This window comes from Lygodium microphyllum, chromosome 28, assembly GCF_053477565.2.
Source record: "Lygodium microphyllum isolate KBCC chromosome 28, Lygodium_microphyllum_v1.1.10, whole genome shotgun sequence".
Taxonomy (NCBI): Eukaryota; Viridiplantae; Streptophyta; class Polypodiopsida; order Schizaeales; family Lygodiaceae; genus Lygodium; species Lygodium microphyllum.
The window spans coordinates 39,274,479-39,346,567 of record NC_141162.1 but is presented as its reverse complement, the minus strand read 5'-3'; the positions used below and the strand labels follow the sequence as shown (position 1 = coordinate 39,346,567).

The window sequence follows — 72,089 nt, the reverse complement described above, 5'->3', positions numbered from 1 at the left end:
GGGAACAAGGGCTACTAGGCCGTAGAGGGAAAAGGGAAGTTAGGGGGGCTTAAGAAGGGCATAGAAAAGGGGCTTAGAAGGGCGGGGGGGGGTAGGGGGGGCAAATTTAGTGGGTGGGGGGCCAATTTGGGGGAGGGCCCAATTTGGGGGAGGGGGGCAAAGTTGGGGGAGTGGGGCCAATTTGGGAGAGGGGGAAAGGAGGTGCCTGCGGGGGAGGGGCGAGGGAGGAGGAGGATAGGGGAAGGGGAGGTGGTAAAGAGGAGGAGGGCAGGGTGGAGGCTGCAGAGGGGCGGGCGGCGGCCACAGAGGATGAGGCGAGAGGACGCGGGTGACATGGGCGAGGCGATGGGCAAGGTGGGTGAGGCCGAAGAGAAGGCGAGCGGGGTGGAAGGCGACAGGCGGGGTGAATGAGGCGACAAGCAGGGTGGACGAGGCCGATGAGGAGGCAGTGGACGAGGCAATGGGCAGGGTGGACGAGGCAACGGGCGGGGGAGGCCGGCAAGGAGGAGGCAAGCGACGGCAAGCAAGGGGCGGGGCAGGAGGCCAGAGGGCGGCGAGGGAGAGAAGGAGGAGAGGGCAGGGTGGCGCAACGACGAGAGGTGGAGGAAGAGGCAAAGGGCGGCGAGGTCGTTGTGACAAGCGAGGGACCGAGGAAGAAAACAAAGATGGTGTAGCAAGGAGAGGTGGAGGAAGAGGCAAAGGGCAGCGAGGTTGTCAACAGGTGAGGGACCGAGGAAGAAGACGAAGATGAAGAAGACCATGGTTTGTGTGTTTTTTTTTTCTTTGTTTTTGTTTTTTTTTTTAATTGTGTTTGTTTTGTATTTATTTTATTTTATTTTTGTGTGTGTATGTTTTTTTTGTTTTTATTTTTTATTTTTTTGTGTTTTGTTTTTTAAAATAATTTTATTTTTCTCAATTAATTTGTTGTATGATTATTTTGTTGGTTTGATTTTTTTTAAAGAGATGTGGAAAGGGGTGTTTTTTTGTTTTTTTTTTTTTGTCTGGTTTTGTTTAAATAAGTATTGTTTGTGTGCTTTGGTTTTGTTGTTTGTTAGGGTTTTTGTTTATTTTTTAATGTTGTGGGTTGTTTTTTTTTTTGGGTTTCTTGTTTTTTTTTGTCATTGATTTTTTTAAAAAGGAAATGAAAATAAAAGAAAAGCCCAAAAGAAAGGAAGTGCGCCCCCATCTCGTGCATATTCACGGGGGAGGGGGAATTTCCAAGGCGAGATGGAACACGGCAAGGACATTGGGACGAAAGGGCGCAAAGAGAATAGGGTGTCTCGAGGTGCGTAAAGTCAAAAACGCATACATTTATGCACGAGGCAAGGCACGCAGGAACACGACAAAACAAAGAAAAATTAATAACACATAAACCATGCATCGAAATGCAATGTCGTAAAAAGAAAAACTGGGGCAAAAGTTGAGGGGGAGACTATAAAAAAGTACAATGGTGTATTAGGGATCAAATTTAGGGCATTTCCATGGGAAAACAGCAAAAAACATGCTTGAAAACCCACACGATAATTAATATCAAAGATTCTGTTCACCGAAATGAAACAAGAAAAAAAGGGAAATGGTGGGAAAAGTTATACCGGACATGCCAATCATGTTAGAACACAGTTCCAATGGAGATAAGACCCGTTCACATGGAAAAAACCCTAAAAATCAATCTCGACACGGGATTCAGAAATAAATATAAAAAGAATAAGACACCGGAATGAAAGGTTGTAAAAAGGAAAAATGTTTGTGGGAAGGGGATGCACAAGGCGAGCACATCAACATGCAATTCCGAGGAAAGTAGGAGGGTTTGCATGAGAAAAAGGTGAAAATCGACCCCAAAAATGCATATGGGAACTAATATCGAAAAATCCATTAGTCGGAACAAAGGGAGGGAAGAAGGAAAAATATGCAAAAAAGTGTACCCGACAAGCCTATCACATCAGAACATAGTATTGAGCAAAAGAAATCCCTTTCGCATGGAAAAAACCCAAAAATCATTTTCGAAACAGAATTCAGAAATTAATACGGAATGATCCGTGCACCGAAAGGGAGGGTGGAAAAAATAAAAAATGTCAAGCGTACAGAATCTTCAGGGTTGTCACATCAAATTTCAGTTCGGATAGGGTTAGGAGGCGTTCATATGGAAAAAAACCTAAAAATTGAGCTTAAAATCACCAATAAAATTTAATAACAAAAAATTGAAAGGTTGAAACAAGGCAGAGGAAAAAGGAGAATTGGGCAAGAAGGGTAGCCAGACAAGGCTATCCAAGAAGAATTGAATTTCGAGGAGAATAGGGTAGGTTCACATGGAAAAATGTCAAAAATATATGCGAAAAGGGCACGAAACCACACAAAAATTAATTACAGACAAACTGTACGCCAGAATGACAGGTGATTAAAAGAAAAAATATCCCAGGGAAAGCATATGATAGGGTTGGCATGTTAGATCACTGTTCCGAAGTGATAATAACGCATTCGCATGGAAATACATCCAATTGTACAGGAAAAGCTTCAAAAATAAATAACGCAAAAACGGTAAACTGGAACAGGAGGAGGTAAAAAGGAAAAGTGTGTCATTCGAAGGGACAAATTGGGCTATAAGGTTGGATCGAGAGTTTTTGGTGAACGTAGGGGATGGTCACATAGAAAATAAAAAATTTGCGCAATAAAAGCAACCATAAGAAAAACGGTCTTGACGACAGGGGGTACAAGGGTGGGTGGGTGAGGAAGGGACCCCATCAGGGTAAAACTAGTACGGGGTAGACTTGCATGATTGGGTAATAACATATGGAGGGGGAATGCACATCATACGCGTAGGGATGTGTCCCCACACTCAAGACCTTACCGATTAGAGTAGATTGATCGACACGGCCACGGACTTGTCAACCGACTGGACGTTGGAGTCCCCACACTTAAGACATTACATACACTTCCAAACGGGAAAGTAGTGTAAGAAGCTAGGAATAAGGATTTAGTGTAAATAATATTGATATTATGCCATGTCACACTGACATTAGTATAAAAGGAGAGGATATGTAATTTTTCATATCTTTTTGACACATTAATACAATTACAGTCCTTCTCTCCCATCTTGCTCACAGCTTCTATGGCTTCTCCCTCTTTCCTGTCTTTCTCTCTCCTCGTCACTCTTCTTCTCTCTCTTCCTACAGTCTTTCTCTCTCTTTTGTAGTCTTCTCTCTCCTCTTTTTCTCTCTCTAGTTCACTCTCTGACAAGTGGTATCAGAGCATTGGTCTTTGATCCATTCTTTTTCTTCTATTTTCAGTCCTATTTTCCTCTATCAAAATCAATTTCAAACAAAAATTATACAAGACAGTGACTAGTGGAGTGCTGCAGATCATCTACAGTTAGTAAGAGACTACATCTGGAGATATCCAAGGTCAGATATGGCGGAGGATGGCTTAAGTGACAGGTCGTCATCAAATTTCATGCAAAATTGGAGGTAACTAGGGTAAAGGAGAGTTAACTGGGCTTAGTTTGGGGTTAAACTATGCTCACTTTTCAAAAGAGGTCTTCCTTTCCTCTTTCTCCAAGCTTTCATAGAGTTTGCAGTAGAGATCTTCTCCTAGCTTTCAGCCATGAGGTTTTTACAGGCATTTCATGCTGGAAACTTTCTTTACTCTTCATCCTTAACAAGTGGAGCACCATTATTGAAGGCTTTGAAGAGGCTTTAGGGAGCAAACTTTTCTTCTTCTTCTTCTTTAAGACTTCTTTCTAGCATCTATAGTGTTTTCAGCTCTTGACAATTCCTTAAATTGATCAAAACTTCAAATGAATCTTTGATTCATTCAGATCTGTAGTCATTGGAAGAGAGTGTGTCAGTTTTGGACACTTATTGTGAAGAGGCTCACCAAGGCTTCAGGGGGTCGCATGACAAGAGCACATTGCTGCTCTTGAGGAGATACAAGCAGAGTTCAACAACCACTACACACAAGCTACCCTTGTGATCCTAAAGGGGGCACCAGAGGCAAATGCATCAGCCCAAGGCACTATAAAACCCTAAGATAAATTGCACGGGAGCTGATCTGAGTGGAGAATCATCATGCTCCCTTAGCTCATCCTTAACCATTGCAACCTCTTCTTCCAAAGCTACATTGGCAGAGGGCTACGAATTTTTTTTGGAGATTTAGCTTCACTTGACGAAATTTTCAGAGATTCAGGCATATATACTTTCGAACATATCTTCATCTGACCTGTCATCTCCAACACACAATATGAACCCTCGAGGCTTCCCATTTCTTACCATTGAACGCAGCAAATCTTTAGCGACAATACCCTTGCTAACTCCTTGGGGCTTGACTTCAACAATTTGATGCTCGCTTTTGACGGCAACATGCTTATTAGCAAGAATGCTTTTCAAACTGTCTAGTAGTTCCTTTGATTGCCAGGAGATTCATTGAGCAATATTCAGAGATCATCAAGTTCGAGGAGCGCAATCGAGCCTGTGGGAGCAAAGCCAGAGAGTAGGTTCATCGAGCAGTACTCCAACATCAACAGCACTCTCACATCATCAAGTTCAATTGGTGTGGGGGTGTGCAGAAGAACAACTGACTACTCTTTCAAGCACATGCGAAAGAACCAGCAAGAGAGGAGGTTCATCGAGCAGTACTCCGACATCAACAGCACTCCGACATCATCAAGTTCAATAGGTGGAGGGGTGTGTAGAAGAACAGCTAACTACTCTTTCAAGCACATGCAAAAGAACCAGTAAGAGAGGAGGTTCATCGAGCAGTACTCCGACATCATCAAGTTCAATAGGTGGAGGAGTGTGCAAAAGAACGACTGGTAAGTCATCAATCAAAGTTGGCACATTCTGTTCTCAATGATGTTTGGGTCTCTGTGGCATCTAGAAGTGAAGACTACTCTTTTGTTGGCACATTCTATTCTCAATGATGTTTGGGTCTCTGTTTTGGGTCTCTGTGACATCTGGAAGTGAAGACTACTCTTTCAAGCACATGTGAAAGAACCAGTATGAAGAGAGCCTGTTTTGATTCGAAGATGATAGGTTTGAGCTGGATATGCTTAGAGAATCTAGTATTGTCACCATAAAACACCTGGAAGAAATGATGGAAATGATACAACAGAATGGCAAGCAGCAAAAGAAATTATAGTTCAAGTATTTGACAGGTCTACATATGCAGTGCATTGAATGCATCTATGGTGATTGATTTGAAGTGGTCAATAGTTTGAGGAATCATTTTCCACTTGTTTTACCCATCATATTGAGCCGTCTTAAGGGAACATGACTTGGCTCTTCATAAGTAGACTCAATAGGCCTTGGAGGATGACAATGCTTGCCTCATAATCTCTATCCATCAGAACAACACTATGATAGGTCTCTACCTAGCAAAACAACATTGTGACAGGTCCTATGACAAGCTTTGCTCCAATTCAAGCCAACACTACAAATTGTTGGTTACTCATGAGATGATTACAGTGTTCAAGCCATGTTATTGCCACTGTTGCGGGATCTCCTACCCCATAATGCACTAAAGGAAGTAGAGAATAGGGGTTGCAGATTTTGTTGGATATAGAAGCTCCATTAGTTGGATAGCATCTGAGCTTGATGGACTCAGGGATGGATGCCTAAGAATAGCACAGATCATTCAGCTCCATCTGCTTTCCTTCCTAGACAAGCATTTTTGAAGTTCTACGTGGTTACAGAGGGTTTCTTCAACACATCAAAAGTTGTTGCACATCTTATTGGACTTTGGACCTTAGCAGTAGTTAGCTATTAGATTGCTACAGACCAAGCTGTGAGAGTTGTATTTTCTTCTAGCATGCAATTCCTAATTGGTTGGCTCCGAACCTCGTAGCATTGGACCTGATAATCCCCAATTGATAGCCGATCCCTTCTAGGGTTCGCTATGGTTGTGGCTTTACTTCTTAGCAAAAACAGTTACTTGTTCCAGAATCTGGTTCTCGTCTTTGAAGAATGCTGCATTATTGGAGTGACTAATTGGGATTTGCTGCTTTAAAGTTGATGGGGATGGCAAAGCATCATTTATGACACTAACATACTAAGCAATGCCAATTCAGATGGTGTGGTTTTGATGCAACATTTGGATGATAGATCAGTAGTAAGATGGGAAACATGAAGTTGATGTAGTATGCTCTTTCAGTGAGTCCTTGGCATTGATCACTTGTAGATCAAAACCACTCATACTTGATTCAGATTCTGAAATAGAGATTAGTATTGTTGGGACAGGTGTTTGCAAACTAAATAAGTGTGAGAAGGCTTCCTCATTTGTTGTATCATTAGATGTGCTTAAACCAATGGTTTAAGATGTGGCTAAAGTAACTGGTCACAGCAATCGCTCCATGACAAGGCAATCATTCAGCTCTATGACAGGTTCATATCCTTGTATGAAGGTTTAGTTCTTTGATAAGATTACTGGAATGCAATCCACTAAATTGATTGAGGAAGAGCAACTAGAACACTATTAAGTGATAGAGTTATGGACTGACTAAGCAGAGTCTTTGTTGAGTCAAATGCATGTTTTATTGGCGGGGAAGTTGCAAGAGTTGACAACCTAGCTGCAATAACATTTGTGCATAGGGCCATGAAGCTTGCTCTAGTGATAGAGTAGCAACATATTATGCAAGTTTAAGACTGTTATACCACACATGATCACTAGCTTCCAACTGTACCAAGATAGCAGCATTCTATACAGGTCTGGGATTGTTGTGCCACAGGCTAAGGCTGAGAGGCAACAATTCAACTACCAATGATAAGTTGATGTTCACATATTCATTGAAAATGGTCATGTCAACATTATTTGATTCATCTTGAGTGCTCACAGTTATATTTGTGAGTATTCAGGGTTCAACAAGGTCAAATTCGGATCTACAGACCTCTTATGGTTTCATTCAAAACAGGACACGTTGTAGATAGTTTCAGACAGCCAACTTTGGGCTTTCATAAATTTTTCTGACCTCCTTTGAAATTTACTGTTAAGAGCTCTATTCGAAGAGAAAATTGTTAGCTTCAATTTGAATTAGAAAGTTTGTCAATCGGAGCTTTCAGTCAAAAGTTATGGCTGATTTAGTACCTATAGGTACTGTAGGACTGCACTTTCCACAGACAGGGAAACAGAGTATTATGGGTCTAATTAGAGATGCTGCTTCTAAGAGGGTGGATATTCCTTTGGTAGATGTTATGAGTACTTTGGCACATGCTTTTATGACTTATGATGACTCTCAAATGGCATTGGAAGAGATAGATGCGAGTCTGGTTGAGCAAGTACTTATCCATCAATTGCAACCACATACATCTCAGTTGGTTCAGCAAGGTGTAAAGCAGGCTCTTATCAATCTCTATGATAACAGTATCTTACAAGAATATATATGCAATGCTGAAACTAAACACATGTTGTTGGGATTACTAACCATGGAGAATGTGGACCCTCAAGCTGATTTGTGGGCATCAATGAAGTACTTTTGTAGTAGCAGTACTACTCTTTTGCAGTCTTTTCAAGGCAAGGATGTATTACATTGTTTGATATCATTGCTTAATCAATCGTCTCACCAACAGTTAGAATATGCATTGGTATTGCTTTCTACTCTTTTTGCTGAGATTGATGACAATGAGTGGGCTACGGCAGTTCATACACCTCCATTGGTTAGTAAGCGATCATGAAATTCATTAGAAGGACAACTAGCATGGGAAATATTGGATGTTGGTACAAATTCATTGGTCCAACTTTTGGGCAAATGTTCTACCAAGTTAGCAAAATATGCTGCTTTCATCCTGATTCGTATCTCTATTTACCATGAAGGAATTTGTGATTGTGTAAAGATGGCTATTAACCTTTTGCTGAAAAATGCTTCATGGAAAAAGAAAATGCTTACAGCAACTGCTACTTGGTGCATTAACCTCAAGGATCAGGTTCCGCCTACTCTACAACATGTGATTCTTTCTTTTGAATACTTTGATGCTGCTTTTATGTCTAAATCTGCAAAAGTAAATCATGGACAACAAGTACACTTCGTACAAAGCCAAAATGAAGAGAATTATTCCATAGATCTTGGATAGCAAATCAATGGAAATCAACCAATTGCAGTGCTGAACTCTTTGTCTCCTCAAGGTCAACCATATGAAGAAGACCAAGTTGATCAACAAGTTGATGTTGTAGTTGAAGCCAATGTATATGAAGATCACTTGGTAAGTAATCAGCCTTTTGGACCATCTAAAGAGGAATATGAACCTGCTAAAAATGAAGACTTTGCAGTTCTTGATCATGCTTATGATGGATTAGTTGAGGATATACATCAGTTCACACTCAATCAGGAACTACCTCAACTAGAAGAAGAGTTAGATGCATATGACTATGGTTATGACAACTTGGATAATGATTTTGATGATTGGTATGCTGATAATGAGGATGTACATGAGATTCATGATGGTTATAATATGACGGATGATGGAGATGCGTATGGTGATGATTATGGGAATCTTTCTTCCTACCCATTTGACCCGGGTGGTCAAGATTATGGGTTTGATGACAAATCTTCTCCTCTTGATCATTATTATGATGGTATACCTTTTGATCCAGGAGGCTTTGGGCAGGATTTTGCATCTTCATTAGGCCAACGTCCATATTGGGGTTCAAAATCTTCATCTTTGAGAGGTTTATTTGGCTAAAAATTAGTCCATTTATCTCTTATTCTACTACAGACAGTTTCTGGATAGCTTATTGTTTTGGTTCAGCTTCAATTATGCTTTGATTACAAAAGAAGGATATCTATATGGGTTGCAAGTATGTCCAATGAGTTTTCTTTTGACTCATAGCACACTTGATTTGGATATGTCCATCACAAGATATCTCCATTTTACTACAGTAGGTTCTGTAGTAGACAGCAAGCTGTCTATTTCTTGAAGGTGTCCTTTCTCGGAGTTATGATGGTTTACTTTTCAGTTTTATCATTTCAAAATGGATGTTCATATGGCCTATTCACTTTTCCACTTATAATCCTATCCATTACTTAGTACAAATTAGTGCTTTTCCTATTTTTGTAGCCCTTGTATCAGAGTAGTACTCTGTTTCATCTATCCTTTTCTAGTCTTTCAGGTTTGTTTTTTAGGACCAAAACTTTTGGCAAGGGATGGATTGTAAGAAGCTAGGAATAAGGATTTAGTATAAATAATATTGATATTATGCCATGTCACACTGACATTGGTATAAAAGGAGAGGATATGTAATTTTTCATATCTTTTTGACACATTAATACAATTACAGTCCTTCTCTCCCATCTTGCTCATAGCTTCTATGGCTTCTCCCTCTTTCCTATCTCTCTCTCTCCAAATCCAGTCTTTCTCTCTCCTCGTCACTCTTCTTCTCTCTCTTCTTGCAATCTTTCTCTCTCTTCTGCAGTCTTCTCTCTCCTCTTTTTCTCTCTCTAGTTCACTCTCTAACAAGTAGGGTTAGGAACACTTGACCCATTTCGTAGATGGTTGAAGGGAACAGCCATTGTTGATACAGAAAGATTGGAGCCGTCGTCGGCAGCAAGAGGGACTAGGGCAAGCCACAGAACACGTCCAGCATGGCAGGGACCATGCAGCAACACCCAAGGAGGTAGTTTTGTCGATAAAGTCTATCGATGCAAGTGTTGATGACAAAGAATAGAACTCTCAGCTCACGGGCACTCAAGAGGATGATAGAACAGTCGCCCATCCCATGACGCATATCACTCAATGAATAAGCATGAAATCCCATAACTCACAGTTGGTTTAGAATTGAACAAGGGGAAAGTGATTGGGAGGAAGTATACAGGTGTGCACAATTGATAGTGCATCCGTGCGTTCCACCCATCTAACATAGGTGCAAGGAGGAAGACCAGGGAGCCTTGTAGTGCAGTGCACAGAACATGGTGACGTGTCCTATACTGATGGTGGCAGAGATCCATCCCATGTGTGCATAGGGAAAACACTCCAATTTGTGTAATGTCCCTCAATCTCACCTCTCAGAATTGATTGAGGAGAAACACCAGTCACACTCAACCCACCCTCTGTCTCACACTCTTTTGATATATACAGAGGGCAGCCCATTCCTGAAACCCATTGATGTAATCCTCACATTCACTTGTGTAGAGGTTGTATGCCTTGTATGCATTTGATGGTGCAACAATGTATCCCACCTTGTGCCAGCATATAGTGCAAGAAGGAAGGCCAGGGAGCCTTATGGTGCAGTGCACAGGAACAGATCGTCTGTTGTGCATGGAGAGGCCCAACTTGTGCATGCAACACTCCATTCACGCATCTCGTCTCTCATTTAATTTGAAGGGAAAGTCTGGTCACTCACCCCACCCTCTATCTCACACTCTTTTGAAAGATACAGAGGGCAGTCCATACTCAAGGGGGTTGGTGATGAAGACTGCGTCGGCTGTTGATGAAGAGGCATACCCAGGGAGGTAGCCAATAGATCGGAACTGTGTATCGAATATAGAACATGTCATCTGCTAGAAGACCGGACACATCGCACCAAGGGAGGTGGCTTTGGAACTAGATCTTGGAGATGTCAATCAACTGATGGATCAACTTTCTGGACTGCTGGGTGTTACCACCTTTTCCACAGCCAGCTTCCCGCCCAAGGGTGTTTGCCACCTTTTCTTGGAACGAGGCCTACTATAGCAGGAAATTTCTTCCTTTTCTCCCATAATAGTTTGTTTGTTTTATTTATTTTTTCTTCTTCTTTTTTTTGCTCTTTTTTTTCGTTAATAAAGAGAATGATAGAAATACCATGTGTTAGGACCAACCGCGCCACCGTTGCTAAATCAAACGAGAAGAGAACAAGGTAGGGTTGAGAGGTATCTGTGAGGGGCTAGCAGAACGAGACCGCCTCATGAGGAAGATCATAAGGGCTATCAGAAGCACGAGGAGAATGACAATGTGACACCCAAAGGGAAAGGGTGGGTCGACTGTGATTGTCAAGATCCCTAGGGAGGGAAGTACTTCTTCAAGTGATAGCCATTTATTAGAAAGGGATCCTTAGAAGCATCGACAGCTTGCACTTGGACAGAGCCATTTGGGTTGACAGCAAGTACATTGTAGGAACCCACCCATCCAACATTGTTGAAGCTTGCCTGGAAACTTGCCAAATCGGGAATCATAAACCAGCACAATATCATATTCTTTGAACTCCTTATGCTTGATGAAGCTGTCATGATATGCCTTGTGTCGCGCTTGAGTGGTTTCCATGTAGTGTAGGGCCATCCACTGAATCTCATCCAAACATTCCAAGTGCAGGAGGCGGTGTTGCAGTGACTCATCATCTCCCAAGCATTCTTCAACTACCACTCGCAAAGGGGGTAATTTCAATTCAACAGGGAAAACAGCTTCTGTACCACACACTAGTTGGAAAGGGGTCTATTCTGTAGTTGCCTTATGGGAGGTTCTGTACGCCTAGAGAGAGCCTTTGTAAGTCGATCGTCCCAATCACGACAATGTGCAGCAATCGTTCTTGTCAATATCGAGCAGAGGATATGGTTGGTGACTTCAACTTGACCGTTGGCTCTGGAATAGTAAGGAGTGGACTTGTGATGGCGATCTTATACAGTTCTATTAGCTCTTCCATGATTTTGTTAAGGAAATGAGTACCTCTGTCACTTACCAACTCGAGGGACTGCCAAAACGGGTGATAATATTCTCGTACATGAGCAAGGCTACGCTGTTACGATTGTCTCACTTCAGAGCTTTAGCTTCACACCACTTTGTGACATAATCCGTACATACCAGGATGTATCTATTCTGCTTCCGTCTGGTAGGTGGATCAATGGGACCCATGAAATTAACCCCCCACTTCTCGAACTGCTTTAGGGGAAGAATAGGTTGCAGTGGCATGGCACTTGTTTTGGTGGGTTTCCCCATTCGCTGACAAGCATTGCATCTCATGCAATAGTCATATGCATCCTTGTGGAGGATCAGCCACCAGTATCCCACTAACAAAGCCTTCCTAGCTATTGCTTCTCCTACGAAGTGTCCACCACATAGTTCTTCATGGCATGCTTTTAATACTATGTTGATTTTGTCTCTTGTAATACATCTTCACAACACTTTATCTTTGCCTTACTTGTACAGTGCACCACCTAGCAAGGTGTAGGGGGTTGATTCTAACAAAAGCTTCTTCTCACGGCTTGAGATGCCAAGAGGATACTATTGAGTTGCCAAGAGGTTGGCTATGTCTGCATACCATGGAGTAACTGTGTCGACTAGAAACAAGGAAGCATCAAGAAGATCTGGATCATCATGTTCCTCTTCTGGAGTTTCAGGGATCCATGACAGATGATCGGCTAGGACATGGGAATGGCTAGGCTTAGTGACTACTTCAAAATCAAACTTTTGGAACAGGACAACCATCTCATCAGTCGTTCTTTGACATCTGCTTTGTTCATCAGGAAGGACAGGGCTTCATGATCCACGTAGAACTTGAAATGCGTTGACAGTAGATAGTGTCGAAACTTCTCCAGTGCAAACACCATTGCCAAGCACTCAACCTCTATCACTGTGTAGTTTCACTCTCGGTCAGTTACTTTTCGACTTGCATAATAGATTGGTTGATCTAATTTATAGGGGCCCTTTTGACATAGGACAACACCTAGCCCCTCAACTAATGCATCAGTGTGCACATGAAACTTCTTCGTCCAGTCAGGAGGCTGCAAGATAAGTGCTTGGATAAGGCACTGTTTTAGGGTATTAAAGGCTTCTTCGCAATCATCAGTTCAAAGGAAATCCGCATCTTTCCTTAAGAGCTTGTGTAGAGGGGTTGCCTTGGTTTCAAAATGTGCAATAAATCTTCTGTAGTAGCCCACATGGCCAAGAAATCCTCTCAGGTTGCTTGAGGTTTGTTGGTGCTGTCAAGGCTGGAATATTCACAATCTTTGTCGGGTCTGTTGCAATCCCTTGTGTAGAGACAATATGGCCCAAAAGAACTCCTGATGGGACACCAAAGACACATTTGTCGGGGTTGAGAGAAATCACATACTCTCAGAATTTGTTAAAGCATTGCTCTAGGTGTCCCCAATGCTCACAGATTAAGCTATAGACACAGAAGTCATCGAGATACACCTCAATGAAATCATGCAGATGATTCTAGAAGGCAGCCATCATTACTCGTTGGAAGGTGGCAGGAGCATTACAGAGCCCAAACGGCATCACTCTTTAGGCATGTCCCCCATTCTGTGGTGAAGGTTGTTTTGGATTGATCCTCTTCTGCGATTTGGACTTGGTTATATCCACTGAATCCATCCAAGAGGGAATAGAGCTCATGGCCTACCACTGTGTCTAACAATTGGTTTGTGAAAGGGATAGGGAAATGATCCTTCTTCGTCTTCAAGTTCAACTTTCAAAAGTCCATACATATTCAAAGATTCATGTTCTTCTTGGGTACTACCACAATGGGCGAAACCCATTCAATGTTAGCCACGTGATAAATGAACTCGGCTTTAAGAAGCTTCAATAATTCAGTCTTAACCAGAGCAGAATAATTGGAATTCATATGCCGTTGTCTTTGCCTTACAAGTTTGGCATCAGGCTCTAGGTCAATGTGATGTTGACATACTGTAGGGTCAATCCCCTTTAGGTCTTTGTACGACCAAGCAAACACGTCTAAGTTCTCCTTTAGTAAGTCTCGCATAACCACTAGTTCTTCTTCTGGAAACTTGAGACCCACTTTTACGTGACATTCAGTACCGTTAGTATCCAAGAACGTCACTTACCTTTCACCTTCCACTTCGTGGATAAATGTCCCACGGATTGCTTCTGGATAGAGGTTTGACTCCTGTAAGGGAGTAGTGTCATCATCTGATGTTCCACTAGAACTAGTGTCCTCATTCTAAAAAGATGACTCATTTGTTTGTGGAGATTGCTGGAAGGGTATCAGAGCTTTTTTTGTTTATGTGTGAGTGGTGATTTCTTCTAGACTTAGGGATTCATCTTCAGAGGATGCGTCTAGGAATGTCACATAGCACGAACCTTCTATGAGCCATGGCTCTGATGGCTCTGGCTTCTGTGTTGACAAGGGGCATCATCATCATCTTTTCTCCAGAATGAATGGTTAGGGCGCCAAGAGCCAGTGGTAAACTTAATTTTTATACATTTGATCCATTGCTTATGTAGATGTGGTCCATTGGTCAGCCCAAATGGAACCATGGTCATTCCATCCAACACCTCGAGATCTTTGGCCTCTGAGGTCTATGTAGGAACATCAACAAGATCGTCCCCTATCAGAGGAACTTCTTCATCTACACTTTCATAACCTACTTTGTTTTCTTCCTCATCATTTTCATCCTCCCCCTTTGGAGGCTCTGTCTCTGCTTTTGTAGAGGCTCTGTTAGAGAAGAACAGATCCTCCACCTTTGTGTCTGCTTCTGCTTCTACCTCTGTCTTTGGCTCTGCCTCTACTTCTATCTCTGCTTTTGACTCTGCGACTGCCATGTAACAGGGAGAATAGTACATCCATGCTTCTGTCTTGCTATCAGAGGTAATTTCAGTAGTCACTTCAAGTTGAGGCAGGAGGTATTCTCCCATGGACAAAGACTTTACTTCCTTCGATAGTTGGCTTACAATGCCCATTGTTAGGGACTGGGCCTCTGTTTTCTTGGGAAAGATCTTTTAACAGCCTCTTCATCTCCTGATGTACAATCTGTTACTTCATTGGAGGAGTCGGTTATGACTTTGATGGATGTGGATCCATTGCCTTTTTGCGATCCATACAATTTCAACACCGCTTTATGGGGTCCTCTGCCTAGGGTTAGGGTTCCTTTGAACCAATCCGTCCTAGCTCTTGCTTCAAAAAGCCAAGGTGTTCCCAACAATAGAGGATATGAGGTCCCATAAGAATTTGGTTTGACCACTAAATATGTCAGCCAATAGTCTCTTCCTGCAAGGGTTGTTTTTACGTATGGGAGGATGCCCAACGGTTTAATTCTGCTTTGATTTGCCAATCTGATAAGCCACTATGTAGGTTGAATTCCTTGCAAACTAAGTCCTTCATTGTCACATCCTTCATTATGTTTACTGATGAGCCTCCATCAATCAATGCATTTGAAATAAAGTATCATTCTATCCATACACTAATCTCTGGGGTTCCAAGATCTAAGAAGGCGTTAGCCACATCCACTTCCTTCACAAGTTCTAAGGCTCTGTTGGACTTTGTTATTGTTAGGGGAGCAATCCTTAGGCCACTTCTTCTTGTCAAGATGCTTTTGAATCTTTTTTGGCAACTGGGAGATAGCATCAGCAATTGTTGAAAGGTTAGATTTGGTTTAAAGGTGTCTAGGTCTTTGACCAAGTCATAATATTTGATCGGATCTACAGGCTTCTCCAGCTTGCTGAGGAATGGGGCTATACCCATTTTTATCTTTCCTTTTTCTTCTAGTAATGGCAGCATTGGCACTTCCTCTGTTTTTGGAGGCGCTTCTATATCGTCTATCTCTTGGACCACTGGTCCTGTTTCTGGGACTGTCTTTGTGACTCTCTATGGCACTGTAGTGCTCTATACTGCACTATTCTGTCCTATATTGCTCTATCCCTCTGTTGGCAGGTTGAACTTCACAGTCTTGACAGGGGAGTTGTTCTCTTTCTAGACAACCGGTTTCTTCTTCTTGGCGCGCGTGATAGCGGCAACTTCCAACTCTACCAAATTGGAGGCAGGCTCTTGTGCCTTCTGCTGGCTATCAGTGGCATTGGCCTTGACAGGGGCTAGACTTAGACAGTCCTTTGCAATGTGGCCTTCTCCTTTACATAGGCTGCATAAGGGCTTGTAATCCACAGATCTTCTAGGGTTTGGACAATTCGGGGAGATATGACCCTTTTCTCCACATCTGTAACATTCCACCTCTGATCTTTGACCACCGCCAGACTATCGTCCTTTGTAACTTTGAGAGGAAAACCTCCTTGGACCAAAATTAGGACCAAACTCCTTAGGCTTTGGTCCAATGTCCTGTGTTGTCATTTTGGATTCTAGCAAGTTGAATCTTGCATTTTCATCTTTCTGTCTTCGTTCGTGCATCTCTTTAAGAGAGCAAATATCCTCTATATGGTTCTTCTGCAAACAATATGAGTGGAAGGCTCTAGGAATGGTTGGTTTTTGGGTACATTCAGTGGCTAAATGTCCCACTTGATGGTACTTTTCACACCATGTGTTAAAACACATCACATCTCTCCCAGCTCCCACAAGAGTAGATATATTAGCGATATTGAGCTTCAATGTCTGCAGCTGTTCTGTAATCACATCCATAAGCTCTTTCTTCATACTTGCAACTGAGTTGGATAAGTAATCCTTCAGATTTTCACCTCCTGAAGTACTTGTAGTAAGATTTTGGGAGCATCCACGAACAAATTCCAACTCTTTTCTTTCTTGTTTTCGTGAACCTCCACTAACCATGACTCCTAAAGCTTCTTCACGATCTCCCACTTGATGATGTCTAGAAACTCCTCCATGAATGCCAAATCTTCCATGGATGGTCATTCTCTTTGTTTCTGCTCTTCAGTTTGTTTCCAAACAATTTGCCACCAAGATGCACGTCTTTGTTGCTTCAACAGGAAGAGGAAATAGCCCACCTCATAGAGCTTGCATCGTGATGGTAATATCTTTTTGCCATTGTGGGATGAACTTCTTATAGAAAGTGGCTTTAATAATGAGAATCTCCAACTCTTCAGTGGAAGAAGGAACTTTGCAAACATCTAGTGAATCATTTTCTTCTTGGCAATGCTATTTCTTTCATTTTTAGTCTCTTCTAATGCTTGTTGATGACAAGTTTCCCCAGCTGTGCACCAAAAGTATGGAGCCCCAAGAAGAACACCAAGAAAAAGGGGATTCTACTACAAGAAAATTTATCTTGTAACATCAACAAGCTTTTATTTCATTATTTTGATGACCAAAACAAGGAAAACAACAAATCTTCATGCAGCAAAATAGTAGGTATCTCCCACGGATTTGATAGAATCAACTATAATCTTCAACATCTTCATAGAATCCATCATAACAAACAATAACATAAAGGAATACATCACTTTTAAATAGAAATCAATCATATATTATTCATATTCATTTTCTTCATAGTTATTTTTCTCAATCTCTCATAGAAAGATACATTGTTTTGATAGATTTGATACACACACACACACTCTCTCTCTCTCTCTCTAGTATATCATCTCCTCACTACAATACTCAAGAATGGCACTTAATAATCATTCTTAGGTCGTGGATGCACCTCCTAAGAGGTATGGGAGGTATGAAAGGGCACCAGAGCCACTATAGTATCTCTTCATAGCTCACTACTGTCGTTGTCACTCTAGTCTTCTCTTCAGTCTTCAGCAACTACTTCTTCCATTTGTTTTAGCTCTTTTGAACTTAGATTTATCCTTTCCAAAATTTAGAAAACTTTCCCAAAGTCACATATACATTCTATAGAACACTTTACAGAAGATCTACATAACAGAACAAAACAGGAACAGAGCAGAGACAGAAGGTCTACAGAAGGTCATCAGAGAACAACAAATCCTCATAATTCATAACAAAACCATTCCAAACTATCAAAAACTATTCAAGAATTTTTCAAATGACCTCAACCTTCATCAATCATCAATCCATGCTTCATACAGAAGAAAAAAAGAACAAAATAGAAGCTAAATAAAAGATATCATAACCTCAAGTAAGGCCTTTCTAGCTATTGCTTCTCTCATGAAATGTCCACCACATGGCTCGTCATGGCACGCTTTCAATACTATGCCAATCTCTTCTCTTGCAACACATCTTTGCAAGACTTTGTCCTTGCCTTTCTTATATAGAGCACCACCTAATAGGGTGTAGGGGGATGATTCCCATAGAAGCATCTTCTTCCCATGACTTAAGATACCATGGGGATATTGTTGGGTTGCCAAGAGGTTAGCTATATTTACGTACCAGGGGGATATTTTTGGGTTGCCAAGAGGTTGGCTATATTTATGTACCATGGGTACAAAGAGGTTGACTAGAAATAAGGAAGCATCAGGAATGTCTGGATCATCTTGCTCTTTTTCATCATCGCTTTGAGAGATTCATGACAGATGATCAGCTAGGACATGAGAGTGACTAGATTTAGTAACTACAAAGTCAAAATCTTGAAACAAAAGGAGCTATCTCATCATTCTTCCCTTCACATCGGCCTTGTTCATCGGGAAGGACAAGGCTTCATGGTCCACGTAGTATTTAAAGTGCATGGACAGTAGATAGTATCGGAATTTCTCCAAGGCAAGCACCGTTGCTAGACACTCAAGCTCCATCACTATGTAGTTCCGCTCTCTGCCGGTTACTTTTCAGCTTGTATAATAGATAGGTTGATCTAACTTAGAGGGGCCCTTTTGGCATAAAACAGCACCTAGGCGTTCCACTAATGCATCAATGTGTACATGAAACTCCTTCATCCAATTAGGAGGCTACAGGATGGGTGCTATAACGTTCTGTCGCCACACGGAAACCCCCCTATCGTCACCGAGAGGTGGTGGGAGGGGGGGGGAAGAGGAGGGAGTTGGTGCGATGAAGAGATGTGGCGGTGGGAAGAGAGAAGGATGGCAGGAGGGAAAGATGAGAGAGCCGACATGTGTGGTAGGGATGACATCAGTTTTAGCGGAGCTGACAAGGAGGCAACATGGGAGGAGGAAGGCCACGGGCCTATTCCCCCCTCCCCCTTCTTGCCATGATAGGTGGTGGGTGGGAAAAGACCACCCCTCCACCTTCACTCCACGTCCCCCCCAAATGCCTATATAAACCCCCCATTGTCAAGGGGATCAAACGGTGGGAAGGCTACGACTTGCTATTGCTCGGTTAAGAAGAAGAGGAAGAGAAAGAGAGGAGAAGAGGAGGAGGAGGAGAAGAAGCGAAGAAGAAGAAGAAGAAGAGAAGAAGAGAGGGAGGAGGAGGAGAAGAAGAGAAGAAGAGAGGGAGAGAGAGAAAGGAGAAGGGAAGAAGAAGAAGAGAGAGAAATAGGGAGAGGAAGAGAGAGGGAGAAGAAAAGAAGAAGAAGAAGAAGAGAGAGGGATAGGGAGAGGAAGAGAGAGGGAGAAGAAGAGGAGAAGAAGAGGAGAAGAAGAAGAAGAAGGAGCCTTTCCTCTCCATAGAGGGTGTCCACACACATATCTTCTCTCCCGTTGGCCACAGACTGGAACCTCGTTTCCACATGTTTATCCCTCGATCACAAGCTCATCTCACTCCTCAACTAGCCCTCACTAATTGAAATACAAGACGCAGAAGTCCTATGCAAAGTACAGCTAAAAGAGGAGAGACCGGGAATGGCACCCAAGCGGAAGTTGTCGCACCCAGATGGCATTCCCACAACGAAAGCTTTGAGCGAGGACATCTTTGCCAATCCAACTGCAATACTACTAGTTGTAAGTAATACATTTCCGAAATAAAGGACTTCTTGCTTCAATTTTCACAATGAAGTGCATTAAGCCGTATTATACCATGCGAGATTAGGTTAGCTAAAAGGTTAAAGTCCATCATAAACATTCAAGGATGAAGTTTGCGAAGTGCTTGTATCAAGGGAAGTTAATTGTCCTAGTTGCTATGCGACAAATCCATGCATATCATAAGCAGCATATAGTAATTCTAAAGTACTAAGCATCGATAAATCCTTGATTATTCTGTACCTAGGACAATATTGTTAAGGCTCACAAATGGACGTAGGTGGTACATGCATGGGAAACATTATATGACACACGCTTCGATGGTACACAAGTTGATCTTGCATTAAAGTCTTTCTAATATCACGAACTATTAGTCATTGGGATCCTGAAGTTGCATAGCTAGTACAAACAACATTCATTAGGACTATAACTATAATGCCCTGAGATCTGTCCAATAGTGACTATGTTTATCAATCCTATTTGGATTGGACTAGATCCAAACATGGCTCCAGGCCCCCAAAGGCAAGTAGAGGGCTCAAGGGATTGAGAAGATCGAGTCACAGTGAAAGACCACTACTTCTTCGAAAGAAGGCTAGGTTATCGATCAATATAAGTGACTAATGGAACTTATGTCTTGTATAGTGTTAAAACCCCCAACAAATGCCTTAGTTGAAAGAAGGGCATGTTAAATAATTTTTATATGGAATCGCTCTTGATTCCAAGGGGGAGAGAGAATATGCGATGGATAATTACTGTGACTATCCCTGTAATGTTTAGAAAATGACACCATTGCTTTTGTTGATTGATCGAATAATATTCTAAATGCTTTTGTATTAAATTGATTGTTGGAATGTGATCTGGATGATTATTCCAATTGCTTGTGTTTGATGGTAAATGCATGGCAGGGGTTTGTAATGACAAGTGCCATGGGAATAAAGGAATGTTCTTCTTTGAAGATGATATTAGGCTGATTTCCTTGATTGTGCTTGATTCTTAATTAAAATAATTAAGGAATGATATTTTGCGCGGGTGGATTGTCTCTAAGGTCATGCCGCGTTTCAACCCAAGAGGACACTGTTCGATTCATGAGCCAAAGGTCGAGTGGTGAAAAGGCCAACCACGGAAAGTGTGTCTCACTCTTAGGTCGCTTGGGGTCAGTGGAGCTCTGGACAACCCTTCTCGAGTCCAAAACAGAGCTGTAGACTGCCGTGAGTCCAACATCTGGGGCATTGGAAGATCCTATTCTAGATACTAGATAAAAATTATGGTGCCATGTGATTTGGACTGAGACTTATGTTGGATAGAAGGGATACATAATTCTCATGTATGGGCAGGAGACAAAGATTAACTTGAAGATAAGTTAAGAAACTTGTTTGTAAAATGACTGCTTGTTTTGTTTTCATGTTTGTATTATAAATTATGCGAATGAACCATGTTCCCTAAAAGGCTTAATTAATGAAGTTGATTTTAAATGTCTCACATAAATGTGGTAGGAGCTAATTAGAAAACTAAATATATCAAGGAAAGCGGGTGGGCGGAATCCCAAACAGGTCTGTCCTACGGCAGGGTGGTCCCAGAGAACTGGGAGGCTTCTCACAAGGATTTATCACCATTCGACTTTAGGTATTGTTAAGTTAGAACCCGATTCATGCCGTTTTAGGTGACCCGAATGGGACTATGCCCTACGGGCAGAGAGGTGGAGCAGCGCATCCCTTTCATTTTCCATTCTCATTGAACTAAGTGTGGTATGGATCTGCTTTGGATTGGATATCTCTACGTAAAGTAGGATGTCAAAACCAGACATTAGAATGCTATTAGGAGACCTTGGCCCTAGGAACCCAGATTTTAGGCCGATCCTAGTGGGTTCAGCCATGAACGTTCCGTTGCAAGGCGGACTTGAGAAACCCTAGGCGACAAACCCCGGAACATTCCTTAGGAGTGCCAGGTGGCAACACTTACATTCATTTCTCAATGGACCGCTAAAACGTGCTTGGACAGCCGATAGGCAAGCACATTACATGTGCTTCAATCAAACACTGCTTCATGGTGTTGAATGTCTCATCACAATTAGTTGTCCATGTGAACTCTACATCTTTTCTTAGAAGTTATGTAAAGGGGCTTCCTTTGTCGCAAAGTGCACAATGAATCTTCTATAATAGCCCACATGGCCGAGGAATCTCCTCAATTATTTAAGGTTGGTTGGGGCTGTTAAGGCAGCAATCTTCTCAATCTTAGCAAGATCTGTTTGCTATCCCTTGTGCAGAGACAATGTGGCCTAGAAGAACTCCTAACAAGATGCCAAAGACACATTTGTCGAGGTTGAGAAAATTTCCATTCAAAGCACTACTCTAGGTGTCCCTAATGCTCATAGATTAGGCTATAGACAAAGAAGTCATCTAGGTACACCTCAAGGAAATCATGGAGATGGTTTTAGAATGCAGCCATCATCACTCATTGGAAGGTAGTAGGAGCATTACAGAGCCTAAACGACATCACTCTATAAGCATAGATTTCCCATTTTGTTGTGAAGGTTATTTTGGATTGATCTTGTTCTACAATTTGGACTTAATTGTATCCATGGAATCCATCCAAGAGGGAATAGAGCTCATGGCTTGCCACTGTATCCAATAGTTGGTCTATGAAAGGGATAGGAAAATGATCCTTCTTCGTGTTTAAATTCAGCTTTTAGAAGTCCACACATATTCACAGCTTTCCATTCTTCTTGGTACTACCACAATGGGCAAAACCCATTCATTGTTAGCCAATGGATACATAAAATCAGCTTCAAGGAGCTTCAGTAATTCAGCCTTCACTAGGGCAGAATAATTTGGATTCATGCGCCTTTGTCTTTGCCTCACAAGTCTGGCATCATGCTCTAGGTCAATGTGGTGTTGGCATACTGTGGGATCAATCCCCTTTAGATCTTTGTACGACCATGCAAACACGTTTAAGTTCTCGCATGACCAATAGTTCTTCTTTTGGAAGATTTAGACCCATCTTCAGGTGACGTTCAGTATGATCAGCATCCACGAACATCAATTGCTTTTCACCTTCCACTTCGCGGATGAATGTCCCATGGGCTGCTTTTGGGTAGAGATCCAGCTCCTTCAAGGGGGTGGTCTCTTCTTTTGATAATTCACTGGAAATGATGTCCTTTTTTAATAGAGGCTTAGCTTGCTCTTTGGGAGGCTGAAAGGGTATCGTTGCGGTTTCGGGTTTGGGTTGGGGATGAGTTACTTCTTGGCTTGAGGACTCATCTTATGAGGATACAACTAATCTTATGAGGTGGTTACAACTAAGGGTGAAATAAGTGAAATATGTGGAATAAGAATAGAGGGGTTGCAAAAAAAAAAAAAAAAAAACTTGAAAAGCTCGTTTAAAAAACTCAATGAGACAGTTGAATGGCCATACTGCATTAATAAAGCAATGAATGGCCTCAAAATGCAATTTTTTGCACCCTATTTTGAAGATTAGAACACCTTAAGAAGGGTTGCGAGTCTTCAAAACCAAGGCTTGCCCAACCATACCTAGCTAAGTATGTGGTCCTTCCTTGTGGAACCTCATGTTTTTTTAAAAATAATATGTTTATATTTTGCCTTTCAATGAATATTATTGGCAGGATCACTTGTCTTTCAGCCGAAGGTGGGGCACCACAAAGCTGCCTAGTTGTGGGATTCAATTCATAAACCTTCCATATCTCACCTGGCCAACTGGATTGTTGCTTGATTGTTGGTAGGCTCACGATGTTGTAGACTACTAGGACGAACGAGGGAAAAGACCCCCTTTTCCCGCAAGGGAAATTGTCAAAATCTTCTTGTGACATTTGTGGAAAGAGGTTTCACAATCTATGCTGATATGTAAAGACGTATGTAGTTGTATGACATGTAAGCAAGGAAGGCCATTGCCCACGTAAGCCTAAGTTTGGATAAGATGCCAATTAGCTCTTAAAGCCCAGAGTTATAAAATACAGTTCAAAATTGTGCCGTGATGGAAAGGCGACCTCTTTAATTTAAAAGAGCTCTCTCTCGCTCTCTCTCTCTCTCTCTCTCATTTTCATCGAGTGAAACCATGGTTGCAGTCTTGTTCCACCACGTCCAAACCACCAGCCCCTATTCGAGTGTGAGCACCAACAGTACAGAGAATTCCGCCTCCTCCTGCCCTCGGTTCTCTTCTCTGCGAAGCCATGGCCGTTCCCTGCTCGTGGCAAGCCCTGCCGCCTCCAGGCGGAGTACAGGACTGGCCCTTCTGCGTGCCACAGCAGCTGCCGCTTCCTCCACCGCAACCGAAAACACCAAGAAGTCGTTTTACCCGGGCGAGAAGAAAGGCTTCGTCGAGGAGATGCGCTTCGTGGCCATGAAGCTCCACAGGCGGGACCAGTCCGCAGAAGGAGAGAAAGAAGCAGAGAAAGACGACAAGCCCTTGGCCAAATGGGAACCGTCTATCGAAGGCTACATCAAATTCCTTGTCGATAGTAAGGCTGTATATGATACCTTGGAAAGCGTCGTGAATAAAGCTCCGCATCAAATTTGTGAGTTCTTTTTGTTCCATCTCTAAGCCTCCTGTCATCCTTCCGATGCACCAGACATTTTTTCAGATTTTCATTTCGTCAAACGCAGAGAGGGAATTGATCTCAATGCTAGATTACTAATAGTAGTGTGGGGAATCAATACATCACTAGTACGGAATCGATTTTCAAGGCCTGTAGGGAATGAATAGATTACTGATATTAGTGTGGGGAAATCAATAGAAGGGACCCGACGAACTGTTACCAAAAACCCAACCAATTTCCAGTAACGGCAGCACTCATCAACTTTAGACCATCAAGTGGAAGCTTGGAGTTCGGACCCGTGGACATAGTCATAGGGGTTCGCTTGCCAATGAATAATCTTCATGCTAAGTATGTATTGACCCAAATAATTGGTAATCTCAAAAGTATAGTGAAGTTGCCTCATGGCATCCCCCTACTTTGGCCATATGAGATCATGTGATAAGCATATCAATCACATACAAAATGGAAGAGGATCAGCTGCATGTAAATAGAGGTAACTATCTAAATGGCTGGACATGAATTCTCTATGATGTAACAAAAGAAATATTAATCCTTTGTGCCAAGCTCGAGGTGTCTTCTTCAAGCCAAAAATCACCTCCTGCAATTGGAGCACATGATCCCTGTGTCATGGAATCATGAATCTCCTGAAATGCTCTATGTAAGCCTCCTCTTGAATCTCCCCCTTCAAGAAGGCGCTCTTCATGTTTATTTGATAAATGGGCTACCTACAATGAGATGCAAGAGCAATTGCAGATTGAATGTGGTCAGGCAGGCCATCAATGCGAGTGTCTTGATATAGTCAATACCCTCTTGGTGCACATAGCCCTTGGCCACCAAGTGGCCCTTGTACTCATCCCAAATGTGATATTGGAGTGGACCTTCACTATGAATGTTGAAAGACCCACTTCATGTCAACAACCTGTCTATGTGGGGGTCTATTCACCGAGACCTATATATGATTTCGGTTAATTACACTAGAATCAAGCTCCTTTTTCGTTTCTTGTCTCCACTTAGGCATTTAGAGGACCTTCCAAACCAAAGAGGGAGGAAGAGAAAGACAGGCATGATAAGAGGGCCAAGACTTAGATCACTTCTTAACACTTTGACACACAATGGAAGTGATGGGGCTTGGATGATGTATTTGGAAGCTTGATAACTTTAAAATCTTGAAGGGTTTGCTCATACGAAGTTCTATGTTGAAGATTCCAGGACCTACGCACACAACCCATTTCAAGCGAAAGTGTAATAATCATAAGAGAATTGTATAGAAAAATTGCAAGACATGGTGAAGAAGATGGAGTAGGTGGATCCTATTGAGCATGATTGGTAGGTGAGCAGGGGGCACCAAGGGAGCATGTTAATGCGTTGTAGTTGATATGGGAAATGTGGGGTGGGATGTTCATGCATAAACAGGGAGGGTGGCTTGTCTTGCAAAGAGTAGGGCATTGTGTCTTTTGAGGAAGGGTAAGTAGAGAGCTTAACATCAATCTCATTTGAAGTGAATCAAAACACATTGTCTCGATTGATGATGATGGAATACGACTTTGGATCCTAAGTTGGTAGGCACTTGAAAGAAGTGTTGTAGTTGACAAAAATACGCCTTTTAGGTACTGGTTGTAACTTTCACGCTACTTTTAGTCGTCCGATTTTGAAGTTTGACAATGCTTGGCATCCCTTCATGCATTTGGATTTTGTGGAAGTGATGATCTACCAAGCCCATGTGATCATAGAGTCAAGTCTACCTCTAAGGTCACATTGACATGGTGAAGAGAAGCCATTTTTATAGTGTCTCGAACCTTAAATTTGTGGTAACCCCCCCCCCCCCCCCTCCCTTTTTGTGTGTTCCATAGGAACCCCCCTCTCCTTAAAATATAATTTTTCATTAATTTCATTTCAAAATTTTTACTTTCCCCCCCCTATCAACGCCGCTAACTGGCATGAGGAAGGGGAAGCAAACAAGAAGAAGACGACGATAAAGATGAGGGAAGAGGGGCACACGTGTGCCACCTCCCTCCCCCCACTATCCCTCCCCCAACTCCTCCACCTAGGCGGTCCGAAACTGGCCGCCGCCATGCAACCGTTAGGTGGAGGGTGAAGAGAGGGGCACCCACCCCCTCTTGCTTCTCCCTATAAAAGAAAACTTCCCCCCCCCATGGTGGTGGGACAATGGGATACCCTGGCCTTCCCCTATTGAGCTTCATAGGCCAAGAAGAGAGAGAGGAGTGAGAGAAAAGAAGCTTCTAGAAGTTTCTCAGCTTTCCCCCCCTTGAGAGGGGTTTCCATGCATTAATTTTGTGAGGCATATAATCAGCAAGTCATCTACCAAGGATGTATGCCCACGCAAGGAAAGGTATCTTGGGATGGCCCCATAGCACGGGGGAGTTTCGGAAACGGGGGAAACGGAAATGGGAAAAACCGGAGTTTCGGCCAAATTTTGGAAACGGGGAAACGACGTTTTGGATTGTACACTAAAACAAATACAGTATTATGTAGATATATAAACATATCAATGCCTAGAATAACATGTACCCAAATTTTATACAAAACCTTGAGTCTTCATGTCATGTGATTGAAATCATGATTCATTACACATGTTACGACTCATGAGTGAAGATTGAAGAGTCAAGACCCAATTGTTGAAACTTCAAATAGCAATTGGAAATTTATTAATGTTAGAATAAGACAACTTAACACAATTAAAACTCAATTTTCAAAACTTAAGGCAACAAAATGAATTATAATTTATGACTCATGAATCGTCTATGATCTAAAGAGTAGTGAATACTAACATCAAGAACAATGGAACAAGAATCAAGATGCTACATGTAACTACGTTATGTGAATAATCTGTCAAAACTCCAAAGTCCAGTGAGCATTGAGCATTGAGCAATGTGTGCTAGTCTCTAGACTCTAGTAACTATTGAGTAATAAATATCAACATCAATGAACAACTGGCAATTGTAGTCTTTTGGACAACAAGGCCTAATGTCTTTGTTGGGAACGCATGCCAAGTGGTCTTTCACGGCCGTTATGCTTGCCGATTTCTCCAATCCACAATAGTTGCACCACCACTTCTTTGATCCGTCGAAGCCCTTGTATCCCTTGACTAGAGTGATGTGCCTCCAATATGGATCTAGCACCATGATTAGCCTTTAGGTAATGGAAAGGAGGAGGAGGCGGCGGCAGGAGTTGGATTGCCCCGAAATGGACCACAGTATGCCAAAATGCCAGTCTGCCATTTCTGTTTCGGTCCGAAATGACCGGTCCGTTTCGGCAGCCCGGAAACGCTGTTTGGGGGTACTATGGATGGCTCCTAAGCGAAGATTGCCTCGCGCCAATGGGAATCCCATAAACACCAACGAAGCTACTAGTCGAGGCAGTACGACAAATAACTCAGGTCCGAGTGTGTTGGGTGTAAGGCCCTTTACGCACTCTCCTGTATATATATTACTTCACACGTGTGAACCCACCCTAACGGGTGTAAGTGTACCGTACCCTAAGTATAAATATATTCTTTTATTCTTTGTGTGTACCACATTGGTACACACCCATTCGACGACTCACTCTCACTCTATCACTATCAAACACTCTTTAGCTCTGAGTCCTTAAACTTTTCGATTACTGTGCCTGCTCTCAGCTCTCTTTCTTGATCTACTTCCGCTTTGACTTAGCAAACTGGTATCAGAGCCAATGGCTCACGTAAGCAGGCAATCGGTTTGTCAGCTTGTTGAGGAGTAGACGAGCAGGTATCAGGTAGCTGACTGGTTGGGTGACTGGTTGGATGTAACTAAAGTGCCAAGTGTCAACAATCGAGTGCAGGCCGCTGAAAGTGCCAAGCGTCAACAGTCGGGCCAGGCAACTGGTTGTGTGCAGGTGTAACGGACGTCAGTCGTAGACTGATGACTGACGGGACTCCGTGACGAGGCGACCTGCTCGACTAGACGGGATTGCGTGACGAGGCGACTTGCTCGATTGGACGAGACTTTGTGACGAGGTGATTGGACGAGACTGCGTGATGGGGCGACCTGCAAGACGTCACTGGAGGTGTGTGACACGACGGGCGGGCTGCACGGGGCTTTACGAACGGCGGGCAGAAGGTCAACGGCACTTTTTCTTTTAATTTTTCCTCTCCTTCTTTTCCCCCTTCTACCAAGTGTTCACACCTATAAGCACAGAGTTTAAATCTGTGCAAATTTGTGTCTTAAAATTTGGGGCTTTTCCCAAATTTGGTGAGTGACACATATCTCTAGACCATAAATTGCAGACATTGAGTGCATAGGCCTCAGAAATTTTTAGGGATTCTCAAATGCAAGTGAAATTTTTGCTTGGATGAGCCAATTTCTTGGAAATTGTGCACTGTGGGGCCCCAAAATTTGGGGTCTTTTACAAAAATTGTGAAATTTCTGCAACATTAGCTCACATTTGATGCTCAGGATGATGTATTTATGCAATTGGAGTAGATTCACTGCAGAAATTTTGGGGCTTTTCACATTGGTGATGTATTTTTGAGTCGTGTTGAGTCTGGACAATGCAATTTGCAGCAAATTCAGTGCTAAGTGGGAGTCTTTATAGTTTTGGATGCTTCAAATGCTTAAAAAGGGCAGTTTCTCTTAGTAAATGCATTGCTGAATACTCATTATGCAGTGAAACAGTGGTAAATACAGCATTTGGGTCATTGCATTTGGGAATTTTGGTGATGTACTACTAAAGTGGGAGCTATCCTTAATGCAAATGTATCAAATTTGATTCATGCACATGCTGTAATTAGTACTTGAGACTGAAATTTGCAGCTAAACATCTGCTTCTTAGACACTTTGGAAGTACAAGAGTGTGCACTTGGTGTTACAATTTAGAAACCTTGCTATTGGCTGAAAGCATTCAGCCCGTTATTGCAGTTGTGTATTGCTGAAAATGGCTGGTAGTGCATTTACATCTGACACAAAGAATCTCTTTGAGATTCATAAATTTGACGGAAATGGTTTCAATCTTTGGAAAGATCGTATGCAGGGTATACTCTTTCTAAAGGATTGTGATGATGCTTTAGAAGAACATAAGCCTATTGCTTTGTCAGATGAGGATTGGGCTAAAATGAATAAAAAGGCCATTACTTACATTAAAATGGCCATCACAGATGGCATCTTGGTTGATATAAAAGGGCTTGATACTGCATATGCAGTTTGGGAAAAGCTTAAGGCTACTTATGAAAATACAACTCCTGTCAATCAGGTACATCTCATACGGAAGTTGGTTAACTTGAAGCTTGATGAGTCCAAACCTACTTCAGAGCATTTGAATGTTTTCACTGGTATTTTGAGTCAGTTACAGGATGCAGGTGTGCCAGCTTTTGATTCTAAATTGAGGGCTATCTTCTTGCTCATGACCTTGCCCGATTCATGGGAAGCATTGGTTGTGTCATTAAGCAATAACCCCAACTTGACATTTGATGGTGTGCGTTGTTCTATTCTGAATGAAAAGATTAGACGCAAGGCAAGTGGGGAAAACAATGGATTAGCCTACAATGTAAGAGAAAGACCTGAAAAAAGGTATAATGCTGCAAATAAAAACAAAAATCGCAACAAAAGCAAGGAAAAACAGCAAGATGTAACTTGTTATCAATGTGATCGCAAAGGGCATAAAAGGCCTGATTGCAGGTACTTTAAAAAGGAACAAGAACGTAAGAAGCAGGCTAATGCAAAAGGCAAAAAGAATGACAAGGATGACAGCTCTAACCCCAAAGAGATAGAAAAAGTAAATGTGGTATCTAGTGTTGTCATTGAGGAGATAGAAGATGATAAAGATGCTGATTTGTTGGTTGCATTTTCAGATCCGCTTGCTATGATAGTGGAGGACATGTATATCACTTAAATAGATGTGATAGATGCTTTGTTGTCAGCTCATGATGGTTTGTCACAATCGGGGATTGTTGACAGCGGTGCTTCTTTTCATGTAACTCCATCTTTAGAGTGTTTTTCTACGTTTGCAGAAGGTAATCTTGGAAAAGTCTACCTTGGCAATAATCATGCATGTGATATTCAAGGAATGAGCACCATATACCTAGCTCTAGAAAATGATCAGGAATTGATTCTTCATGATGTTAGGTATGTTCCTGGCATCAAGAAGAGCTTGCTTTCTGTTGTGCAGCTTGACAGCAAAGGTTACTTTACTAGTTTTGGTGGTGGCATGTGGAAAATACAGAAAAGATCTATGCTAGTCACTAGAGGTGGTAAAAAGGGGACTGTATTATCTCTATTGCAAGGCACTTCCTGGAAAGTTTATTGCAGTTGAAGTACAGTCACACATGGAGTTATGGCACAAGCGCCTTGGACATATGAGCCAAAAGGGTTTGCATGCACTCTCTTCACTTGGAAGAGTTGATGTGAAAAGTTCAAAGCTTGACTTTTGTGATGATTGTATTTTTGGTAAACATGTAAAGAGTCCCTACTCTCATTGAGCCTCTAGGAAGGCATGTATCTTGGATCTAATCCATTCTGATGTTTGCACCATGCCAATAAAAACTCATAGTGGTTTCCGTTATTTTGTGTCTTTTATTGATGACCACTCTAGGAAGCTATGGGTCTACTTGCTTAAGCAAAAAAGTGAGGCATTGGATGCTTTTAAAAGGTTTTATGCATTGGTTAATACTCAAAAAGGCCTGAAGTTAAAATGCATAAGAACAGATCATGAGGGAGAGTATGTATCTAAAGAATTCAATAAGTTTTGTGGTGACAATGGGATTAAACGAGAGCCTATAACTCCTTACAATCCATCTTCTAATGGTGTGGCTCAGCGAATGAATCGCACGTTATGTGAGAAGATTCGGTGCATGTTGTCCACAACTAATCTCTCGCAATCGTTTTGGGGAGAGGCACTTAAAACCGCGGTGCATATTTGCAACCGATCTCCATATTGTCCACTTGAGTGGCATTCTTGAAGAGGTTTGGTCTGGCAAACCTGCTTCATATGACCACTTAAGAGTCTTTGGTTGTGAATGCCATGTACTTGTTGATAGCAGAACCAAACTTGACATAAAATCTCACAGAGGCATCTTCATGGGTTATGGAGATGAAGGGGAAATGGGCTATTGAGTTTGGGTTCCAAGCATAAAAAAGGTGCTATGCAGCCGGGATGTGATATTCAATGAGTCAAAGCTACTGGAAAATGTCACATCTAATGACTTAGACAAAAAGAAAGTTAAATTTCAGCATGATTAGATACTAGAGCAGCCATCAGCCACTGAAAATTCAGCTCCTTTTGATGCTGATTATGACAATCAGCATATCATCATTGAGCCAGATGAAAATGGGCAGTAAGGGGAGGCTGAACATCAGCTTGAGCACCAAAATCAGCATGCTGAAAATGAATTACAGTAGCTTGAAATTGTATTACAACAACCTGAACATGCAGTTTAGCTGCCAAACAATGAGGTCATTGACATTCCCTTGGATGTGGATCCACTACCTGATAACACAGATCATTGGGTAAAAAGGTTTACACGTGTTAGAAGACCTATAGAAAGATTTAATCCTTCTTTGGACTGCATTTTGCTCATAGATGAAGGTGAGCCTCTTATGTATAAAGAGGCCTTATTATGTGAGTTAAAAGAAAAAGTGGGAGCTAGCTATGTAGGAAGAAATGAAGTCATTGTATCAGAATGATACTTGGGATTTGGTTACATTGCCCAAAGATAGAAAAGCCATTTCCAATAAATGGGTCTATAAAATAAAATGTGCGGATGGCAAACCCAAATATAAAGCCAGACTTGTAGCTAAGGGCTATACACAAAAAGAGGGCATTGATTTTCAGGAAGTGTTTTCTCTTGTTGTCAAAATGACTAGTCTTTGAGTGTTATTTGCCATTGTAGCATCTATGGATCTTGAACTTGATCAAATGGATGTTAGAACTGCATTTCTACATGGTTATTTGGAAGAAGAGCTGTACATGAAACAACCCAAAGGCTTTGTTGTACATGGAAAGGAGCATTTGGTATGTAAGCTTAAGAGAAGCTTATATGGTTTGAAACATGCTCCTAGACAATGGTATAAAAAGTTTGATGCCTTCATGCTCTCACATGGTTTTAAAAAGGGGTGTGCAGATCACTGCTTATATATTAAGAAGGCTGATGATGGAAGCCTTATTATACTCGTGCTTTATGTGGATGATATGCTTATTGCTAGTAAGCATAAAAGCGAGATTAATGCATTGAAAAGGCAGCTGAATTCATCCTTTTCTATGAAGGATTTAGGTACAGCTGATCATATTTTGGGCATGCGTGTCACACGAGATAGAGAGCAACAACTCTTATTTCTCTCACAAGAAAAGTACATCAGCAAAGTACTTGATCGTTTTTCTCTGTCTGATGCTAAGTACTTGATCGTTTTTTTCTTGGTGTGCCTTTTCCACCATACCTTAAGCTTAGCAAAGCAGATTGCCCAAAAGATGACAAGGCAGTCAATACCATGAAGGGTGTTTCAGCTTGTGGTTCACTCATGTATGCTATGGTTGCTACTAGACGTGACATTGCTTATGCAGTGGGTGTTATAAGCAGGTTCATGTCAAATCCTGGCAAAGCACATTGGAAAGCAATGAAATGTATCTTACGGTACCTTAAGGACACACAAAGAAAATGTATTTGCTATGGTAAGGGTACGTTGGATCTGCAGGGGTTTTGTGATGCAGACATGGCAGGTGACTCAGACACTCGCAAATCTACTAGCGGGTATATCTTTACCTTGACGGGTGGGGTGGTTTCTTGGTGCTCTAGATTGCAAAAAATAGTAGCACTCTCTACCACTGAAGCTCAATATATTTCAGTCATTGAGACTTCAAAAGAAGTAGTTTGGCTTGGTCGTTTGGTCAAGGATTTTGGGCTGCCCATCAAAACACCTGTACTAAGATGTGATAGTCAGAGTGTTGTTTGCCTGGCTAAGAATACCATGTTTCATGCACGTACCAAACATATTGATGTTCGGTATCATTTTATCAGACAGGTTTTGGATAATGGTCTAGTCACCATGACTAAGATCAAATCACAAGATAACCCTGCAGATGTTCTGACTAAAAGTCTTGCAAAGGCTCCACACGAGCATTGCATTAGACTTGTGGGAGTTAGTTAAAGGTTCGCTTAGGACCTTTAAGTGGGAGGTTGTTGGGTGTAAAGGCCCTTTACGCACTCTCCCGTGTATATATTACGTCACACATGTGAACCCACCCTAATGGGTGTAAGTGTACCGTACCCCAAGTATAAATATATTCTTTCATTCTTTGTGTGTACCACACTGGTACACACCCATTCGACGAGTCACTCTCACTCTATCATTTTCAAACACTCTTTAGCTCTGAGTCCTTAAACTCCTCGATTACTGTGCTTGCTCTCAGCTCTCTTTCTTGATCTGCTTCCGCTTCGACTCAGTAGGGTGCTATTAATAATCTTTTCTACGTAGCAAATAGTGGATAAAGGAAAAAGATTCATTTTGCAAAAGATCATACTTGCATTGAAATGATCTTACATTGAAATTGTCTATTGAAATGATTATGTTTTTCTTGCATGGAATTGATTAAATTGGTGCATGATATTAGAGTTATTTCTGCAGAAGTGCAACTTGTGACTCGTAGGTCATTCACACTCATAAAATCACACAACTAACAAAGCTCGCATAAATCTGCACATGAAGAGTGGATAAATGTGTTAAGTAACTCACAGGAAGAGTTAAGAGTTTTCGTCTTTGACTCGTAAAGTTGCACTCTTAGATGTATGTGCCAATATCATTTGGTTGTAAGATGCATCTTAATTTTTTTTTTATAGAATTGAACTATTGTAAGGAATGGCATCTCAAGACATGTTTAGGAAAGATACCTTGCATCTTCATATTAAGCATGAAGGATCGCACATTACATAGAAAACATTTGCTCGCAAGGGTGTTAAATCTTGCATCCTGATTCTCTTGATATAATCTTGATTGTATTGTGCATAGGTTGTGGTCTTCATCGTTATTTGTACTAAAGCTAGCTTGTAAGAGGAAAATTCTTTAGGCCATTCTTTCGATGATAACAAACTAAGAATTCAACCACAAGATAAATTGAAAAACGTTACAAAATCGAATTAGTTTTAGTCGAACCAACATAAGGAAAAAGATTAAACCTTATCAATAATCGGTACTAGATTCAATAATCTCTCTAGACAAACTTCGTGGGAATGATACCACTTAAATTGACGCATCAGACGTCAAAGGAAGGACCCTCTCCACTAATCAAATAACGTACCTAATGCTTGCAATTGGGCAAGAGCTAATTAAAATGAACTAGGTTATCCCTTACCCTTGCAAGAGGATTGAGCGAAAGATTTCCACCATGGAACCCTAGAGAGGAGAAACTCTTAACGGAAGCTGGAGGGGAATTGAAATTTGTAATAGATACTCAAGAGGGCGAGCCACCCTCAAATGGTTCTTGTGGATCTTAGATTGGATTATCTAGATTGTTGTTGAAAATCCAACCCAAGAGCTATAGAACTTAGGAAAAATTTACAATCCGGAAACTAATGGGTGTTGCGAATTGGATGTAAGTCCAATTGCGTAAATTCTCGTTCTTATTGCATAAGAATGAGGGATGGAACAAGGGTAGTCCCTACCCCCACAGTGGGGCATTGCAGTTGATGTCAAGGCAAGAAAAATCCAAAGGTTGAATGCTAAGCGTTCAATAAGGAACTCCACCTTAGGAGGTGTTTTTAGCACTTGCTTACATTATTGTTTGTGCTTGTAATTTTAGGAGCACTGTTTGTGCAAGGATTGTTGGACCAAAGCTCTCATAAGAACCTTGTATAATGAATCGGGTTAAATTCTTGGAGGGGCGTGTCAAGCCACCCCCAGCTAGCCGCCAACCCTACCCAAGGGGTTTTGAATAACCGCGATGGGAATGTGGACCGAACCCATCGTGAGAGGTCTCTTCGTGGATTAGTTTGATCGTAGGAGGATGCTTGGGTGCCAGAAGGGGAGGGGGACTTTGGCTGTAAATTCCATGCCTTTGGGTCCTACTCAAACGGTCTATGTGACTCGAGATGGATTCTCGAGGCCCCTATTATTAGTACACGGGCGGAATCTTGGAGGAAAAATGAAATATCCTTGGGGATTGCGGGATCGTATAGTGGATGGAAACATGTATTAGATGGATTCTCAATATAATAATTACTTTTCCTTGAAAAAAAACTTGTCTGATACTGTCTTCGTGTTGATGCATAAGATTACCTGAAGGAACGTGTATCTAATGGAACTAATCAATGAAGCTGTTTGTATACGTATTCATTAATGTGCTCTTAGGTAATTAAAAAACTAAAAAATGTTCCTATCGCCAAGGGAAGTGGGTGGGTGCAAATTCGTGACGGATATGCCAATGGTTGGGTGGTCCTAGTGAGCCAGGAGGCTTCTCGAAAAGTCAATAAAGATGTTGACCTTGGGATGTCTAGGTTAGAACCTTGGCTCGTACTATTTTAGGGGGGCGGAATGGAACTTTGCCCTATGGATGGAGAGGTTGAGTAGTGCATCCCTTTCCCATTCCCTTTGAACCAAGTGTGGTACGGGTTTGCTTTGATTCAGATGTTTTGCGCAAAGTAGACCATCTACCGACGCTAGAAGGCTGCTAGAATGAGGTATCTGTTAGAACCGAAAAAAAACTCAGGTTGATCCTTAGAGGGTTGGCCGATATACTCTGTTGCGAGGAAGACCTGAGAGGCGCTATTTGACTAAAGTTGTGACATTCTTCATGAGTGCCAGGTGGCGTCCTTTAGATTTCCCTCTTGATGGGCTACAAAAAATGTGTTAAGGTACGGACACGTTACAGTTGGTATTAGTGTGAACCAACAAATAACACAATCAAGATAAGAATAAATCAGGAAGAGTGAAGTGATATTTTTACTAGAAAACATTTTTCTTTTACTCACTTTTGGATTGTTGTTGCTTCCAGACCTACGAGGCATGGAGCAAGTTTCTCATATTTCATATCTTGTTTGGGACTGCCATGAATTCTTTAAGTTATTGTAGAAGAACTGACATGATGGGGATCCTGGATCGCCTCTACAACCTTCATCGTTGTATGTGGAAAGGCGTTGGACTTGGAGTGTAGGTTATTGCTACATAGATGCCAACCGGTTTGCCTATCTTCAAAATAATTTGAAGAGGCTAAAATGATTGGAGGACTTGAAGATTATCAAGTTATTCATGTTCCATGAGGCATGTGTGAACTCGATTCTGCACATCAGACGCCGGCAGGTAGAACAGACTCACTATATCTATGAGGAGAGGGTCAAAGTCTTGCTGACGGATAGAATTAAAGTTATAGGGTGATACGAATGTCATGGCTAACGTCTCATGACTTACCGCTTGCTGAGGATCCATTTCCCAAACCCATATTACTATTTTGTCTCTGTAGCTGAATTCAATAAGGAATTTTTAACTTGGCACTGATGTATCTCTTGAAAGAAAAATTACCCCAGCCTATCTCTATCTATCCCTGAATAATTGTACTTGAGGCTTATGGCTCTTTATGAATAGATGAGAATTTTATGATTATATGACTTTTTGCACAGTACTGATGAAAAATAATGTGTGCATTGAGACAAGTTGTGAAGAGATGTGTAAATGTAATCTTAACGCGAAAGTTTAAATTGAATAACCAGACACCACCCCAAATGCAGAATCAGAATCCTATTCCTGCACTAAGCCTGGCAGAGGCTCAAGAGAAGAAGTTTCTTCTCAAACAAATTAAACCAACAGAATTTGATGGGAAAGAGAAGACTGTTGAAGCCGATGCTGAAATATAGATTGAATCCATGAATGATTACTTCAATGCAGCAAGAACAACACCTCCAAACGAGGCTATGATTGCCAAGCTCAAACTCACCAACAAAGCTAGGCTCTGGTGGAAACAGTGGTGTAAAGATCAAGCAATCACGGAAAGTATGGTAACTTGGGATAAGCTAAAAGAAGCAATGCAGGGAAGGTACATGCCACATGTATATAGAACTCAGAAGATGAATGAGTTCTTTAAGTTGAAACAGTTGGGTTTGTCTCTGGAAGCGTACTACTCAAATTTTGTCTCCTTGTTAAAATACGCCCGGGCAATGAGTAAGTTTTATGATGGGCTAAATCCACCAATGAACACTCGAGTGGAATCAATGCGTCCTTCGGATTCACAAGATGCATTGATAAGAGCGGGATCCATTGCCCAAGAAGTCCAGTCAAAATCCAGGAATAATAGACCGTGGTTCTATAAAGACCAGAATCTAGGGATGTCGAACGCTCAATTTAAAAGGGCGCAAGGTCAGAGTCGAGGCCAACACAGAAGAAGCCAAAGGCAAATGCAGTTAGTGACTTTGTCCCCACATAAAGAAACGACCAAAATTTGCGATGTTTTTACTGCAAGGAACTTGGGTACTTCAAAAGAGAGTGTCCCAAACCTGGCGAAGATCGTGGTCAAGGAAAATTTAGTAGGCAAGCTAGGGCTACTCGTAGCCACGGTCGTGCAGCGATGGGAAGGGCAAAAACTTTCAATGTCACCATTAAGGAAATCAATGAAGAAGAAGACCCGTCCATGGAAGCTAAGATTAAGAGGGCATCAGTTTATGCCACTCTCCATAAAAACGGGCCAAATTACTAATTTTTGGTGATCCAAACTCCATCAGATTACCAAGGTAAGAAATTTAAAACCCTGATTGACTGTGGCAGTACTCATTCTTTCATTTCACCAGCTTGTGCAAGAAGGTTAGGAATAGCCACCGTAACTACACCTACTTTACTTGTCGAATTAGCAAATGGGTGAGAAATTACTTGCCTTAGACAAATTGCTAAGGTGGAATTTCTACTCGGAAAAGAGCCCACATCTGTTAAGTTTAGGGTAATGAATCTAGGGGTCCATGAGTGTCTACTTGGGATGGATTGGCTAGTTCCCAACAATGCTCACATTCATTGTAGAAAGGGCCAAGTTTCTTTCTGGAATCCTAAAGGTGAGTTAATTACAACTCAAGGAGAAGTCGACAAACCAAAGATCCAACTAGCCAAGGCAACACGAATAGCTTAAGGGATAAGAAAATGATTACCCGTCTATTTGATCAAGCTAAACAAGCTGGAATAGGAAGAGGACTCCAATGAAGAACTGTCATGGTTAAAAGAGTACGCGGATGTATTCTCGGAAGAATTAACAAAATTATCACCGCCTAGGGAAGTTGACCATGAGATTAAGTTGATGCCAGGAGCTGCATTAGTTGCAAAAAGGCCCTACAAGATGCCCTACATATGGCCCAATAGCTCTCTTTGGGGGGCTCCAGTCTTCTTCTAGAAGAAGGATGGAATACTTTGCCTTTGCATCGATTATAGAGGCCTAAACCAAGTAACCATCAAGAATAAATATCCTATCCCAAGGATAGACGAGTTACTTGATCGATTGCAGGGAGTAGAAATCTTCTCCAAAATCGATTTGAGGTCAGGGTACTACCAGATCTGTGTCAAGGATGAGGATATTCCTAAGATGGCATTCAATACCAGATATGGTCATTTTGAATTCACAGTAATGTCCTTTGGATTGATTAATGCCCCTGCCACATTTAATAGACTGATGCAGGACATTTTTAGACCATATCTTGATGATTTTGTACTTGTCTTCTTTGATGACGCCTTGGTTTATTCCAAGGAAGAGGAGGATCATGAAACCCAAGTTTGCATTGTCCTTGAGACCATGAGGACACACAAGCTCTATGCTAAGAAGAAAAAGTGTGCCTTCCTCAAGAGACAGATTGAATATCTTGGGTTTATTGTGCTAGAAGAGGGAATCTCTGTAGACCCTACAAAGGTTAAGGATGTCCAAGAGTGGCCTCCACCAACCATTGTCAAAGAAGTGTGTAGTTTTCTTGGCCTAACAGGATGGTGCAGGATCTTCATTAAGGACTATGCCTTAATTACAGCAGCCTTCACAAATCTACTAAAAAAGCAAGTTGCCATAGTGTGGACACCCACCAAACAATCAAGTTTTGATCGACTCAAGTATAGCTTAGTGGCAGCACCGATTCTGAAACTCTCTGACTTGAGCAAGGAATTCGAAGTTGTCACAGATGGTAGCTCACTTACATTAGGTTGTGTACTAATGTAAGAAGGTCATCCTATAGCATATTCTTCAAGGAAGCTAAAAACCCATGAAAAGAATTATGCTACTTATGTCTTGGAGTTGCTAGCAGTGATTCTTGCTCTCAAACTTTGGTGACATTATTTGTTTGGCAACAAGTTCTCTTTGGTCATAGACCACAAGAGCCTCAAATGGATCTTTACCCAAGCTGACCTCAATATGAGGCAACGATGTTGGATTGAGGTTCTACAAGAATATGACTTTGAAATCAGGTATAGACTTGGTAAGGAGAATGTGGTTGCTGATGCCTTAAGTTGCAAGGCGTTCCTCAATTCTCTTATTATGGAGGAACCTTCAAAGGCGGAATCATTAGCGACTATGGTGTCAATGCCTAGTAACCCTATCTTTGAATTAGCTAAGGAGAAAGCTAGCCATGACTCAAAATATTTGAAGATGATAAAGGAGATTTTGGAAAAGGACAAAAACCCCATACTTAAGATCAAGTATCACGAATTGTCTATCAATGGGGGACTTGTCTATTTTAGGACAAGATTATGCATTCCCTCAAGTAAGAAACTCAAATAGAGAATACTCTGGGAAGCACATGACTCCCCCTTTTCAAGCCATCCCGAATATGTCAAGACCCTCAACATGGTCAGGAAGAGCTATCATTGGGAAAGACTTAAGGGAGATGTACTCAAATATGTCACAGAATGTTTGTCTTGCCAGCGCATTAAGGCAGAGCATGTCAAGATGCCTTGGAAGTTGCAACCTCTTGACATTGCTCAAATGAAGTGGGAATTTATCAGCATGGACTTTGTTGTTGGGTTACCTTTAGTTCAAGGAGGATACAATTGTTATAGTAGATATGCTCACGAAGGTTGCACATCTCATTTCAGTCAAGACAAACTATAAAGCTTCAGATATTGCTAGATTATTCATTAAGGAAATATTCAAACTCCATGGGTTGCCCAAAAGGATCATTAGTGACCGTGACTCTCTCTTCACATCTCACTTCTGGAGAGGGATATTTGAATCCATAGGGACTCAACTCTGTTTGAGTACAGTCTATCACTCTCAAATTGATAGGCAAACGGAGAGAGTCAACCAAGTCATTGAAGATATTCTTAGAGCATATTGTTGTCGCGAATCTAAGAAATGGATCCAATATCTACCATTGGTAGAATTCGCCTGTGATGCTTCTTACCAACAAAGCATTCAAATGACACATTTCCAAGCATTGTATGGGCATGATTGCCGTACTCTGTTGAATTTTTCAGATCCTACCTTAAGGGTAGAGGCTTTCAAGAAAATGCTAGAGGAAATGGATGAGTAGGTCAAGGCCATTAGGCAAGACATTAGAGCCGCCAAAGACAGGCAGAAAGCTTATGTAGATCTGAATAGACAAGAGCGGCTCTTCAAAGAAAGAGAGATGGTTTTTATTCGTGTGCGATCCAAGAAGAGCTCTTTATCATTGGGAGAGTTTAAAAAGCTAAGTCCAAGGTATTGCAGACCCTACAGGATCCTCAAGTGCCTAGGGCCCAATGCCTACAAACTCCAACTCCCTGAGAATATAAAGATTCACAATATATTTCATGTTAGCCTACTAAAGAAATACGTGTCCAATCCTAGCCATGTACTCAATGATCAACAAGTTGTAATACCGAGCCAAGGAGTCCTTGAGCTATGGCTCGATAGAATCCTAGATATTCGGGAGAAGCGATTGAGTAGAACTCTCAGAGAGTACCTCATCTAGGGGAAGGACTATCCAGAAGAAGATACCACATGGATCGATGAGAGTACTCTCAACCAACAATATCCCCAATTCCTTTCGAGATGAGGACATCTCGATCCCTTAAGGGGGGAAGGATGTAAACCGCACCTCGCCCCCCCCCCCCCCCCCCCCCCCCCCCACAAAACAAATCGCCGCCCGGTCGATGCCACCAAACTGGCGAGAGGGAGGGGAAGCAAACAAGAAGAAGATGACGATGAAGATGAGGGAAGAGGGGCACACGTGTGCCACCTCCCTCCCCCAACTCCTCCACTTGGGTTGTTCGAAACTGACCGCCGCCATGCAACCGTTAGGTGGAGGGTGAGGAGAGGGGTACTGCTATTCTCTCCCCCCCCCGCTTCCCCCTATAAAAGACCTTTTGCCCCCCCTCTACGGTGGGACAATGGGATACTTTGCCCTCCCCCTGTCGAGCTGCGTAGGCCAAGAAGAGAGAGAGGAGTGAGAGAGAAAAAGCTTCTAGAAGTTTCTAAGCTTTCTCCCCCTTGAGAGGGGTTCTCACGCGTTAATTTTGTGAGGCATATAATCAGCAAGCCATCTACCGAGGATGCACGCGCAAGGAAAGGTATCCTAGGATGGCCCCCAAGTGAAGATTGCCTCGCACTAATGGGAATCCCACAAACACCAATGGAGTTACTGGTCGAGGCGGTACGACAAACAACAACTCAGGTTTGGGTGTAGATAATACATCCTTGAATAACCAGGTGCTATTAATAATCTTTCCTTCGTAGGAAATAGTAGATAAAGGAAAAAGATTTGTTTTGCGAAAGATCATACTTCCTTGCATTGAAATGATCTTACATTGAAATGGTCTATTGAAATGATCATGTTTTTCTTGCATGGAATTGATTAAATTGGGGCATGATATTAGAGTTATTTCTACAGAAGTGCAACTTGTAACTCATAGGTCATTCACACTCATAAAATCACACAACTGACAAAGCTTGCATAAATCTGCACACGAAGAGTGGATAAATGTGTTAAGTAACTCATAGAAAGAGTTAAACTATTGTAAGGAATGGCATCTGAAGACATGTCTAGGAAAGATAGCTTGTATCTCCATATTAAGAATAAAGGATCACACATTACATAGAAAGCATTTGCTCTCAAGGGTGTTAAATCTTGCATCCTGATTCTCTTGATATAATCTTGATTGTATTGCACATAGGTTGTGGTCTTCATCGTAATTTGTACTAAAGCTAGCTTGTAAGAGGAAAATTCGTTAGGCCATTTTTTCTACAGCAACAAACTAAGAATTCAACCACAAGATAAATCGAAAAACGTTACAAAATCGAATTAGTTTTAGTCGAACCAACATAAGAAAAAAGATCAAACCTTGTCAATAATTGGTACTAGATTCAAGAATCTCTCTAGACAAACTTCTTGAGCATGATACCGCTTAAATTGGTGCATCAAATGTCAAAGAAAGGACCCTCTCCACTAATCAAATAACGTACCTAATGCTTGCAATTGGACAAGAGCTAATTAAAATGAACTAGGTTACTTCTTATCCTTGCAAGAGGATTGAGCGAAAGATTTTCACCATGGAACCCTAGTGGGGAGAAACTCTTAACAGAAGCTGGAGGGGAATTGAAATTCGTAATAGATACTCAAGACAGCGAGCCACCCTCAAACAGTCCTTGTGGATCTTAGGTTGGATTATCTAGATTATTGTTGAAAACCCAACCCAAGAGCTATAGAACTTAGGAAAATTTTACCATTCGGAAACTAATGGGTGTTGTTAATTGGATATAAGTCCAATTGCGTAAATTCTCGTTCTTATTGCATAAGAATGAGGGATGGAACAAGGGTAGTCCCTACCCCCACAGTGGGGCATTGCAGTTGATGTCAAGGCAAGAAAAATCCGAAGGTTGAATGCTAAGCGTTCAATAAGGAACTCCACCTTAGGAGGTGTTTTTAGCACTTGCTTACATTATTGTTTGTGCTTGTAATTTTAGGAGCACTGTTTGTGAAAGGATTGTTGGACCAAAGCTCTCATAAGAACCTTGTATAATGAATCGGGTTAAATTCTTGGAGGGGCGTGTCAAGCCACCCCTAGTTGGCCGCCAACCCTATCCAAGGGGTTTTAAATAACCGTGATGGGAATGTGGACCGAACTCGTCGCGAGAGGTCTCTTCATGGATTAGTTTGATCGTAGGAGGACGCTTGGGTGCCGGGGGGGGGGGGGGGGGGACATTGGCTATAAATTCCATGCCTTCGGGTCCTACTCAAATGGTCTATGTGACTCGAGATGGATTCTCGAGGCCCTTGTTACTAGTGCAAGGGCGGAATCTTGGAGGAAAAATGAAACAACATTCTTAGGGAGGACTGCGGGATTGGAAACTTGTACTTCGGATGGATTCTCAATATAATAATTACTTTTCCTTGAAAAAAAACTTGTTGATACTGTCTTCGTATCGGTGCATAAGATTACGTCAAGGAACGTGTATCTAACGGGACTAATCAATGAAGCTGGTTGTATATGTATTCATTAATGTGCACTTAGGTAATTAGAAAAGTTAAAAACTAAAAAATGTTTCTATCGCCAAGGGAAGCGGATGGGTGCAAATTCGTGACGGATATTCTCAATGGTTGGGTGGTCCCGGTGAGCTAGGAGGCTTCTTGAAAAGTCAGTAAAGACATTGACTTGAGGATGTCTAGGTTAGAACCCTGGCTCTTACTGTTTTAGGGGGACGGAATGGGACTTTGCCCTATGGACGGAGAGGTTCAGTAGTGCATCCCTCCCGTTCCCCATTCCCTTCAAACCAAGTGCGATACGTGTTTGCTTTGATTTAGATGTTTTGTGCAAAGTGGATCATTTGAAGACCGACACTAGAAGGTTGCTAGAATGACCTATCTGTCAGAACCCTGAAAAACTCAGGTTGATCCTTAGAGGGTTGGCCGATACACTCCGTTGCGAGGTAGACTCGGGAGGTGCTATCTGACTAAACTTGTGACATTCTTCAAGAGTGCCAGGCGGCGTCCTTTAGATTTCCCTCCCGATGGGCTACAAAGATGTGTCAAGGTCTGGACACGTTACAATTTGACATTGAGGAGAGGAGCCACCTTTAGAGTATCTTGAACCGTAAATCTTCAATGGGGATAGCCATTGCCTTGATCTACTCCCTTAAGATCTTAGGCCGAAAGGACTTCTCCACCTTCCATGCTACAAGAGTACTGTTTGGAGATGGTGCTTCTCAATGAATTGTTCTCATGAATCAAGTTCTTTGATGGTCCACCATCCACTTAGCAAAGTGCAAGATGACCCATGGCCAGCACTTGCAAAAGCACAAGATCATGTTACCCCATGGAGGTTGAATTCACATCCATCAAGGATGCTGATTGTTGAAGGCTGCCTACACATTCTTGACTCTGGCCTTGGAAGTTGAGTCGTCACTGCGACTTCTAGGGAAATCCTTGAAAATATGCATTGTTTGCTTGCATGCGAAATAGTTGTTCTTGTTTTCTTAATTGGTTCGAGATTTGGGTTTTAATCTTATGTTTGTCTATGCTATCGTATAGCTAGGTACTAATAACTATGACTGAAATAGTTGTTCTTGTTTTCTTAATTGGTTCAAGATTTGGGTTTTAATCTTATGTTTGTCTATGCTATTGTATAGCTAGGTACTAATAACTATGACTGGAATTCATTAGCCAAGATGTTGAGGTTGAGAATATAGCTATGGGAGTCTTGTAAAAAAATACTCATCTATAGATAACCAATACAATTGTATGACAAAGCACAGATTGATAACAAGACTTAGTAGGGTTAGGGTAACTTAGATGCGATGAACATTGAAGGTAACTGAAGAACAATGAATAAATACAATGCTCATGCAGTAAACACACTATGCAAGGTGAATACAAGACTTTGAACTTGTCTCTCTAGGACCAGCACAAAGAGTTAGAGCTGGAGAGTGTGTTGTCCTTTGTACGGATCCTGAAATCAGCAGAAAGTGTACAAAAGCAGCAAACCCAAATTTGGAGAGACTGGATCAGTGTTGGATGAAGCTGGATAGCTTGGAAGAGTGGGCAGCAGACTGATGATGCAGGCGACAGCTGCTGGAGTGGGTAACAGTCAGAATGATGTAGGTGTCAACTGCTCCAGCAAAACACAGCAGATTTGATGATGTGGCAGGCTGTACGGAAGTGCTGACTGGTAATTGTAGCTGGATGACATCAGCAATCAGGTGACAGCAGGAAACTGATATATGCAGGCAGCAGCAGGTGTGACAGCAGTAAACACAGCTTGGAGATGACGTCTGACAGTGTAGACTGTCAAGAGTGCAGTGAATGTGGAATTGTATGACCGGACTGAAAGAAAGAAGTGAACATTGAGAGAAGAGAGAGAGAGAGAGAGGAAGAGATAGTAGAAAGTTGAAGACTACAGAGAATGAATGCTGAATACTGAATGCAGATATGTACAAAGGGCTGTGTGAGTATAACCAACCGGAGATCTCTCTCAACCTACATGAAATGTGAAGTGTGTGTGATCGGGGGCAGGCCAGCCTATATAGGCAGAAAACAATACAATATATGATCAGGTCAGCAAGTCATGGCCATTGCTATATGAAATATGCTGAGTGAAAATAAAACAATTAAAATCTGCCACAAAAGTGCTGCCTGCCCAGTGGCAAAACTGTCTGACCTGTTTGCCTGTTCAGTGTGCCTAAATCGCTGCCCAAGCTGCCAGCGATTGCAAACTGCTGCCCAACCTGCTCTTGAACATGGTACAAGCATAAACTGCCCTAATCTGCCCTATACATGCTTGTGCCTGGTGACCAAATCTCTTAACACCGGCTCTCAGATGGTGGATGTGGCATAAGGCTAAGGGATTTGGAATGCCGATGAAAAACGAGGAAGTGCCTTGGTAAACAAATGTGAGATTGTCCTAAGACTTGCAATACTTTGTTGAGAAACCCATTTCCTCAGTTCATTTTGTTCACTTCTTTCCCTTAAGTTTTAGGGTTTCACTGTGTGTACAGCCCAAAAAAGGGCATGTGGGCCCATTTTTGGGCACCACCCTAGACTGTCTGGGGAGAGACCCCCTATTTATAGATTGGCTTTGTCATTCGTTCTGCACTACTAATTCATTCAGTCAGTCACTCCCACATACTCTCTGTCAGTCCTCTGACACTCCATCTTCTCTCTCCTATCACCATCTTCACCTCTCTCCTTCAGGTGCCCTGCTGCTTTTACCTTCAGGTCTGCATTTGGAGATCTTCTATAGTTGGTGGCTTTCCTTCATTGTTGGCAACAGCACCCCCATCTCCTAGTGTCAGTCTTCTGCATCTGGCAACAACTTGCACCTATCAGGTGTCATCCCTCACCTTGCATTTCGTAGCCTAGATGTATCTTTTGCATTTGGTACCATCATTTTTAGGCTTTGCATCCCTGTGTTTTGACATCTTGGTGGCTCCTCTATAGTTGGTGGTCTCCTTTTCCAGTTGGTGATAGTCTCAGAGACCATTGGTGGTTGCGTTTGGGCAGCCTAGCTCATCCTCACCACTTGGCGCTACTCCCATCAGCTGGCGTCAGCCATTAGGCTTGCGTTTGCAAACTTGGAGGCTTCTTCGGGTGTCTCCTTGCTTGAGGCACCTCTCATCATCCTTGCATTTGCAAACTCAGAGGCTTCTTCCGTAGTCTCCCTCCTCCAAGGTATCTTTTGAGCTATGGCTCCCTTGTATTAGATTCACTTCATATAGCATATTTCATTGCTTCATCATTTGTGTTTCTTCAGTTTCTCTTCTCTTCTTAATATTTACCTGTAAACGCCCCGAACAATGTAGTATGCTTAACAATTATGATATTCGCTTGTTTTCGAGATTTAATATAAAAGAGAATGAACACTTAAAGCTGAAAATGAAAATTACTCACAAAATTACAGCCATGAAAATGTAAAAGTAATGGAGACAAGATTGAGGGTTGAAGATGGGCAACCCCCCCGAAGGAATGTATTTCTGCTCAACCCAAGTGCCTTAGGGAAGAGCTCAGTTACAATCAACCTGAGAGTGAGGAGAAGTAATTCTCACTCTCACAAGATCATGCAAAGATGTACAAACACACATGCATTATCTATTATGCAATGATAAGAACTGATTTCTTTACAGTATGAGAGAAGAAAGAGGGGAAATCAGCCTTTCTCCATCGTTGAACAGTAGTACATGGATAGGGCTTGCTTCTTGTTGCTAAAATGGAAGAAGGGGCTAGTTTCTGGCTATCTGTGGGTGCTGTACATGAGTTTACAACAAAGAAAAATGATGCTGAATGAAAAAAAACGAGCTCTTATTTATAGGAGACGGAAGAGCTAGTACAAAAAAGGGAAAGTGGAGTAGCACAAGACAAGTGTCCAGCCACATGTCATGAGATGTGACAAGTGGTGGGACACTTGGAAACTTGTGTGACAAGTGTCTTGACACTTGTCTTTTCTCTATGGCCTTCCTTTTTGGGCTGAATACTGTCAAGAATAGAAACAACCAAATTTAGTAAGCACAGTCAGAGTACAGAACTTACTATTTTTAGAATGACATCCCTATTTTTTAGGACTAGCATTTTTAGGCTAATTCGAGGCTCCTAAAATTTAGGGATCTCCTAAAATTTAGGGATCCCCCCAATATGGGTGTCATATGAAAGCTTTTTCCGTGTACATCGCAAAAACAGTATCAGAATCTTCATGTGACTTTCCTATGCAAAGAAATGTGCATTTCAAGCTTTCAGCCCACACATGCACATTATATAAGCATTTCATGATCATGCCATCTTGTTGATTATAACTGTCTGTTCTGGTGGATCTAGCCCACACTTCAAGGTATCAATCTTTTCTGTGTGCGAGTCTAACCCTGATATGCATGAGTTCTGGTCACAGGTGCCCAATCGGGCCATGTAGGTGGAAGTGTGAACTATCTTTTTTCTAATCCACCGCGTGGGTCCACCATAACCTGTGACCACTTAATCAGTGGCCAGCTCCAATGCACTTTTCTTTATATCTAATTAGTGCAAAGTAAATAAATTTAGTAAATCATTATATAGACAAATTAATGAAAAAGGATACAAATTCTGTTTCTATAGAGTTGTGACATTGCCGTATGCACTCTGGGTTTCCTCTGCAAACCCTACTGTCTCTTTGGTTTGCTTCCGCAACAGTCATTTCTTGACATGGTATTAGAGCTAGAGATGCTTAGAGAGCCACAAAGGTCTACATCAGAGCAGGCAAAGACAGGTTGCGAGATTTGCATCATCTTCTGATTTCCTCATTATTTGTGCTGCATCATTGGGAGATACCTTTCTTTTCTTTTGCCACCCACCCTTCCTTTATAGGTCGCCACACCAGTACCATGGCTTCTCCACCAAGAAACGATTAGTCTATCGAGTGCTTCTACTGTGGCAAGAACAATCATTATTTATACTGCGTCATCGGGAGATACCTTTCTTTTCTTCTACTATCCACCCTCTCTTTACAGGTTGCCACACCGCTACCGTGGTTTCTCCACCACAAATGATTATTCTATCAGGTGCTCCTACTGTGGCAAGAACGGTCGTACCACCAAAGACTATTGACTTCGACCTTTACTTCCCATCCCATTGGAGTATATGTGTCTTCCACTAAGCATTCCTTGTGCCACCGCACATTTTTGGGCCATAGAGATCGTTTTGCATCGGCTCTTCGATTTCTATGCTCAAGGCAATAAGTCACATCCGACGTGCACTAAGTCCTCACAAGCAGACGGAGGCTCTAGGTGTTCACGAGGTGGTAAGCCCTCTTGGAGACCACCGCTCTGCGCTACGGAGGTTTTTCCCACCTTCTTTTGGGTTTAGTGGCTTCCATGGCCCCCTTTTTGTTAATTTGCATCTTCACTAGAAAGTGGTGGTTCGACTCATATCTCTTCTTTGACTTCATAGCTTGCTCCACTGAGAGGCTGCGACTGTTCCCCACCCTTGGTTGAACATGAGCCTCCTCCAAACCCACCCTCTTCTCCTTAGGTTCGCGAGGACACATCTGGTTGCTCTTAGACTTCTATTTCATCGTAGCTTTAGATCCCTCCTATGCTGCCATTGGCAGCATTTCCTTCGTTATGAGATGTTTCGGAGTTCGTACTCCTTGAGTGTTTGGATTCCCTATCCATCTCAAAGGGGGATTCATAATAAGGGGCTCTTCTTCCTTCGCCCTTGGAGGGGGCTTTCACTTCTTCTACGGCTTTAGAGGGGTTTTCTAATTCTCTAATTTCAAAGGGGGTTCCTACTCGCCCCTAAGTTTTTCACCCACTACCATTTACTCTCGAAGCGTGGTTCTCATTCGAGTAGTCCTTTTCTTTACTTCTACCCAATCTCTAAAGGATCTACCTTGATTGGGGCCTTGGATTTTCAGTCCAAACTTGGTGGCTAGGCCTTTGTATTCCTTCCAACATGGAGTCATGAAGTTGATGGCTTTTCTTCCAAGGTAGTATTTCAAGTTCTATTGCTCATCCAGTCTCTTGACTATCTTCATCGGTCTCCTTTTAGGTGGTATTCTCAAATTACAAGGTGGATCTTCTTCTCTTTATCTCACTCCTCTTTTGCACTCCTTTTTGGGCTCGAGAGAGAGTATCGAGAAACCCATTTTCTCAATTCATTCTGTTTTCTTCTTTGCCTTCAATTTTAGGGTTTCATTGTGTTCATAGTCCCAAAAAAGGGCTTGGAAACCCATTTTTGGGCCCCACCCTAGATTGTTTGGGGAGAGACTCTAGATAGTGTTTTGGTGTATTTATAGGTTGCCCTTGTCATTCATTTTGTACTATTGATTTATTCAATCAGTCACTTCTAGACACTCTCCATTAGTCCTTTGACAATCTTTCCCTCCATCTCTCTCCTATAGCTAGTGTTAGTCATCAAGCTTGCGTTTGCAGACTGAGAGGCTTCTCTGGTTGTCTCACTGCTCCAGGTACTTCTCATTATTCCTGTGTTTGTAGATTCAAAGGCTTCTTTGGTAGTTTCCTTGCTCTAGACATAGAAGTGGAAAATACCTTGAAATGCCTCTTTATAGGACTCGAAACACTGAAACGTGTAGAGGACTGAAATGCATATCCCTGTCCAAAACGTTTTTCCTTTGGGGGCAGAGCTGCCATGTGGTGTTTCCCCTTGGTGAAAGGTTTCGGTTCATTTTGTTTTCCAATAAGCCCGAAATGCTTTAAGCAAAACGTAGTATATTCTTTATGCTTTAAATGTGGTATTATTAATGGTTATGTTTTTTTACGCTTGTTAAGTATAGCATTATTAATAGTCATGTTCTTTATACTTTAAATGCGGTATTTAAGGTGTTATTAATCTGATGTTCTTTACGCTTTTTAATTGTCATGTTATTTGTAAGCATAGGGAAGAACGTGAGAATGACAATACTTTGAACTTAACCAACTCGATTAATTATCACCATGAAAATTACAAGAGAGAGAGAGAGAAGTCCACAGCACGTTGAGAGGGAAAATGACCCCTTTTCCTTTACAGAAATTAATTGAAACAAAACCATAGGTACGAAGTGCCTGAACCATATCCAAAATGTTGATTTACTGTAAGTTTAAAAATGAGGGTCTTGGTAACCCTAATTTTTGTAAACTCAAGCTTGCTTCTTTAGTGCTTGGTTAGATTAAACTAAGTAGAAAATGCTTCTTGGATGAGAGATAGATAGGTGAATACAAAGCATGTGGTTGAAATTTTACCATGAGAGCTATTCCAAATGAAAAGAGAGATCTCCAATATACAGGTGTGGGCTTGGGTGCTCAAAAATGAAAAGTAGAGGCTACAAATGATAATTGTTTTGTTGAAAATGACAAGTGTAGAGACACTTCTCTCTTTACAATAACGCATGCCATTTTCTAAATGTTGCTTATTATTTTTCTAGAGAAAGAAGCTTCCAAACCTTCTACGAAAAAAATCTCTTAAATGGTTAAGAATTTGAGATGATTATTGAGGACAAAATTGTTCCTTGCAAAACTTTGGAGTCTTTGACTTGAACAAAATTTCCATATGAGCAACTTTCAAAAATAGTAACCTTTTAAATTTTAGGAGTCGCTAAATTTAGCTTTTGGAGAGGTTCACCGGTTTATGTTTTGTTTCTTTGATCATGAGCATCAGGTTTTACTTTTTGAAACCACTCATTATATGGGCTTCTAGTCAATATGACTATCTAAGTATAAAAGTCTTAGTCATCTGAGCCTCCTGGTCAATCTGATCGCCCGACTAAATTTTTAATTTCTCTTGGGCATCTTGTCAATGAAGACGATTCAATATAATTATAAGGTGTTTTAGCTTTTGGTCGCTCTTAAACAGAAAGCTAAACATTTAATCATAACTTGAATCACTTAAATAATATAAATCGCCTTTTAAAATACATAAGTATCAAATTAATTTGGAATCATTGAGCCAATATATCTTGGTAACAATTGATATACAAAAGGTTTGTTATATATTTCCTTGTTGAAATTTGTCTTGTCGTTAGGACATTACTTTTAAGTATTTTTAATTCTATAGCTTTTTTATAAGCTGGAAGTATTTTTGGATAGTCTTTAAAATACTCTTCTGGCATCTATTTAGAATCTTAATGAGAGTGATTTTTAAATTTGAAAAGAAATTTTATAAAAATATTTTTTTCTCATTTCTTGATTATGTGAAAGACTATTTGCTCTAGTTAAAGTATTCCCTCCTATTCATTTACTTTAAGAGGATCTTCTATTACAGGTTTTGATGGTGGAGGCCCTTGATAAGGCTTTAGAAGATGGATATGAAAAGCATTGTGAATTCTTCAATGTTCTAGAAGTTGTAACCTATAACAAACATCATTAATTTTTTCAGTGTCTTGGCCTATAATTTCTTGTTGGAAGCTTAGTGACTTGGGATGAGGGCTTGTTAGAGCTTCGTAGGTGAGCTTTGTCAAATTTCAGCCACACCCAATCTTCTTCTTGTAAAATCATTTGCCTTCGAATCTTATATACTGCTTTCTTTTGTTTTTCTTGAGCTTCATGCAACTGTCGAAATATGACTCGAAGGCGGCATGTCGAAATATGACCAGCAATGTGGTCACCAACCACCAAGACGCAGGCAGAGAATGCCTACAAACACCTGGATCTGCCAAAACGCAAAGATAACTGATGTCGAGCACCAGAGAAGAGACCACCAGCACCAGGAAACAGCCCGGACAGAAGTCGCCAGCAGGAAATGTGCCGCCTGGAGTGGTAGCGACCAGCAGAACAGCAAAACGCAGCCTGTAGGGAGGTCGCCCAGCAGAAGGAGGGACAGCCTGGTGGAAAACGCAGGGTTTCTGCGTCGCTGGAGGATGTGGCAACCTCTGCAGTCAGCGTGGGCAGCAAAACGCAGGCTGAAAGGCCTCCTGTAGAAGTTGCCTGGCAGTTGTTGATCAGTTGGCAGCAGCAGTAGGGTATCTCACTCCTGAGGGTATGTCCTCCGTGCTCTCAATTAGGCGATGATACCGTGTGAGAGTGCGCAACGGAAGAAGAACACGAACACAGAGGAGAGGAGAGAGAAAGCAGAGAATGAAGGAAGAAAGTCTGCACTGACTGAGATGAATGCTGAATACACTGAAATGGACAGAGCAGTCCCTGCACGCAGCCCGGAGCGTCAGTGAGGGGACCAGGACAGACTGGAAGCAATGGCAGCACCAATGCCGGAGACGGAGATGACGGAGGCAGTGCTGAACCTGCAGAGCACAACGCTGGAATGACTGGGGGGGCTGCTATATATAGCCCCCAGGCCAGAAAACTGGCTGACCTGCCAAATCTGGCCGACCTGGCCAGATTTGGCCGACCAGCCAAATCTGGCCGACTTTGGCCAGATCTGGCCGACCTGCCCAGAAAATGGGCCGACTACAGAAAAACAGCCCAGTTTGGGCTGTATGACACCCACAGGCTGCAGACTAACCAGGACAGCCACTAAAATGACTGACAGAGCTCCTCTGTCTCCTGTCAGACTCTGACAGGAGCTCACAACCAGGAGATGACAGACTGAGAATGATAAAGAGCAGGCTAACAGCAACTGCCTATAAATATCAATTGTCATTTCAGCTTTCCTTGACCATTTCTAGCCAGGGGAAGGAGCTCACATTATTAGCCTCGGACCCAACTAGAAGCCAAATGATTGATCACGTGCATGATATGAGCTATAATGATCGAGAGTTGAGAGATGTGGAAATTGTGCAACTAACCTCCATTGAGCCATGTGACACATAGCATGAGTCACTTGTTCAAGACCCCATTGCTGAAGAGCCTCTTGAGGAAATGGTTTCCTACTTTTGATTACATGGATCCCCAGGATTTTGTTGAACAGGAGGAGGAAGTCGCAGAGGAAACATAAGAGCCACCACCAGTACTACTTGCCATGGCATCTGAGGTTCACGAGCGCTTTGATAGGATGGTTCAGGTCCTTCGGGCTACCCTCTAGGATGTGCCAAAGTATCCCATTGATATGCAAGGTATTGAGACACAAAGAGAGGATCTAAATGTACCCAGCCATTAAGACCTATCATAACAAGTAAAAGGAGGAGACCATAATTTTTTATTTCATTCTATGAAGATCAAAGTATGTAAATAAGAATGTTTTCTAATGCATTTGGTGCTCTTAGCGTGTTAGGTGCACATGAGGGGCTAGTCAACTGGATTTAATGTTGCATATTAGTTAAGTTGGAATTGCAGTAATATGAAAGTATAAAACATTGCAATGCTTAAGGGAAAGACATGTCTACAACCTAGTGGAGGTTTGAGGAAAGAAAAGTCAAAGGTAAAGTTTTTAGGAGATACTTGGTGAAAGTTCAGAATTATTCACTGATGAATACCAAATGGATGGACGAAGATGACTTGGCAGACCATCCTCAATTTTGTAGCTTTACCTAGATGCCTTTTAGTTAGAGCCGACTTTAGTTTGGGCTGAGTCAAGTTCAACAGAGTAGGAGTTCCGAGTATTGCCTGTTGCTCAAGGGAGAGGTAACACTTTTACTCCGCTAATTGTTTGGATAGCTCTCATATGTAGTGGATCTCGGATATATTTAGCATGCATCCAAGGTACTGTGCTGACAATATGTTTGCCATGAGTCCACTACTTAGTGTATTAGTCATTGTGAGATGTATATAGATGAGAGTAAGTTTCTCGCGGACACTGGAACTATACTTTTGCATCAAATACCATATTAGAGGATTTGCGAATCTCCCAAGTTCCACTTTCAAATAAGGAGTAAAGATTTGACCAAGTGGCTAAATCTTAACTCCATATTTGAGAGTGGGACTCGGGGGAATTACTTATATAGTATATAGGGAAAATTTCACCTTCAAGTAAGGGGATAAGATTTTTGATCATGTGTCCAAATATTAATCACATTAGAAATTTCCAAACTTAATGAAAATTCCTAAATTCTTAAACATGTGTTTATCAGCTTATGATCAATTTGGCATTAATTTTGCCTCAATTTTAAGGTGAAAATTCTGATCAATTTCAGCTTAGTTTTTGATAAGTTTGAGAACCATTTATGGTCTCTTTTGAGATTAGTTTTGCATACGTTTTTGCATTGATTGTTGGTCAGTTTTTGCAATGAGTTTGTGACGAGTTTGGGGTCACATTTGCAATAGTATTTGATCACTTCTTAGATCAGCAAGTGATCAGTTTATGATTAGATTATGCTTAGTTTTCAATGGCTTACAGTTGGTTTCATGGACAACAATATGTTAGTAAATGCCATTGATAGTTTGAGTCATGGTTTATTGTGAATTGATGGTTTTCTATGGTTGATGGTCAGAGTAGTTGAGAAACATGTTATGGATGTATCCAATGAGTTTCTAGCAACAATTTTGGATTGGTTTTCAGTTTTATGTTATGTATATGCTGGCTGAAAATTTTTAACAGGTTTGGAGCATGTAGCATGGTTGGACAATAGTGCACAATGTTGTGATTGTGATGCCTTGTGGAAATTCCAATGTAGTATGTTTTTTCTTTGACACAATGCAATGTAATCAAGGACGATTGCATGGATTTCAAGGGGGAGGTTTGTCACGGGGACATGAAATTTTGCCTAGGTGTTGACTTTCATGTTACTTTTGCCCCCACAGCTTGCATGGCGACTATTCATGCTGCTCTTGCTTTGGCTGGTCTTAGGCAATGGCCAATTTTTCAGTCGGATGCGAAGTCGGCTTTCTTGAATGGTGATTTGAAGGAGGAGATCTATGTAGAGTAGCCTCTTGGCTTTGGTTCCTTAGATGGAAAGGTTTATAGGTTGAAGAAGGCCTTGCATGGCTTGAAGTAGGTTCCGCATGCTTGAAACGAGAAGATTGATTCGTTTCTCCAAGCAAAGTTGCAATATTTGTGCTCTAGGGCCAATCCGTAGCTTTATGTGCACACTTCTGAGGGTGGCCGTGTATTGTTTGTTTTGTATGTTGATGACTTGATTGTTACAGGTGATCATGCCCAGAAGGTCGATGAGACGAAGGTAATCCTACATCAGAAGTTCGAGATGACGGATTTAGGACTTCTCCATTTTTTTTTTTTGATTTTCATCTCTCAGCAGAGATATGTACAGGAGCTCTTGGTGACTTTTGAGATGGAGGATTGTCGGTCCATTTTTACTCCTATGGATCCATACTGGAAGGCCACTTCTCATGCTGATTCTCCTTTGGCAGATGCTACTCGCTATTGTCAGCTAGTTGGATCATTGATTTGGCTCCTCAACACACGGATTGATCTATGTTTTGTTATAGGTCTCTTAGTTGGGTTCATAAGTGCACCTCGGTAGGAGCATTGGTTGGTTGCTCAGAGGATACTACGGTATTTGCGGGGGACCTCCGACTTAGGGATTTATTATCCAGCAGGCATAGGTGTTTTAGCTCTTGTTCTTGCAGGTTGGAGCGATTCGGATTGGGCTGGCGATGTGGACCACCGTCGGTCTACTACAGGCTATTGTTTTACCTTGGGTGTTGGTGTTATCTCTTGGAGTAGCAAGAAGCAACCCATGGTAGCCCTATCTTCGACTGAGGTAGAGTATCGGGCTGCGTCTTCTACCACATGTGAGATTGTGGGGCTTTGGCAGTTGTTGGAGGAGCTTGGTTGCCTCCAAACTCGTCCTACTATCTTGCAGTGCGACAACGAGAGTGGCATTGCTTTGGCATGGAATCCCGTATTCCATGCCCGGACAAAGCATATAGAGATCTAGTATCACTTCATTAGGGAGAAGCTTTTGGATGCGACCATCGATGTGGAATATTGTAAGTCTGAAGACAATCTTGCAAATTTGTTTACAAAGGCACTTTCCCAGGCTTTGCTTCTTTGACATTCCAGATTCCTCTGTCTGCTGCCTTGTCTAGGATTTGAGAGGGGGTGTTGAGAGTCATCTCTTGCACCACGTCAGCAGTGCCATGTGGCGGTTTGCTATGTGGCAGTAGTTAGACTGTCCACTGCAGTCTGTTGTATTAAATGTAGCCGACGTGGTTATTTTGGGTCATTTTTGAGACATTCTTTTCAGCCTTTATAGGGCTGATTTTCCAGCGGTCTTGTACACTTGTATCTAACAAATTTCAGCCTGCTGGTGACGGAGACTGCACTCGGGGCTGACGAAGATCGAGGTCCTCCTGGTGGAGACATATGCAAATATTTTCTCTGCGCTTGTGTATAATCCTGCATCCTTATACATCATTTTTCACTGCAGATTTTCTGCGTTTCACTGTCTCTTTCTCTCTTGTCTCCGATGGCTGGGCTGATTACCAATGGTTGGAAAATTGCAGTAGCAACTCTCTCTTCCTCCCCCAACCTCCACAATGCTTAGAATGGCCGCAATGAGCTTTCATCAACCTCCAACAGCCTTTCCCTCACTTGCATGGGCAAGCTTTGCCAAGTACATAGAAATAAGAAACAACAGGAACGGCCCTTGGCACGTTGAATTGCCGTCCTTGTCACAAAACTGTAATGGCACACGTTCTAAAACTGTGGAATATTCCCTATCCCGTTTCGAACAAGGAATGCAACAGGAAACACGCTCCTTGCTTCGTTCTTTGTGCGAAATGGGACAGGCCATGCCATGTGGCATCCCACTTACCTCCTGTTGCTCCCGCTTGCTCGTCGCTCTTGTGCGCTCCTGCCTGCCTGCGATTGCACGGTCTTGCCTACCTCTTGTCTGCTGCACATCCTGCCCATCTCTTGTTTGTTGCAGCTTGCCCTAGGCCCCCGTTGCTCCAATGGCCAGCCCCTCGTGTGCTCCAACGTCTCTTCTCTTCTTTCTTCTCTCTTCTCTTTCTTCGTCTCCTCTTTTCTTCCTTCTTCTCCAAGTTCCAAGTTCTCCATTCTTCTCCTCTTTTCTTCTTTCTTCTTCCTTTTCTCATTTTCCCTTCTCTCTTCTAAGTGCCAAGTTCTCAACTTCTTTGTGGGGCTTGGACCCTTACTCTTGACTCTTGAGCCTTCTCCCTTCTCGAGACTCAAGTTCTCACTTTTCTCGAGCCATTTTTATTTCAATTTTCAGCCTGAAATGGTTTTATCTTCTCGCCCCGCTCGTCGGGCCGGTGGTTGAGGAAGAAGGTCCAATGATTGGTCATAGTGGAAAGAAGTAAATCCTGACCGCCCATTGAGTGGTGGAGAATCTTGACCATGGGCTTACAAGCTTTGCCCATAGAAGGGAACTAGTAGAGCAAACTAGGTAATCGGTTGAACCGAGTATTTCTATTTCGAATTTTAATTGATTTTAATTTTTCAAAGTTACCTAACTATTAGAATATGGAATATAAATTGCCATTTGTTCTGTTTTATACATAATCAAGTCCGAGCTCATCTCCTATATGAGCCAAATTTAGAGGTATAGTTTTGTCCTAATGTGACCTTGGAGAAGCAAAGGGAGTTTCGTGTCCGTGTAGCAAGTCAATAAGCTTATCTTGCATTTAGACCACGACGTGTTGTAGTTAACCTTGCAACTTTTGTGACACCATCCCCATCAGATGTGTCTAGAGCAAGGTCAGTGTCAGTAAGTGCTACCTCCACACCTACTATAGACATTGCATTGGCCATGGCATCAATAATGCCATATGTTGCACGTAGACAGAGCATACTTGATGCTAGTTGGAATCCCAAGAAGAAGGAAGAGGTGGATACATTAGTGGCATGTTTTTTTATCATGACCACATTCAATTTTCTGCAGTCAAGTCAGAGTATTTTAAATTGATGTGCAAGAAGATTGGTGAGTATGGCCCTTCGTATGTACCTTCATCATCAGAGACCTTATACACCACTTTGCTCGACAAGGAAAAGCGTCTTATTGAGTAAGCATTAGTGACTAGAAAGAGCCTGGGGCTAATAATGGAGTTTCCTTGCTGATGGTTGGAGTGATACACGGAAGCTATCCATTCATGGTATGGTTGGTTATTATTGCGGAAAAATGTATTTGATATCTTCACATGATGCATCGGGGACAGGAAAGCCCACAGATGTACTTGCAGCAGAGTGGATTACATGTATTGAGCTTATTGCCCCAGAGCATGTTGTGAGATTTGTTGTAGATGGAGAGCCCACAAATAGAGCAGTAGGTGCTATGATCCAGTGATATTATCCGTATATCACAGTTTCATATTGTATGGCTCATTGCTTGAATAATCTACTAAAGGATATTGATAACTTGTCATGGATTGCACCTGTCATAGAGCAAGGAGCTCAAATGATTAGCTTTGTTTTGAATCACCAGTTTCTTCCTCATCAGTTCTCTTTGTGGTCGAAGAAGATACTTTTAAAATACTCTGATACCATATTTGCCTTTAATTTCTTGATGCTAGGAGATTAAGAGAATGCAGTGGTGCCTTGAGGCAATTATTTCTTAGTGATGAGTTCACCACATCAACATTGGTAGATACTCCTATATGTATCTTATGCTTGGAGAAAGCAAATAACTCCACTTTTTGGGATGATGTAAAGTGGATAGATGCTATGGTATCACCTATTGTGCATTTATTGAGGGTTATGGATGCTATACAACCTTGTATCGGCAAGGTATATGAGACTATGGATAGGTTGAATGAAAAGCTGCAGGAGTTAGCACCAAATGATGAGGCATATGAGGAGATACACTATTTAGTTGTGACGAGGGGGAACTCCTATAGCTCACCCATGCATGCAACTACATTTGTTGTGGATCTTGAGTTCCAAGGCAAGGGTCGAGAGAATGACACTGATGTTATGGATGCATAGAGACTTATATTGTCTCGTCCAGTGCCTGATTATAGCACTAGACGAAAGATCAGAGACCATCTTTCATGTTATAGGACCTTTCGAGGTTCTTTTGGTTGTGGGGATGCACATGAGGATTGTTGTAAGATTGGGGAAGCTTTGTGGTGGGAGGACTATGGTTCGGATGGTCTTGAGTTGCAGCAACTAGTCATCCATATTTTGAGTCAGTCAGTTAGCTCCTCTTGTTTGGAACAATTGTGGAGTAGATACGCTCATGAACTGTCTTGGTGTGGAGAGGGCAAATGATCTAGTATTCGTTAGTGCTAATTTGAGGATGTTATGTAACAGTATAATAACAAAGCCCGATCCATTCACATAGTGGGAGATGTAGCAAGAAGAGGAGAGACATGCTGATGTTGAGGGAGATGCAGCAGTTCATGGTACACATGATGATGAGGCTCATGATACATGACACATGTACATTGTATGATATTATGATCATTGATGATAGTGTGACACTTGGGCCGTTGTGCCATGCCGATATTATATTTGTACTTGTAGTCTTGTAGTTGTCCTTTGGGCTATTTTGGCATGCCGCATTTTGCTTCAGTCTAGAGATTAGACTTTATATTTGTAGTCTTTTTTGGGCAATGAGTATGTTCTTTCAAAGATTAGACTTCATATTTGTAATCTTTTAAGTTTTTTGGCAATAGAACCATGGGCATGTTCTTTCAGCTTAGACTTTAAAGGTTAGTTCATTGTTCATTGTTTTATCATTTATGGCCTATGTATCATGCATTTTATAATTGAATAGCTCAACTCTTGAGCCTTGTAAGTTGTAATTCAATTTCTAATGAGTAGTTTTAGAATGGTGCATGATATCTTTAAAGTTAAAATTTAAAATGATTTGTCCTTGTGGATTATGTACCTTGGTTTTAACACTCCATATGGATTATGAGTGAAATATTAATATTTTTTCATGAATTTTAATTTTTTAAATGTTGTTCCCGTTCCCAAGTCCCCGTTCCCTTCTAATTAGATTTCGTCAGTCGTTCACTTAATTTTCAGCGTTAGTAACTTTGAAAATTAATTTAAGCATTTGTCCTTGGCAAAAAAATTTAATGTGCCCATCCACAATTAAATGCACCATGCCATTTTGACTCCCAAGTAGTCTTGTGCATTAATTGACCCTTGATCTAGCATTAATTATTTAATCAATGCCTTGTTCCTTGTGTCACCCCACTGACACTTATTGGTCAAATAAATGCCCTAGGCGAAAACTAACACCAAGCTAGTACCTAACTAGTGTAACTTATTACAACTGTTGCCTTTGACAGAGCCTCACATCTCGGAGTCCTTGGCCCACCTTTGTAACTTAATTGACTTTCAAATCACATGTGCAACATTTCATTACTGCCCCAAGTGAAAGTGCCAAGCATAGTATTAATAATACACGGCCTTGTGAGACAGCGCTTGCTTAAGGATCTTCGTCCACCTTAAAGCAATCAAGGGAGAGTGTAATGCACTGAATCTAGGGGTTAAGTGCAACAATTAAGTAATCACCATGTCCTTGGAGGTGATCACCTTGCTTGCATTCTAAACCTGCATGTGTAATTGTTGAAGCTTGTTCACATACTCCCGCATAGAAGCAGACTTGCTTGGGTTCAAAGTTCACATGTGCACCTCCAAAGAAACCCTCGCTCGTAGTTGTTGCATTTTGAGTTTTTGGCACCTTTTTCATCAGCCTTTGCTCTGACTAGTGGATTTTGCACTTGGGATTTGTCTCTAATGGACAATACACTCCGACACTCTTCTTCAGCCCACTCCCATGAGAGTCATTGGCTGTTGGACTGCTTTTCCTTTAAGCATTGTGTACATTCATTCATTCATTATTCATTTAGGTTTATCTTTTTCTGTCTATTTTAGGGTTTTGTGTTTGGCATTTTTGTCCAAGTTGTGCTTTAGTTGCATTCATACATTCTGGGTTCTTTGTGTTTTTGTTCTAGTTATTGTGTTTTGGTCATGTTCTTATGTTCCGTGTTTCTATTTTTGCAGTTTGTGTTTTTGTTTGAGTTAGTATTATAGTTGTGTTCATACATTCCATGTTTTCCCAATGCAAACCCTAGCATATCTTAATAGGGGGCTATTATGTGGGAATTGAGGATTGATCATGTAGGGTGCAGTGTATGCTGGAATGGTGAGACTTCTAAGTCATCTAATATGCTTGAGGTTCTCGGAATAAAGAAAGAAATACTAGAAGAGGCGCAAAGGTTTTTGGGCTGATCTGTTGTCAGTTTCCAGGTGAATTATGCAATTGTGCAAGAGCAATTCCATGTGTGTTGTGCTATCTAATCTTGTTGTTAAGTGCTGGATTTGAATGATAATATAATTGTCTATTTCCTTTTAAATATTGAAGGCTGATTTCAGCACAACATTTGAGAAGATACTTGGTGGCTGCAAAACCTAGATAAAGAAACCAAGTCACATTAGCCCATAATTACAGCGTTTATTATCACTAGAGCTAGGTCAAGCATGTCTGCATCCTCAATAGTATCTAGTCTGGATCACATGGAGTACCCATAATGCTTTCTAGGTGTTTTTGTTCTTGGTTGCTTACTCGTGATTTGAGAGAGGGTCTTAGTAATGCCATATCCAAACTTCTACATGTGCTTTTACTGTTGTTTGCTGACCTGATTTATGGCCAACAAACAGTTTTTAGACTGCCTTAGTTTTTGACCTATACCAGGCTTGGGCAAGTCACTGGTATTTGCAAATTCTTTATGATGGAGGGATGCAGCCTGTGGAGTGTGTGGCTAGAGATCTTGTGCAATCCAACAGTTGTATCTCATATACGCTTGTTATATTGTCATCTTACTCTTGCATCTATGCTTTGGTCTTATTGTTTCATGTTTCCTAATCTTGTGTGCTATTTCACTTATTATTCTTCCATGCCTCACACTCCTTACAAAGGATACCTTGTCTGTAGTCTTGTAGTGATACCCCACTACAACAGTTAATTAACTTCTCAGCTCTGTAGCAGCTTTGAAGCATTCTTGTGCTTGTTTGCTTTCCTTTGCTCTATCCATAGTTAGACCCTGTCCAGTTATCACAATTGCTCAATTATGAGCCTAGCAATCTAAAATTGAGCTTCGAAATCTCAGCCCTAAGCTGGAGTTGATGTTTGGTAATGCCTGTTTACTCTAAGCAAGTTTGAACTCGTGTCAAATGTTCCTGTTTGTATAGAGAATAGACTTTATTTTCTGTGCACGGATAATTTAACATGGCTTAACAAAGAAACATAGTTTTAGGTCCATGTCCATTATTTGCAGAAATATTCTAATTGTTTTTCAGTTTGGCCTACTGCTTTAGCTCTATACGGTTGTATAAATTTTTGGTTTCTCTTAGCTATCCTTTCAATCTTAGCTTACCTGCCGGTATGTGATATTCCTGTTAGAGTATATATTTTTAGTGTGGTTACAAGATATTTCCCCTTTGACAGATGCAGAGTTCAGAAATACTGGTCTGGAAAGGTCTGATCGGCTCTCGAAAGACCTGGAATGGTTTAAAAGTCAAGGCTATGATATTCCTGAACCTGGTGAAGCTGGGCTGTCTTATTCAGCTTATCTGGATGAACTTGCTGAAAAGGATCCTCCTGCTTTTATCTGTCACTTCTACAATGTGTACTTTGCACATTCAGCAGGGGGACGGATGATAGGAAAGCAGGTCAAGTAGTTTTGAGTTTAGAAACTTTTCCAAGTTGTCTATTGAAGGTTAAATAAGTCAGACAGGTTTTTGTGTGTTTTTAAATAGGTTTCTGATAAGATACTTGGAGGTGCTGAACTGGAATTCTATAAGTATGATGGTGATCTCAAGGAAATCTTGGCTGCTGTAAAGGAGAAACTGAACAAAGTAGCTGAGGTAAATGTGTCTGATACTTTTCTGTGTATTGCGTTGTTCTGATCAATGTGTTGCTAAAGAGTGCCGTGAGACCACACTGTTGTGCAGTGTAGATTTGCCCTAAAGGTTTTTTGACATTGGTCCATTTACAAATTGTTTTTAAAACTATTTGAAATCTAGGCTTATGACCACCATTTTTCAGGGCTGGACAAGAGAACAAAAAAACCATTGTCTTGAAGAGACAGAAAAGTCTTTCAAGAATTCAGGCAAACTCCTACGATTAATTGTATCATAAACAAAGAATGTGATCATTCCTGACTTTGATTGTTTTCCACTTGTAATTGATTGAAAATATCAACTCCTCAAAGAGTTATACTGGCTAAGAGCAAATGTTGGAAGAGATGGTTGTAAAAAAGTATGCTGATTAAGTGTGATGCTTCACTGAATGTTTTCAGATTTCATCTTACCACTTCCATCTGCTTGTACAAAAAATAAATGAATGACCTTTTTGAAAACCACGAATCTTGAAGTTCCAGAAGTTTTCTTATCATCACATGTGCTTCTCATATCTCTTGTACAAACTGCCTCACAGGAAGTGTGACGTTTTGGATATGATGGCAGAAAGTGTTTATACTCAGATTTGGAGAAACTAATGGAGCTGCCATGTCACCATGCATTCACTAGAATTTTCATACACGAGTCACGACTTCTATTCATTTGTTTTCTGCAATAACCAAATGTTTTTTTACAAGTGAATGCAGCATGTTTTCTTAGACATTCATTAGAGCCTCTGATTGTCATTTTCCATGTATAGTTTTTTTTTTTCGTGAGGGCATCTTATCAGTTCATATTTTGATATGTATGCATTGCTATCCCATGGAGTTGACAACTGTTAGACTTTGACAATCATTGGTTTAAAACTCCAAATCTTTGAAAAAGAGATCTTGAAGGTCATTCAAAGGATGAAAGAATTTTGTAATGGGAATATAACCTCTCAAAAGGCAAAACAAAAATTTTAGCTGATTAACTGGGAAAAACTAGTAGCAGAGAGTTGGATAGTATACAGTGCTAAAGGTGGCAGTAAAGCCCCTAGAAAGGACATCTTTGACAATAGATATAGACTAGGTGCAACTGAGGTCTCATTTTCACCATTTAAGAGGGGTAACTGCCAAACCACGTGTCAGTGAGCATTGGCAAGTTTAATAACAAGAAGTTGAATGCAGCAAAAGGATAGGCATTGCAATTTAAGAGTCCAATCACATATGAAGATCATTATCTGGCACTAATGGGGGAGCTTTTGAGGGCCTAATATTACTCATCTTACATAAATTTTCCAAACTAGTGTGAGGTGCAAGGAAGTGGATTGTACTTGAGAACACTCTACACTTCTTCATATGATGAATCACCTTGTCAATGTGTATTGTTTGGTTGCATACAAGGCTTGCTTGTTTAGAAATGAGTACACCCCCTACAAGCAAACAAGAGCTCCAAATCACAACTCTCAATCTGAATCCTCTCTTCTACTCAAGCTTCACATGATGCTCTTGCACACATGCAATTAGATGCTCTAGGTTGAAGATGGTGATGAAAAGCAAGTAGAAGGAGACCGAGCAAAATGTTAAGTCCTCTTCCACATACATGAGTGCATGTCCAACTCCACAATGGTGAAGATATGAAGAAAGAAGCTCAATAGCGGTGACAATGATTATGGTGATGGTTGCAAGTCTCTATGTGTTTGTGCTTGCATGTCTCTCTCATAGTAAATGCAAGATTGGATCATGGTGATGGCTGCAAGTCTTTGTGTGTTCATACTTGCATGCGTCTCTCATAGTAAATGCAAGATTGGATTTTGGTTGAGAATGATGATGCCTTGCCCTTTGCATACAATCGTTTGTATTCTAAGAAGGAGAAAAGGAAAAAGATTAAGCAACCAAGCTTTGCACATAGAATAATGATTTCTCATTGCTTTGTCCATCTTATATACATAGGGTTTTAATTGGCAGCCACTTGTTTGATCCTAGCCTTTATGTTTGATTGCTTAACCTAATTACAATGCTTGTAGGCCTCTTTGGTCCATCTCTAGAATGAAATAGGGGGTGTAAATTTATTAATGGGAAGATGGGTGAATGAATATGTGATTGGAAAATGTGTCAATAACAAGTCTAAGTAGGCTTGGGTTGTCTTTCCCTTGACGTGCCCCAAAACATAAGGTGGGGGAAATGGGGGTTAGAGATGGAGCCATCTAGTCAATGCCACTGGGCACCTCCAAATTGAGGATCCCTATGCTCAGTGTAAGCGTGTGCATCTACCTATCTAAATTGAAGCATTTGCATTCTTTATTTCTCTGTTTTCTCTTTTATTAAAGGTAGTGCTAATAGTCATTGGGGTGATTGTTCAAGTAGTTCTTGCTCATGAGGTAATCCTTCATAGCCAATCTTGCTATCAATGGTGTCCTTGGAAGGAATGGGCGGCTAAAAAGGGCAAATTTACTAGCATTCGTGTCCTCTAATAGCTCCAAGAAAAAAGGTGGTAGTATAGTGGTATGAAGCATAAGCCTCACCATGGTCTACCTCGGTGTTGACATCAAAAGCGGGAAGGGGGGGTTGAAACCATCCTTCTCCCAATTGGATTTGACATTGACGGTCAATGGAGAATTGCACCTCCCATGCTCCTTTGGGTTGCAGTTTTGTTTGTCTTTCAAGGAAGGTAACGTAGGATTCTCTTTCTCCTTATTGGGTGCTTCACAAAAGGCAAATCATGCATCTTTGTTAATATCTAGAATATTACTGCTCCATGTTGGTTGCACTCAAACCTCCTTTGTCTTTAATAAAAACTTGTATCAAGAAAAAGGAAAACTTGTCATTCCAAGTCCTAGAATCTTGATAATTTTCAAAAGCTTCCTTTTCAACTTGGCTAACCCATCTCCCTATTGTGAAGGGTTTTGTTTGAATGAACTTGTTTACAATATAGATTGGTAGAGCTCTCTTTGAACAAACTAGTAAAGGATATGAGAGGTTTCTTCATGACATCCACAACTTATTTAATATCTTTAATATCGATGGCCAATGGAGAATCGCACCTCTCATGCTCCTTTGGGTTGCAGTTTTGTTTGTCTTTCAAGGAAGGTAACATAGGATTCTCTTTCTTCTTATTGGGTGCTTCACAAAAGGAAAATCATGCATCTTTGTTAATATCTAGAATATTACTGCTCCATGTTGTTTGCACTCAAACCTCCTTTGTCTTTAATAAAAACTTGTATTACGAAAAAGGAAAACTTGTCATTCCAAGTCCTAGAATCTTGATAATTTTCGAAAGCTTCCTTTTCAACTTGGCTAACCCATCTCCCTATTGTGAAGGGTTTTGTTTGAATGAACTTGTTTACAATATAGATTGGTAGAGCTCTCTTTGAACAAACTAGTAAAGGATATGAGGGGTTTCTTCATGACATCCACATCGCCATCTACTAGGATAAATCTACAAACTCTATTTGCTCATAAAATATATTTAAAATGGCAAATATGTTAATCTCCACAATTAATAGCCAACAACTAAAAACACATATATACAAGCATACAACACAAAGAATGGTCTACGGAAAAAAGATTGACATGATCTATGCACACATGCAATTGATAGCTTCATCATGTGTAGACAAATATACATATATTCTCATACTCAAGGACACAAACGAAAAGAAAAATCAAGCACACCATCATCCAAAATACAAACACCAATAGTGATAGAACTAGACTAACAACCATAGGACATCAGACCACTCTAGGATAGAGGCGGGGAGGAACTATCATAAGAGACAAAAGAAACCAAGACATAGAGATAAAACCCATCCCACGTTTGTGCGTTTGTTTGTTGGAAGGTGTGTTGCAATGAGTGCTTACATAGTAAATGAGTTTCTTGTTAATGTGAAAAATTAACAATCGGTTCATTATTAAATTATCCCATTAATGCAAAATCATTTGATATTAATGCATTCCACTGATGGGGGTTGATTTTAGTTTTACAAATTAAGGGGTGTGAACCATGTGAGTGCATGCATTAGTGAATGACATGGCATATTTAGGTGGTGATTTCATCATACACACGAGAAACCATGACCATGGCTGGTAGTCCCCTATGGAATGCATAAGCTGTATGTAAATGAAGAAGTTCGATCCACTATCAAGAGGACCGATAGAAAAATGATAAGGGAAACAAAAAGAAAAACAAAAGGTTGTGTGCATTGCCTTCCTTTTCTTTTTGGTCTTTCAAAAAGATTTTTGTCTTCTTGATTTATATTTTGTTTGTTTTTTAAAATTTAGAATTAGATTGGCACATTTATTTGATTTGATGTGATGGAGCGTCGAGGTGTAGGTCGGGACAATGATTTGTGTTTTTTTTCTTTTTTCTTGTGTTTCTTCTTTGTTAAATATATTTAGGTATTTTTTTTCTTGGTTAAGTATCTTTTAATTTCTCATAAAAAAAGAGACCTCCCTAGTCCAAAGGTGACATTTTGTTTATGTTTGTTGTTTAATTTTTGATCGGTATATTTATCTGGTTTGATGTGATGAAGTGTTGGGGTGTAGATAGTGGTTGTAATTTGTGTTGCTTTCATTTTTTTGGTGTTTTTTTCTTTGTTAAGTATATTTAGGTATTTATGTTCTTGGTAAATTATTTTTAATTTTTAATTTTAAAAAAGAGACCTCCTTAGTCCAAAGTTGTCATTTTTTTTGTGTTTGTTTTTTTGATAAGTTAAACACCATAATAAAGCAAAAAAAATTTACCTTCACAAAAATTTAAAAAAAAACATGATGGAAAAGGTGAAAAGAAAGATACAATCATCATTTAATAAAAATAAAGTACCAAAAAAAGAAAAAAAAGCAAGTGTTACCATGGACAACCCACCCAAACACGAAGAAAACACAACACAATATGAAAATTAATATCACGAGTTTTGAAACTTGAAATGTGATGCCATAAAAAGGATAATGTGCAGTTTGATAGGATGAAAAAAATTAGAAGATCAAAATCCACTTCTAGAGTAAAGCTAGGGCAACCACATGGAAATCAAATGAAACCCTATAAAAACATATTAAAAAAATGGATTAAATAAATAAAGTTAGGGAGATGAATTCATGGTAATGTGAGAAGAAAAAAATGTCAAATTGAAGAGATGAACTAGATCATGGGGCCAAAACGTGGGTCTAATTTGATAAGAAGACATTCAATGAAATAAGGCATAATGAATCAAGTTTAGAAATGTGTGCCCATACTTATAGCCGAAAATCATCAAATATGCTCTAATGAATTGAAAAATGGAAAATGTAGAACCATCCAAACCTAGATGTTCATCCACACTTAAGACAACAAATACACTTAAGAATTGGGTTAGAAAAACTTGGTCCAATAATTGCCAATGGGGATCACAAAAGCCGAAGAAAGCTTTCTGCATTGAAAAACACTATATAGTAGATGTGGAAGAAACTACATACATTATCCAAGTTTGATGACAAGTGCATGAAAAGTTATTAGTAGAAAAATATGCACACCATTCCCAACCATCCCATTGTATTGTGGATCTTAATGAGTTGTGCACATATGTGTTTTATAAAAGCAACCTCCAATTCAATTATTCCCTAGATAAAATATTAAGCGAATGGGGCCTAGGGGAGAAAATGCTTCCTATTCAAGAAAAATTTGTTATTAGTGATAATGTGTGAATCTCTCAATCTCACCAATTACTCAAATTGAATGATGAAACACTCGATCACCCTATCCACTAACAATGTTCTGGTTGAAATTGAATTGTTACCCATTCTCACCCTTGACAAAGAAATTAACGAGTTCTACGGTACAAGGGGAGTATGCCATGTGCAAAAATGATGGTGCGATAGTGTAATTCAACCTTGTTGGCATAGATGCAAGACTAAAGGCCATGAAACCTTGTAGTGCAATGCACAAAAATGAAGTGTTATGGATGAAGAGACCCATTCCATGCAAGCATAGGGATTCAAGAATGTACTTGTCTCCAATTGTCGTAATGTCCCTTAAACATAATCTCTAGCCATGCTTAACCCCCCATTGTCTTACACTCCGTTAGGGCTAAATTGGAGGGCAACCCTATTTCTCACACCCAAAAATTGATGCTCATAGTTTCTTATGTAAAGTTTTGTATGCCTTGTGTGCAATTGATGGTGCAAACATGTGTCTAACCTGCTAGCATACAATGTAAGAAATAGAAGGCCTTGGAGCCTTATAATATTGTACACAAATTAGATTATGATTTATGCATTGAGAGGCCCAACCTGTGCATGCAATATTATTTGCACATCTCACCTCTCATTTGATTTGGAAGAAAAGATTGGTCACTTGCCCCGCCCTCTATCTCACAGTTATTTGATAAATATAGAGGGGATCCCTTACTCTCAACCCCATTTGTTTAGGATGAAAGCTCACATCGCAATTGTTATCGATGAAGACTTTGCTATGGATGATAGGAATTGGTTTGATAAAGAGGCATACCCAAGGAGGCAATCCACATGTCAAGAACTTATGATGTTGCTAAAAGGATTGAATTTTTTAGGAGTTAGGGATGTCATAACAAGATAGACAATCAATGCATTCAAGGAGGCATTGGTGAAGTTTCAAATTCACCAATGGATGCCAAATGGATGAAGGAGGATAACTTGGCAGACCATCCTCAATTGTTGAAGCTTTACCTTGATCTAGAGGATACAACATGAAAAAAATACATAATGCACCACGGTAGGTGCCTTTAGGATTGCACCTAGGATTGTTGAAGAATTATCACACATAGGGAGGTTGACAATACTTGTGGAGCATCAACCATTGAATTGAAAGGTTTGGATGAAAGGGTATCATCACCTTTTCCTCAGCCAGTGTCCCACCCCAAGGGTATTGCCACCGTTTTTAGAGCGGGGCCAACCTTGCCACATTTGTAGGATTGAAGGAGAGAACAAGGGAATTGTGGCTAGTGCTACAGAAGAGGATACAAAAGGATTTGTTACGAAGGGGACTAAGAGGAGAGAAAAAGAAGAGACAGAATACTATAAAGGAGAGATAAATATTAGACGAGGAGAGAGAGAAAACAAATTGAGAGGAAAAGAGAGAGAAGGCATGAAAGCTATAAAAGAAAGCGAGATGAAAGTGAATTTCTTTATTAATGATGAATGATGAAAGAATAGAACTCTCTTACATTTAATACCTAGCTAGTGTGTCTTGTATTTTTTTCTTTTCCAAATATTCATCTTTCCAATCCTTTATATTCCATCTATGCCCAAAGGTTATTGTCTTAAAAAACAAAGTGGAGACTTATTACAATGACTAGAATGATAGGCAAGACAAAGTACTATTTTGTTTTTAGCATTACAAAAGATACAAACATTTTGGGGAATTCAATAATTTTGGGTAAAGTGAAGACTAAAGAATGAGCCTATTTAGTGTACAACATATGGATATTCTTAAAATGAATTCTTGGCCACAAAATCTTCTTGAAAAGATGTCAATCAGTAGATAGCAGATCGCATTGGACAAAATTTGAAATAACTTTTCATAGACTGATTTGAATGAGGCACGCTATGCATAAAAAAATCTATTTTAAAATACTTTTAGCCTATGTAGGTGACACTTCTGCTATACATCTATTAAAAAGTAGAAGGCTATCTAGGGGCTATTTACAATATGATAGAGCCAACTATGAATAACTCTTAGCCAAAAGTGAATCATGAAGGTAGGGAAACTCCTTCAATATGGATGTAGGTCTCCAGAAAGCTTCTTTGAGTGGTAATCCCTCCCATTCAATCAAGTATTCAATGATTAACCTAGATTGAAGCTTCTTTTTTTGCTGCCCTATGAATTTCTCAGGGATATACTATATAATACCATCTTCATTTATAGGTGGCAACTCTTAAACATAATCAACCTGGGTACCAAGAAAATACTTAAGTTGGTTGACATGGAAGACAATATGAATCTTCATGGAGGACGGAAGTTCCAAATGGTAAGCCAAGTCTCCTATGCACTTAAGTATCCTATATGACCCATAAAACTTATGTCCAAGCTTGTTGCTTGAGCCATCCCTCAAAGTAGAGTACCGAGACTTAGGTACTTTTAGAAATACTACATTTCCTTCTTGAAACTCCATGGGGAACCTTTTCTCATTAGCATGCAAATTCATTTGCTCTTGGGATTTCTTGAGATTCAACTTGCACTATTGAAGAAGGTCTTGCATGCATTCTAACTCTTCTTTGCCTTAAGGATTCTCACTAAATAGGATTGTAGGAAGGGGCACCTTATAGCCATATAAGGTCTCAAAGGGAGAAACACCAATGCTAGAATGGATAGAAATATTATAAGCAAACTCAACCAAATATAGCAATGAGTCTCACACATGTTACACATCAGGACAGAAATGCCTAAGATAAGTTCTCAACCACTCATTAACTCTTTTTACTTTCCTATAAGTCTAAGGATGGTGTGTTGTAGTTGGAGCTAATTTAGTGCACATTGAGCTAAAAACCACTTGCCAAAAATTGCTCATAAATTTGATATCCCTGTTATGAACAATGGCTTGTGGTAAACCATGCAATTTAAAGATATGCTCCACGAATAGATTGAAAACTTGTGATGAAGTAAACTAAGCCTTGGTGGAAATAAAATGGGTTGCCTTGGTGAGCATATCCATCACCTCATAGATACTGTTTCAGCTCTTCTTGGTTGTAGGTAAGCCAGTAATGAAAACCATGGTTATGTGCATTCATTTGTCTTCAAGGATAAATAAGGGCTACAATAAATCACTTGGCTTATGAGTGATGCCCTTACTCTATTTACATGGCACACATTTAAAAACATACCATTTCACATCCTTCCATAATCGCTTCATGTGAAAGCTCTTAGAAATCTTGTCGTAGGTGTCAAAACACCTAAATGTCTAGCTACGGTGAAAGAATGCACCGTCTCCATGATTTTTGCTTGAAATAAGAAGCATAAGGGATAACAATCTTGCCATTGAACCAAATGAGACCAGTTCTAAATTGAAAACAAGAGCTTTTCTCCATGATTCCTTAATGCAAGTTTTGAAATACATGCCTGAGTTTTTCATCCAATAGATAGGCTTCTTTCAACTATTCAATCCAATCATTGCTACGAGGCTCAGTAATGGCTGAAACTTTAC

General features: G+C 40.9%; 1 protein-coding gene across 1 annotated transcript; it reads left to right on the top strand.

The window, feature by feature from the left end:
- Nucleotides 1-23,425: 23,425 nt before the first annotated feature.
- LOC148011372 (heme oxygenase 1, chloroplastic-like) lies at nucleotides 23,426-63,348 on the top strand. The gene is made up of 4 exons (XM_087670165.1): nucleotides 23,426-23,931; nucleotides 62,505-62,728; nucleotides 62,816-62,923; nucleotides 63,105-63,348. The coding sequence occupies exons 1-4, from the start codon at nucleotides 23,472-23,474 to the stop codon at nucleotides 63,195-63,197; spliced, it is 885 nt and encodes a 294-aa protein (XP_087526291.1). The 5' UTR covers nucleotides 23,426-23,471; the 3' UTR covers nucleotides 63,198-63,348.
- Nucleotides 63,349-72,089: the final 8,741 nt, after the last annotated feature.

Bases quoted from the DNA above. Each gene is read 5' to 3' on its own strand.
- LOC148011372 (XM_087670165.1), top strand. From the start codon at position 23,472: ATGGTTGCAGTCTTGTTCCACCACGTCCAAACCACCAGCCCCTATTCG. The intron at 23,932-62,504 runs GTGAGTTCTTTT...CCCCTTTGACAG, and splicing joins TAAAGCTCCGCATCAAATTT to ATGCAGAGTTCAGAAATACT. The intron at 62,924-63,104 runs GTAAATGTGTCT...ACCATTTTTCAG, and splicing joins AACTGAACAAAGTAGCTGAG to GGCTGGACAAGAGAACAAAA.